General features: G+C 30.4%; 3 protein-coding genes and 4 pseudogenes across 7 annotated transcripts; 2 read left to right on the top strand and 5 right to left on the bottom strand.

The window, feature by feature from the left end:
• Positions 1–9940: 9940 nt before the first annotated feature.
• Positions 9941–15543, top strand: LOC140671793 (uncharacterized; annotated as a pseudogene).
• Positions 15544–20001: 4458 nt separating this feature from the next.
• Positions 20002–22889, top strand: LOC140671851 (tyrosine-protein phosphatase 10D-like). Of its 2 annotated transcripts, none has more exons than XR_012047802.1 (3): positions 20002–20204; positions 20289–20672; positions 22830–22889. XR_012047802.1 is itself a non-coding variant. In XM_072903516.1 (3 exons), the coding sequence occupies exons 1-3, from the start codon at positions 20039–20041 to the stop codon at positions 20551–20553; spliced, it is 381 nt and encodes a 126-aa protein (XP_072759617.1). In that variant the 5' UTR covers positions 20002–20038; the 3' UTR covers positions 20554–20990. The 2 variants fall into 2 exon arrangements, 1 of the variants encoding a protein (XP_072759617.1); XM_072903516.1 differs by lacking the exon at positions 22830–22889 and having other exon boundaries at positions 20289–20480; positions 20531–20990.
• Positions 22890–23036: 147 nt separating this feature from the next.
• LOC140671852 (tyrosine-protein phosphatase 10D-like) lies at positions 23037–28193 on the bottom strand (the record flags this gene model as incomplete). The annotated part of the gene is given in 13 exon segments (XM_072903517.1): positions 23037–23571; positions 23689–23791; positions 24254–24481; positions 24484–24558; positions 24650–24916; positions 25031–25391; positions 25482–25528; positions 25531–25644; positions 25761–26110; positions 27140–27347; positions 27429–27446; positions 27449–27703; positions 27929–28193. Coding segments are annotated over 13 exon segments (2664 nt in total), but the record flags the coding sequence as incomplete, so codon positions are not given.
• A 5464-nt stretch (positions 28194–33657) lies between these two features.
• On the bottom strand, positions 33658–35968 carry LOC140672012 (insulin-like growth factor 1 receptor; annotated as a pseudogene).
• A 210-nt stretch (positions 35969–36178) lies between these two features.
• LOC140672011 (protein sevenless-like) lies at positions 36179–38639 on the bottom strand (annotated as a pseudogene).
• A 315-nt stretch (positions 38640–38954) lies between these two features.
• LOC140671759 (tyrosine-protein phosphatase 10D-like) lies at positions 38955–45462 on the bottom strand (annotated as a pseudogene).
• A 3247-nt stretch (positions 45463–48709) lies between these two features.
• On the bottom strand, positions 48710–62525 carry LOC140671758 (proto-oncogene tyrosine-protein kinase ROS-like). 4 transcript variants are annotated; one of them, XM_072903341.1, is made up of 16 exons: positions 62274–62525; positions 58540–58777; positions 58035–58307; positions 56646–56846; positions 55128–55481; positions 54847–55016; positions 54376–54739; positions 53995–54261; positions 53598–53903; positions 53088–53190; positions 52335–52970; positions 50676–52096; positions 50439–50522; positions 50065–50279; positions 49304–49774; positions 48710–49115 (listed from the first exon to the last, which is right to left on the bottom strand). In XM_072903341.1, exons 1-16 carry the CDS (start codon positions 62442–62444, stop codon positions 48753–48755), a joined length of 5637 nt encoding a protein of 1878 aa, XP_072759442.1. In that variant the 5' UTR covers positions 62445–62525; the 3' UTR covers positions 48710–48752. The 4 variants fall into 4 exon arrangements, with proteins under 4 accessions (XP_072759442.1, XP_072759443.1, XP_072759444.1 ...); XM_072903342.1 differs by having other exon boundaries at positions 50676–51655; positions 62274–62524; XM_072903343.1 differs by lacking the exons at positions 56646–56846; positions 58035–58307; positions 58540–58777 and having other exon boundaries at positions 62274–62522.
• Positions 62526–68811: the final 6286 nt, after the last annotated feature.

Genomic DNA, 68811 nt, shown 5'->3' with positions numbered 1-68811 from the left:
TTTTATTAAAAATAGAATTAAAGAGAATTCTATTTGTTTTCAATTTACATATACTAATTATTTTGAAATGTATAGACTTATAGATTTAGAAATAAATAGACTTATTTTTCATGATTATAACTAAGTTGTCATTTGTAAATTGAATTTAAAAGTTAATTACCAATTAAAAATAATTAAAAACGAAATGATTAATAAACTGAGAAAAATTGACAACATATACAAAAATTTATAATAATTTCTGTACATTATACGCGCAAATAATTTACTATAATAATGAAATGATTATACAGTATTATATTACCGATACTTTGAAATTATTCGACTCATTTAAAAAATCTTCGACATTTCTTCAAATTTTCGATAGAGTTAAGAGGAAGAGAAAAAGAAAAAATTGATTTTTCTCTTTGATTTACTTCATCTTGCTGATGATGAACTTTCAGCAAGTCATTTTTTATATCTTTTACGTCGTCTGTTATTTGTCATAATTGCGTTTTCCAGTATGATAGCTGACGGATTATTTCTTTGAAATACTGATTATGACATACTATTGTGAATGAAAATAAAAAATAAAAGTTATTTTTTATTTATTAAATTTCTAAGTTTTTAAAGATATATTTGAGATCATTCGATGGTTTTATGTCTGTGCAATCATTATATACGAATACATGAAATATTATTTATAGAAATAAAAAGAAAGAAAAAAAGTGATCATAAAACTTTTTTTATTTTGTATAATAAAATAATAATAATAGTAGCAATAAAAGTAATTAAAAATTAATGGAAAATATAATATAATAATAATAATAATAATAATATAATAATGATTGTAATAGTTATAATAAATTTTAATAAAAATGACAATAGCAATAGTTATTACGAAAAGTAAAGTAGGTAATAGTAACTATTTTTCCAGTTATATAATATATCCAGTTATATAATATCTATTTATAGCAGAAACACGTAAACCTACAAAAAATTGTATAATGATGTCAGAAACAATTTATATTATCTAATATATGCACATAATATATACCATTTCTATTACATGCTTTGTTTCATTATTTGGTTTTATGTTCATCTTGTGAAATATTATTATTATCTTGTGAAATATTATTATTACAAGTGTTCAAACATTTTTCCGATGAATACTTGCTTTGTTTAGATGAAACTTCAGGCAACGAATTTACTGGCTTTAATTGATACTTGCTCTTTGCATTTTCGTTACTTTATGATGATTCTATAAAATAATTGTAATTATAAGTTAGATATTAATCGCTAGTATTTATTTATAAACAACGGGTTAATTAAAAACGACCTGACTAGCCAAAATTATTCAATTTATTTACACGACGTTTCGACCATATGGTTGTGGTCCTTTTCAAGTGTAACTATAAAGAAAATAAATAACGGATCAAACATTAATATATGGATACAATTTTTACCGGATTAAAGACAAACAATACAATATAATGTCGTTAAAAAACTAGTCTACTCACACGTAAATTAAGAAAGAGAAGAAAGAATCCAATGGGACATGTTTAAAGGTAGAACTTAATGATGGAATAATTAAATATGTCACTTAGTTAAAAACAATGGTTATTAATTTTGAGATGAACAGAAACAACGAGACACGTCATGTCAGCATGAGTTTTTAAACGAAACTGTCAATGGTTAAAAAGAAAAACAGTTCAAACGACCTTTATAATTTTGTCATAAATATTATTTAAATTTTCAGTATCTCTTTGTAGGTTAATCGTGGAGTTAAATTTCTTAATAAAAAACATTTCAGCTATTTCTCTTTTCTTAATAAATTTTTCATCGTGTAAAATAACCGGATTGTCCCACTCAAAATCATGCCCAAATTCAACTCTGTGCTTGCTAACGACTGATTGATTGGTAGGATGTAATTTTATATTGTTAAGATGTTCTCTAATACGTGTGCGTACATGTCGTTTTGTTTGGCCTATGTAGAGCGCATCGCAATCCTTACACTGTAATTTATAAACAACATCAGTTCTACAGTCAGTATGTAATCTGTCTTTACCACGCTTAATCAATGTATTAAGTTTATTAGTTATAGTCATAACGACGTTCAAACCAGCGTCACAAACAATACGACGCAAACAAAAGCTAAATTCATTAACATAAGGAATTGAAACAAAAAGGCTGCTTCTTTGTAATTCCTTCCCCCGGGGGTCAAATTCCAAATTGTCGCGATTTTTTAAAAAATTGATCCTCTTTTTGATGTGTCGTCCAATAAGGTTGTCAGGGAAACAATTATTACGCAGCGTTTTATAAACGATACCCAAATTCTCATTGTGGAACCTAGTATCAGAGAGCAGCAATGCATGATCAACAAGACTATAAATCGTATTAATTTTATATTTCATGGGGTGATTCGAGTAAAAGTTGATATATCTTCCCGACCAAGTGGGTTTTCTGTACCAATTAGTTATGAGTCTATTGTCAACACGTAAAACAGTAGTATTTAAGAAGCTAAAGTCCCAATTTACTATAAATATGTGGACGACATATTTGCAATAATTCCACGCACAGGCATTGATGAGATGTTAGATACTTTTAATAATTTTCACCCTCGTTTAAAATTTACGTTTGAGATTGAACAAAATAAGTCCATTAGCTTCTTAAATACTACTGTTTTACGTGTTGACAATAGACTCATAACTAATTGGTACAGAAAACCCACTTGGTCGGGAAGATATATCAACTTTTACTCGAATCACCCCATGAAATATAAAATTAATACGATTTATAGTCTTGTTGATCATGCATTGCTGCTCTCTGATACTAGGTTCCACAATGAGAATTTGGGTATCGTTTATAAAACGCTGCGTAATAATTGTTTCCCTGACAACCTTATTGGACGACACATCAAAAAGAGGATCAATTTTTTAAAAAATCGCGACAATTTGGAATTTGACCCCCGGGGGAAGGAATTACAAAGAAGCAGCCTTTTTGTTTCAATTCCTTATGTTAATGAATTTAGCTTTTGTTTGCGTCGTATTGTTTGTGACGCTGGTTTGAACGTCGTTATGACTATAACTAATAAACTTAATACATTGATTAAGCGTGGTAAAGACAGATTACATACTGACTGTAGAACTGATGTTGTTTATAAATTACAGTGTAAGGATTGCGATGCGCTCTACATAGGCCAAACAAAACGACATGTACGCACACGTATTAGAGAACATCTTAACAATATAAAATTACATCCTACCAATCAATCAGTCGTTAGCAAGCACAGAGTTGAATTTGGGCATGATTTTGAGTGGGACAATCCGGTTATTTTACACGATGAAAAATTTATTAAGAAAAGAGAAATAGCTGAAATGTTTTTTATTAAGAAATTTAACTCCACGATTAACCTACAAAGAGATACTGAAAATTTAAATAATATTTATGACAAAATTATAAAGGTCGTTTGAACTGTTTTTCTTTTTAACCATTGACAGTTTCGTTTAAAAACTCATGCTGACATGACGTGTCTCGTTGTTTCTGTTCATCTCAAAATTAATAACCATTGTTTTTAACTAAGTGACATATTTAATTATTCCATCATTAAGTTCTACCTTTAAACATGTCCCATTGGATTCTTTCTTCTCTTTCTTAATTTACGTGTGAGTAGACTAGTTTTTTAACGACATTATATTGTATTGTTTGTCTTTAATCCGGTAAAAATTGTATCCATATATTAATGTTTGATCCGTTATTTATTTTCTTTATAGTTACACTTGAAAAGGACCACAACCATATGGTCGAAACGTCGTGTAAATAAATTGAATAATTTTGGCTAGTCAGGTCGTTTTTAATTAACCCGTTGTTTATAATTGTAATTGTTATGTAACTTTTTTTTACAATACACAGTATTATACCAAATTTTATGTATAAATTTTTAGCATATTTAAATTATAACAATATATACAAAATACTGTATTTATGAACACAATAAAATAAATCTATTGCTAATTCTGGAATGTTAAGATATGATTCCTATAGTTTCAAACATATAGACATCGTTTTCATTTTATGTAAAGTAAGTATATCAGAATTTGTATTATGGTACAAAATTAATATTTTTTATCAGCCCATTTTAACTATATTGTTGTGTTTTATATTTTTAATTTGAAAAATCTAACAAAATCATATTGCAGAATTGCAAATTAATATAAAAAAAGTAAAATTTATACTATTTATTGATTTAACAAAAAATCGAAGCATAAGTTTAATTTATAATAATTAAAAAAGTTAATATTTCAAATTAGCATTCGATTTTCTATATTGTGTTCACATATACAACCTTATATTAGTCAAGCATTTAATATCTTTTAATTTAATCTAAAAAAGAGCTCGCATTTATAAATAATAATAATAATAATATTGAAAACCGCAGCTGTTAAATTGTTTAAAACAAATTTAAAATAAGAAATAGATTTTAATGTTTAATTAGTAGATTATGAAATGTTTAATATTAAAACAGACCTTGCATAGCCGGAGGCGTTTGTAATAACATATATATTCTTCATCTGATAACGAAGAAAACGTTTTTGTTAGGGTTGAGTTAGGGGTTTTTCTTTTTTGACTATTACCATTATCAGTATCGAAAGTTAATTCGGATGTTAATTCAGCCTTTTTAGCTTTGTCTCTGGCTGTCCAGTAGTTATCTAAAAATATATAAATATACAAATATATAAATATTCATGTTGCAACGACAAAAAATAACAATTATGTATATTACTAGTAAAAAAATTAGCATATATAAATTTTTATTAACCATAACTGCAGTTTCTGAAAGTTTTAATTTCATATGAAGGCCAACACGTATTAGGTTCAGTATATTTCTTGATTGCCGTTATGATTTTGGACGAATTAAACGGTGGCCAATAACATCTGTTATTAATAATCCATGTAGATGAAACAGCTTCCTCAATAAATCGTACAGCCGTCCACGTTTTCTCCATTTCTGTATCATAAAAATATTTAAAAGCAGTATTTATTCAAATAAAAAAGCTGCACTATATAAAAGTCTCCTTATTAAATTATGATGAAAATTAGATAGAACATATCGGAAGCATATCGTCATTCATCAATTCATTTCTCCTCATTCACTCGCACACATTCACACTTGTTCCTATACCTATACGCATACATGTGCACAAACATATCTCTATGCAAACACGCATACTACTTCTAAATACTACTGAAGTATGATTATATTATATTATCTAAATTATACTTTTATAGTAAATTTTTTGACAAAAAGAACAAGAGAAAAATAAAAATTTTAGAATATTATTCTGAGTGCAATAAGGGAAAAACTACGTACTTATTTTTGAATTTTAATTTAATATATTTATTGGCAATTTGTTTTAAATTCCAAGATTCTAAATTTCCGGCATCGTTGATTAAATATATGCCTAATTTTGACGATTTGCATGGTACTGTATAAAAATTTGTAAGCGTTTTATATTTATTTCCAATTACAACAAGGCCCTCATTATCAACAAGAAAATTTTTTATAACGATAATATTTCCATCCTTTAAGCTACAGCAATTGCCTGGTTCACATATTTTTAAAATAAACTGTTTAAACACCACTTTACTGAATTGATTACAGTTAAGAGAATTAATAAGTGGACCATTGAAATGTGGATTTAAAAGTTTAATCTCATTAGGTTTTACTTTTAAATTATGATTTGTACAATAATTCCTTTTACTTATACGACAAACAATTTGCTTCAACTCCTTATTATTTTTACGAATCATTTTTAATATAGATTGTAAATAATTTTCAAAGGGAAAGGCACTGAATTCTTGAAGAGTTCCAAATTTTTCCGCATCATCACAAATATGTAATAAATGATGAAGATTGTACGATGCATTTTCTTTATCGTATAAAGTCACAAAAATGTTTTTACAAAATATTGCAATAAAGATTTTGAATAATCTAAATGTTGTTCCATATGTTTTGAATTTGACAAAATAGCGACAGCTACATGCAAGGTTAAAAAATTTAAATATAGTTCACGCTTTAGAATAGAATTTAACACAACAGGTTCTGTGTAACAAAAATGTTCTAAATTCGGTTGCCTTCCATCTTTTACTTTCAAACAAAGATTTTGATTTTCTATTAAATTCAGAAGGTATATTATTTCTTTGATCTGTTAATAACTTTGATATTTCAGACTTGACTTAAAAAATGTCAAGCCGGCATAATATGCCAACATAATCGTTTCTTCGGCCGTCAAGCATCCATCGACATATCCACAAATCATTTCGCCAATGGAATGACTCATTACAATATCAGGAATAATACCAATACTTGTTAAAAGATCAACTATTCCAATCTGCAATATATTAATTTTTTCTTGTTATATTCTTCTTTTGAATAAAATAATTTTATAAAAATAGTTTTATAAAATATTGCAAACTTAGTTTTTTGCATATAATTATGTATATCTAAAAAGCTCTTCATTTTTTAATAAGAATTTTTATTTTTTTGTGATCTTTAAAGATAAAGCTTCACAAATATGAAATAATATCAAAAAATTCTCGTGATATACATAGAGACAGTATATTTATACATACCAAAGAGTAAAAAGAAACAGGAGGGAGCATATGACTCGAGCTAAACGGACGGAAATGTCTATATATATCAGCATAAAAGTGGACACTCAAAATGGTTGCTTATGGGCGCCAAAATTGAATGGTTTTTCGGAGATGCTGGAAGAACAAAGTTTTAAATATAAATATGGAATATATTTAATATTTTTAATAAAATGTCAATCCGTAATTAGTAAGCATAGATCGGAATTCGGACATGACTTTGAGTGGAATAGCCCAGAGATTTTACATAACGAGAAATTTATAAAAAGAGAGAAATAGCAGAAATGTTTTTTATCAAGAAATTTAACAACAACACAATAAACTTACAAAAAGACACAGAAAACCTACATAATATTTATGACAAGATTATAAAGGTCGTCTAAAATGTTTTTTAAAAAACCGACAGTTTAGTTTCGACATTAGTTTTGACAAGACGTGTTCGGTCACTTATTGGTTCGTCAAATCAATATGTTTAATTAACTGCTACTTGTACAACACATTGATATACATCTTTGTTCACTCGAATGTATGTACTAAATTTATTTGATTTTTGATTGATTTACTTGATTGGTTTACCGTCTTGGTCTAATTTATAATTTATTTGTTATTCATTGTAGTTAAACTTGAAAAGGACCACAACCAAATGGTCGAAACGTCGTTTTAATATTAAATAAAGATATTATTGGCTAGTTTGGTCGTTTTACTTACATTACCTGTTATTTTTAATAAAATCAAATCAATAAGATTAAATTGAATTATATATCTTTAATATGCAACAAATAAAATAATATATATTAATAATATTAAAATTTTAACACATTGTTTACTGTCCTTTAAATAGTATATCTAAATAAAACATAACCTTCAAAACATTAAATTCTTGTTATTATATTGATAACAATTATTAACCGATGAAATGTTATCCCATAATTTCGCGCTGTTCTTGTTATGCCACAGGCCTGACAATACACCATAATTTTATTTTACTATTTTTTTTAGAATTAATAATTGTGCAAAATAATACGCACATGCGTCTCTCTGACAACAGCTGCAGACGATGCTAATAAGCGTCAAAAAAGTGGACACTCAAGATGGCGGCTTCCGTCAGCGATTTGGCTAGCCCCCACCACCGATACATTCCCTCGTGTTTTTTTTTACCCTTTGATACATACAAATACGTTCATACCTGCAGTCCAGTGAGGCCTACAAATAAGTTAACTACGTTGTCAAAAATATGTGTCTTCATTTATTAAAATATCTGTGACAAATATACTATGAGATCTTAAGACAGTATTGCATTTATGGATTGCTCTTGTAAATACTAGAAATTTAATTAAAGCTCGACCTATCAATATTTAAATAAAAAATCTGAATTTGCAACGAGCAGTTACGTATTTATTTATTTCAAACAACTATGTGTTTTTTTACACAAATTGATTTCTTTTTTTATTCTATTCAAAAAAGTATTAAGTTGAGATTATCGAGAAATGAATATTTTACGAGATATTATGTTTTTTTTTTTTTTGAAATATATTCAAAATACTGTGACTTTCAAGTCTCATAACTCGAAAAATACTTAATGAAAAATACGTGTGTGATTCTGACACAGTGAGTTGTGCGTCTGCTTGCTGTGCCTAAGATCTCGGTTCAAATCCGACCAGAAACTTCAAATTTTTCTTCGATTTAATTTGATCCGCACCTCTCGAATGGCAATTGGCAACCGACCGAAGAGTATCTTGCCACAAAAATTCCCGCTATCTAAGCCGTTCGGAACCGGCAGTAAAAAGTAGATCCCTTTGACTGCACACAAGACGCACTCTGCGAAAGAGTGAAGTTAGAGGTTGAAGTTAGAGGAATAAAGCCATTTTCTCCTTCAGGAGATGGCAATTGAGGAAAAGGGTATAGGAGGTGTAAGGTTGTAAAAAAAAAAAAGTTGATATACACGGCAAACCCTGAGGAGATTCCGTAATAAACCAATATACATTGTATATATATATATATATATATATATATTTATATATATATATATATATATATATAGGGTTTGCCGTGTATATCAACTTTGTTTTTTTTTACAACCTTACACCTCCTATACCCTTTTCCTCCTATACCCCTTTCTATATATATATATATATATATATACTTAATGAAAAATACTTTATCATAAGTGTTTTGAAAAGCTCTTGAAGTAAGCTACAAGAATATGCAATAATATATTATATAAGGTGTCTGATTTAATAAAACGAGATTGACCTTGAAATTTTCGAAACGCCTCCACTTAAAAAAAATTAGTGCTAGCATATTATAGCTCTCTTGATGCCGTACAATTTTCGTAATTACAATATTTTCATATCTCTAAAATAGCGGAGATATTTCAGGTGGACAGAGTTACTGCCTCACCCTGTATATTACGATAAGACATGTAATGGTTTTCTTTTTGATTCCTATTATTTTTCTTTTAATTTTGCCGTTATAGTGTTATATTGGGAAATACATTTAAACACATATTCGGTATTTTTGTTTATAAAGTTTGGAGCCGGTAAGAAACTTATTAAATTTTGCGTCTCTCAGTACTACTTTTAAATGTTTTAATATGTTATATGATTATACATTCTTTCGTTCTATTGCTGAAGGTCGTCCATCTTTGGACTTAAAACGCACTTAAAAAATGTACGGTTCAAATAAATGCGTTGTTTTATTAAAAAAAGTTGAATTTTCATTTATTCCCTTACGTTGGCTCCTATTGCCTTTCTTCGTGATATATTTAAAATTTACATACGTTTAATATAACATATTCATTAATCTAATATTACTAAGAATAGTATTTTAAACTGTCGTTAAATTTCATCCTTCTTCGCATTACTTCATTATGAACTATACTATATTATTGTATGATTTTATTATAGTTACTCTTTCAGTTAGCATTTATGTGTAGACAAAACCGACAAACTTATAAACTTTCTTAAACATTGTGGATGTGCTGCAAAAATATTGATTTTTAAATCTAACTTACCGATAAATTTAATATTTTCTGAGTCTTTCGTTTAGATTCCTTTTTTCGGACTTACTAATATAAATATTTCTCGAATATCCTTAACAAGATCTTTATATTTTCTCAAGGTGTACTTTGTCCAGAAATCACATCTATTACAAATATACTTTGTCCAGCATAAAATGCCAGAATTGACTTAAATAGCTGAATCAATAATATTACTTGTTGTGAGTTATTCGAGCGCTGTAAGATCAATTTAGTTAGTTAAGATCACGCGTTATTTGCGTGGTAACTGTGCTCTCTCATTCCCTTTGAGGTGGGAGAAATTTGGACAAGGGAAGAGAGAGAGTCGTTGCTCACCCCAGTCGTTCTCGAACATGGTAAGATTCGAGTAGCGGAGTTCGTCTGTAGATCTGTATTAGAAAGGTATAAATTAATATGTGTCGCGTCGTCGTACTCAGATGGTATAAAGATTATTAACTATTGTGACGCAAATGACTCCAAGAAATGAAATGACATTAATTATCGTAAAAAATATAATAAATTATCGCATTTTGACGAAAGCGGTTTGTGCGGTGGATCGCTGCTTATCATTGTGCTCATCGTGTAATAATTTAATAAACCAGCAATAATAATAAACAAAAATTCATGAACATCATCATCTCTACCAACTTAATTTTCGAATGGCTGCGACCAAAAGGTTGTATCAAGGCTTATTTTATAAGATGGTGGTCAATAAAGAATCCAAAGGATAAGAGAACAAAAAACGTCAGCGAAACCAACGATAATAGTTTTAATAAGAATGCTGTGCAAATCAGAGAGATTCTGCTGGACAACCTAATGCTTGAAGAACAGTATGTCTTTGTCATCCATACGGTGTCTTATGGTTTAATTGGCGACATTGGTAATTTAACTACAAAAATAAGTGAGTGCACCAGCCTTTTTCTGTCCATCTTTGATGACAAACCTAAAATGCTAACAAGAAGGAAATTATTTTACTTCACACACTCAACGTCTAACAAAAAATATAATAGTTGACGTCTTACCAGAAGACTAGAAAGATTTGAAAACAAATGCTGTATTGAATGTCATTTATCACACAACACGTGAATAAGTTTGGACACTTTACTACATAATCGTGAATTAAATACTGTCATCTTTAATGGCAGAGATAAAATGTTACAAACGATTATTTAATTCCAATAATTTTATATTCAGTTATTAGTATTAAAAATTTGTATATAATTGTATTAACATCCAAATATTTAAATTTGTAGAGTACATTCCAGAGTACATTTCAAGCAAGTCAACATTTCCTAGCATTCGTGGAATTCCACAATGGATTTATAAGTAAGACAGACATTTCTGTGACTTTCAGTAACAAATATACATGTTTAGTATATATTTCTTTCAAATTTAACAACATATAAAAACGTTAATTCTGTTATAAATTTACTAAATATAAAACCAATAAAATTTTGTTTTCTTGGACAGATGGAACCAACCTGAATTTACACATGACATAATACAAGGTTACACAGTGCAGTGTTGGTTTATAAAAAATCACGAAATGATTCCAATCTGCAACGACAAAAGTATTCTCGCTACGAGATTTGAGAATACGGTGCAGAATTTAACATCTAACACGACATACTATTTTAGAGTACAAGCGCATACTAAAGTTGATGTTAGTTCTTACACAGATTTAAATGTATCAACCACACATGAAAATCCAATATCACATTTATTGACAGTATCGAATGATACGTCAACAACGTTGATGCTTTATAATGACATATGTAAATAACTCAAAGTTAAATTGCCTCCAATACAGATTTCTTGTTACCCAGTCAATGCAAAGATTGCTTGCATTATTTTGAAGGTGTGTTATTTTTGTGATATTATTTTTATTCATTTCCCATGTCATTAGATTTTTTGTGATATCGATCCAATAAATTTTATATTCCGCTATCGAATAAGCGACTTCTAACACATTTTGTACGGAGATATTAATTTTTTTGATTTTTGAATCCAGGTCCCATATATCGATACCGTTAACAACGTTGACCGTCAACCGGTATCGATATATGGGACCTGGATTCAAAAATCAAAAAAATTAATATCTCCGTACAAAATGTGTTAGAAGTCGCTTATTCGATAGCGGAATATAAAATTTATTGGATCGATATCACAAAAAATCTAATGACATGGGAAATGAATAAAAATAATATCACAAAAATAACACACCTTCAAAATAATGCAAGCAATCTTTGCATTGACTGGATAGCAAGAAATCTGTATTGGATAAAACTTGACTTTGATTTACTTATGTTTGTCATTATGAAGCTCGACTTAACAATGTGGCAAAATGGCATAGTCAAATTTGATAAGATTATAATCGAAACAAATTTCCATAGTTTAACTGTACTGCCATTTATAGGGTACGTTAACTGTCATCTATCTAAGCAAATGAACAATTTTTTCATTAAAGATTTGTGATTTATCTATAAATTTATGAGTTTGTAATTAGGATCATTTCTCTTAAAAGCCACATAAATTAACATATATTTATATGAATTTTGAATATTTACTACATTGCTATTCTTTAAATAATGTTCTATTTTCGGAAAAATGTTTAATACAATAACTAAAATATTTATATTTTTTAGAATTGTATATTGGAATTCGGATCAATTAAAGTTAATGCAATAGATTTCGATGGAAAACACGCACAAATCTTTCAAACGAACACATCCGATATATGCACCTTCTATTATGATGTATCAATTTTGCCAAGGTTATTCTCCATGACAATTGACGACATGAATATTGAAAAGCCTCTAATTTATTGGACATCGATGAACTACGTGATTGTAACAGACATTGATATTTGTATAAGCAATATCATTTTAAATGCCACAGATATTAACTATACAAAAAGTTTTAACTTTTTAACGTTGGACAAACATATACATTTCTATATTCAACAATGATGACATCTATGTTTTGAGAAAAATATATGCACGTTTCGAGAGCATAAATGCATTTAAATATATTCAAAAAATAAAAATGCCATACTCAATTACTAGATTTTATGCTTTCAGTAAATCTTGACAATCATATCCTCCGACCAGATGTCTGACACCTAAAAAAAAAGTTTACAACATTAAAATAATGGAAGTATTGACAAACAGCATCATTGTAAATTTTACGGAACCAGTTCGCAAGAATGGATGCGAAAAGTACAAGTTACCTACTACTCTATATACTCTCTACATAAGCCATTGTTTGGACAATGGCCTTAATAAGTCCAAGAAATTCAAAGTGCAGACGTATGAACGTTATTATGAAATTCAGAATTTAACGCCGCCTACAGAGTACGAGTTACAGTTAAAACTAAGCAATTTTTACGAAGATCAGTTATCAATGAATCCTATAATGGATTCGGATGACACACTATTTATTAGAACTAAGCCGGGCAAGCTTAATGCACCGGAAAACATAACGGTTCAAACTCTGACACCTACTATAGTGACAGTTCAATGGATGCCGCCCAAGAAACTGAACTGCGTGCCTATTATCTACGAAGTGCATTGGAGGTCATTTATTTTGATAGACGGAATACCACACACAGGCGAACAAGTAATTAAAATGCCTAAATATACGGCAGATGGCATGTTTTTTTACAAAAATTCAGTTGCTATCTGCATAAAAGTACTTGATATATGTGCGTGTATATCCAGCTAATTTCAGCGATTTTTACAACGACAGTTCAAGTAAGACCATTCGCACATACTTGGAATCGAACAATATCACTTTGAGCGGAGTCAGCATAAACACCATGAACATATCTTGGATTCCGAGTACCACTCTGACGGTTCTTTGTGCGTTAAAATACAAAAATGATTCGACAGAAAATTGACAAACAACAAACAATATTAAGGTGAACTATAAGAAAAAAGTAACATTCTACATAAAAAATTTTCAACCGGAAACTTCATATCAGTTTCGCTTGATACTGAGATATTTCGAATACGAGGAATATAAGATACCATAACACATATTAAATGTTTATTTGAAATCTAAAAATGTTTATCAAATTTTAAAAATTAGAAATAATAAACTTACAAGAAGTAGAAGTAAATTTTGAAACAAAAATATTAAAACCATATTTTTGCGTAATTAAGGTGATGATATTTCGAGCACTGCAACAGTATTTGCCGTTATAATTATTGTCGTTGTACTAATTTGCGTCTGCTGCTTTTATTATTGTAAGTATATTTGATATGTTACAACCTTTAATTTACAATTACCTTTAATTACAAATTCTATTGGATGCTATATATAGAGAGATTTTCTGAAAAAGTTAACTTATTGTTAGATATGAATATTACATATTATACATATATACTTATTGGTAGATAAGTATATTGTAATTTTAATAGTATATCGACAACGCAAGGAAGGTAATGAGCACAAGTTTTACCTCCTATTATGACCGACATCCAATTAGCAAGTTTAGATTTAATGCTTACCAAGAATATTATTCAGTTCAATACGTCATACAGACCTATGTCGCAACGTAATTCGAATCAATTGATGAAAGTCAAACGTGAGCAAATTACAATAATAGAATTTCTTGGTAGCGGCGCATTCGGAGAAATAAAAATTAATTTTCTAATGCAATTTTTTACGCCATTTATTTTTAGATGACAAAATATTAAAATAAGATATGTGCATTCTTTAATAAAAATAATTATAATAGCTTTTGCAGGAATAACTTTTTATGAGAGAGATTAAGTAACAAAATTTTTTGAAGCAACATACTTATTCACACTATTATTTTGAATTAAATTATATTATTATATCAAATAAAATATATTGTTAGTTGATATTAAACTATATATTTTTTAATGATGTATATTTAAATTAATGTTAAACATTTTACAGATGTTTCAAGGAAAAGTAAAGAATTTAGAAAACCCGGACATGGAAATACCCGCTGCTATAAAAATGCTTCGAAAAGATGCTTCTTTGTAAGAGAAAAAGAAATTTTTACAGGAGGCCAGGCTCATGAATCGCTTTCAACATAAATATGTGCTAAGATTGTTGGCCGTTTGCTTAGACAAAGATTCTCCGTTACTCGTGTTGGAATTAATGGAAAATGATTTGCTAATATTTGAGAGAAAGTCGAATATTGCAACCATCAAATTCACATGTTCTGCGTCTGCAAGATTTGCTCGCCATGTGCGAAGATGTTGCGCGAGGCTGTTGCTATCTGGAAGAATTACGTTTTGTACATAGAGATCTTGCCTGTCGAAATTGTTTAGTATTCGCGAAAGATCGCGAGAATCGTGTCGTTAAAATTGGCGATTTTGGGCTAACTAGAGATATTTACAGAGACGATTATTATCGTATGGTAAATATACAATTATAAAAAAAAATAGAACTTTTTAGAAATATATTTTATTTTTTTTGAAAAAAATGTTAAAGAAAAGTACATAAATTTTATATGTTTAAGGCAAGAGATAAGTATGCGGTATCTGTTTTAGCACACATATTTTAAAATGAACAACTTTAATCAGAGATTTTAGGAAAGAGGTATGGTTCCTGCTTGCTGAATGGCACCAGAATCTTTGACGACGAGAAAATTTACTTCCCAGACCGACGTTTGGTCATTCGGGGTATTAATGTGAGAAATTACATCGTTGGGTGAGCAACCCTATACTGGTAGAACTAACATCGAAGTGGTAGATTATGTGGGAGCGTCCCGTTTGACCACGTCACAATTGACTACAGCCACTTATATCGACCGATGCCTAGGGTCATCAGCAACAATTAACCAATCAGTCTCATTTTAAACTGGCCAATTGGCGACGTGGTCAATAGACTCCCACCCGATTATATACGCACGGGAGGCAGGTTGCCGATGCTCCTCAACTGTCCATCAGAATTATACCAGTTGATGACGCATTGTTGGAATGCAGAGAATGTCAGACCGAATTTTAAACTTTGTTTGGAAAATATTATAGCATTGAGAAAGGCCGTAGAAGATGCTCTACTGAGTCTAGTGGATATTACATAGTCAGCACAATTATTAATTTTGTAAATAATGAAATTTTTATGTATGTATATCACTGCCAGTGAAAACAAATTTTGACACATCTATGATATATTGATAATATCGCTATTGTTATATGCATCAATGTTTTTTAAAGACATTCATACATTTTCATAAATCATTTTCAATTGTATGCATGTATAGTTGTATACAAAATGTATATATTATATAAAATAATGATAAATTAAATAAAATGATATTTAAATTATTAAATATATAAACAAATATTTCTGTATTTGTACTGAATATCTATAAGAATAATTAAAGAATATTTTTATACAACAAACGTGATATCTTTATATCAAAGAAAAAATTTATTAACAAATAAAGATAAAACATTTAGAAAAACTTACGTATTTATTAATTATAATTTTTGATCAAACAATTTTTAAACAACAAAACCCTTTTTGAAGTAGTGCCAAGTATCTTTCTAAAACAAAATTACAATCAGAACGACAAAATCGTAATTCAGTCAAGTGTTTACTTCAAATTGATTACGCACATTGTCACTAATACGCTAATAATTCCAATAATATGCCCAATATAACCAGCAATCACAAAGCAATGCAAGCTTATGTTACTGTCCTCGAACCGCATTAGTCACATATTACAGACCGTCAAGAGCAACAGGCACGGATAGTGGGTCCTCAGAGCACGCATAATGTGTACATAAGAGAGACAATCGTCACAGTTATAGTTTTTAATAAAATAAAATACATAGAAAATATCTAAGTAGATTAAAACTTTGTGCGTGAATAGTGGTAGTTAAGATCTGTAATTCTGCGAGTTTCGGATTGTCTGTAATTTATTCAAGTAATAATTATATGTTAATTTTAATTGATTACTTATCTATTGTAGTAAGAAGAATTACAGAAGGGGAGACTAACATTTTTTTGTTTTCAGTCGAATATATATACATGTCAGTTCACAGCATCTTCGTCAACTTTTGTGGAAAAAAGTGAACGTTTATTTACCAAAAGTTTTATAATTTGAGCGTTTATAAGATGCATTGTAATCGGTTATAAAGAAAAATTTTGAAAAGTAACTTTGGAAAATATTTTACGAATAATATATCGAACAAATTTCAAAGAATAATATACGTAAAAACATCATATTGATTAGTACATTTGTATTATCCATAATATCGAAAAAATTAATAATTATAGCTAAACCGCCAAGGATTATTTATTTGTACAAAAGCTGATTAAATTCAAGTGTTACAAAAGGACAACTCTATTAAGTTAAATATGATATTATGTGTTTTACTAAAAGTGTTAATGTTAGCAAGAGTGGCCATCTTGTCGGATTCGAAAGATAGTATAGCTCCGAACAACTTTCAGAAAGAGTGCGTGTCCAAATCAAACTTACACACAGGTAAAAGATTGCTTTGTTAATTAAAATTGAATGTATTGTAAATAATACAAGTTATTTGTGTATATTTAATAATACAAGTATATTATTTAAATTAGTATATTATAATATATTGTTATGTCCTTGGGTATAATGTTCAACGTCATGTCTTGCCGCTTGATGTAAAGGATTGAAAATCGTCTGCGGGATTACGTGCAAGTTTCTTGTCAATAACGACGAATTTCACAGATTTTCAAGATAACTGTCAAGCTGTGCGGCCGTATCTTTAACTGCTCCGCTCTCTCTAATTCAAACGATTATTTAATACGCATTATGTTAGTGTATTGAACTGTGTTCTCATTAAAGTGATTATTTCTAATAAATCGCTTCTTCATTCGACGACTCGTGAGTGCCTTTCATGCCGTGCGTGTTCGATATATATATATATCGAGCCGGCGGACGTAACAATATTATAATATATATATAATAATATAAGTTATTTGTGTCTATATAATTACAATTATATAATACATAATCAAAACGCTTGATATTATGAATAAAAATGTATATTTTTTGTTAACTTCTCATTTTGAAATTATGACACAGTAAAATTAGATATTATATAATATTAAATTATGTTTAATTTTGTAGCAGTACATTAAAATTTAATCGTAATGTATGCTTTTGTAATTGATGTATTTAAGAATAGGAAGTTTTGATATATATTAATGATTTCGTTGATTCTGCTATAGTCTTTGTTACATTTATGACACATTTTCTGACACTTTTTCTAATTTATATTTCACTAATTTATCTGTATTGTCTAAAACAGTTCTCTAAATATTTATGTATTTTAATACTTTTCTATAACAAATTTAGTACCAAATTATATTTAATATTTAACAAAATCAATATATAGAAAATCATCATTTTTTTAAGTTTCGGATAGTTGCATGTGTATAGCTAAATATCGATATTTGTAAAATATTAATATTTATATTAATATTAATATTTATATCATTTCAATTGGCATTTTAAGTATCAATTAACTTTGGGATCAATATTTCAATCATATGCGCGATAACAGCCAGCACTAACTGCCACTTGATCTTATACGCAATTTATCTTTCAATGCATATCAATTTATATTTTGGACGAAGTATAGGAGTCAATTTATAACATTATTTTTTATTAGGATTTAAATTAAAAATATAATAAAAGAAGAAAAGTAAAAGTAAAATTATTAAATACATGAATAATAAATATTAAAATTAAATATTCAACAATCAATTAGCATTGTGGAAAAAAAAACTTTAACACTTAACTTTAACGTACACAATATAACACATACATAAAATAAATGGCGCGTGCGTAGCGCGCTCTTAAATTGTTCTAATAATAATAAAAAAATATATATTTATTTTTTAAATTTGAACATTGTTGAAATTTCCAATTATAACAATTATACTTTAAAAGGGATAAGTCAAAGTGGAGTTGTTTATTTGAAAAAATTAAAACCGAAGTAAAGAAACCGAATTATAAATAAAAAAAATCAAATTATTCATAAGTACAATTTTAAATGCAGCAATTAGAAAATGCTAAGCTTCTCATGAGCTATTTGCCAAAGAAAATAATTATAAATTATTCTTATTAGTTCTCTTATTATCTTATTCTTATGTAATTTCCTTTTTAATATACAAAATATATTTGATATATGTTATGTGCGAAGAAAGATGATTAAAGGGAAAATGCAGTTTATACTATTCGAAGAATAGATGCTTAAAGACGCGTTCTTAGATCGATTAAATTAACACTTCTGAAAAACAGATCAACGAGAAGAATTGATCCTTCGTTGTTTCGAACGTTCACTCAATGGTTCTTTTTTTAGTTAAATAATTAAATCTCTATTGGGTGGAATAAGATTCATCTTATATTCCATATTTAAAGAATATTCCATATTCTATATAATAAAAAATTTATACATGTTATGTATGTTTTAAAAGAAATATAGCTAGATATTTATTCTTTAACCAATAAAATTATTAATTATTTAATGTTCGTATATCAATCATCATTTGTAGCAAAATTCTTCATTAATGCATTAACAGTAATATTATAGATTCGTATCTTTCCTTTCGTTTTTTGGAAACCCGCTGTTTCCCAGTATGGATGATACTACAATATGCCCACGATGTATCAGAATTCATACTTGAGATTAATCGAATATATCTATATCAACATACCATTTGATCCCAATAAACAACTACCTTTTAATCTTTAGATTTTCACTTGAAACGTTTCAGTTTGAGTGAATAATTTTTCAAATATGACATACGCGTGCGAATTAACGGCAATTTCTATGTGGTTCGCTGCTCACGTACTCGGCTGATCTCGAGATCGAGATACCAGACAATCTAAATCAGAATAGGTCCTGGTACCGTTTAGATTACAATCCATCCGTTGGCTTTCCACCACCAAATAGTACTATAGCCGCTACCGAGATCGGTGATGTCATAAAGTTTAAGGGCTTGTCTGGCACAAGATACGTATATTGGTTGTATTATAGCAATAGTACTTTTCATGACTGGATGACGTGGACGGCCTCGATTATGACGCGTAAATCAATGTTGTTCGATAATAAATTTATTTTTAATAGCGCATTTTTTTAACGGCTCTCTTTTGTATAGATATGGGCAATTTGTTTTCTTCGCTATTTTGCGAATTAAATAATTTTATCGTTTAAAAAAACAATTTATTTTCTAAAATTAACGATTAAAAAGCATGCGATATAGATTCTTAAGTAAAAAATCAATTAAAATATAATTTTGTTTTTTTCATTAGCACCCGATCCGCCTTCAAACTTGACGGTATCGGTACCAAATGGAAAAACGGCGATCGTATATTGGTCACCTCCGGCCTCAGGGAATTATTCCGGTTTTGAATTGCGGATGCAAAGTTTTAGCGATAACCGATACCTCAAGATCAGAGTCCCAATCGACTCGGTGTCGTATACACTCGGAGATCTCACTCCTGGTGCTACGTATTCACTTCATCTCTTCACCGTGTTGGACGCCAAGAAGAGCGTTGCTTACACCAGCAAAAACTTTACGACAAGTATATATGTATAATTAAGAGTAATGCCTAAATATTTTTTCTGTAAATTTCGCATACAAATATGTCTCATTGAATTATTTTTAGAACCGAATACTCTGAGAAATTTTTATGTCTGGTTCAGGACCGAAACGACCCTGGAGATGATATGGTATCCGCCTACCGGAATATACACTCACTACAAAGTTAACATAGATCCGCCGGATGCCGTAGAATCCGTTCTTTATGTAGAGAAGAAGGACCGTCCTGCACGAGCAGCTTTTAAAGGACTTGTTCCAGGTCAGCTATTTGTTATCACGTAATTAAATGTTACAATGTATATGTTACAGAATATTTATACACATGCGTTTAAATTGAATCAGCTTTATTGCTTCCTTTTTCTGGATATACGAAGTGAAATTATTCCAAGTAGACTCGCGGAGAAAGAACGCATCTGCAGTTAAATAGCGCAACTCGTGAATTCCAAGACAAGTAAGTAGTACAATTATAGAGGAACGTGGGGTAGAACGGCACCGCGTACAATGGTGCAGAGTCGATATCTTTTTACAGAGATGCTACCATGTCATGAAATATGTTGCAATTAGGTGTCTCTTTCTGTGTGCTGTTATCAGTGGTCGTAATATTTTTAGTTGAAAGTTGTTCTAAATTATTTAATGCACTTACTGTGTTTTCCGCGACTGAATTGTAATTCTTCGATGTATTTACATAAGGTAAACAATGATAAAATTCTATTTTTTATTACCGTAAATACATTTATATTTTAAAATGATCTTTTCTTATTAATTTTATACTGTGTGTATGTAAATATTTATTAATTATAATTTTTTATATGATCAAAAGTAAATAAATACGTTTTGAGGCTTAATGAAATATTAGCCCACGTAATGTTGTACTTTTTATTTTTATACTAGAGAAAGAAAGAGAGTATACATAGATGCTGTCTTTCAAAATTAATACCAAAAATTATTACATTAAAGGATGTTTTTCTATGTTTTAAAGAGAAAAATATTTATTATAACAAGAGAATTGTTTTTATTTATTAATTTATAGTTATCATTTAAAAATACAAATCTATATTCTTATGTTCTATATATCATATTATAATATACAACTTTTAAGAAGTTTTAGACATTAATGTTAATGAAATAAACAAGTTTTGGAGGTAGTCCATTATAACCCGCATGAAAAGCATATCACGAAAATCTAGGCTTTTACTAAATTAATAATCTCATTTATTTAAACTATTATTTTATAATAAACTTGTGTTTTTTCTTATAGTGGATATCTCAAAGAATATTTTTAGTAAAAAAAAAGATCGATTTATTCTTTTTTTAATATGTTGAAAACTTATTCAATGCTTACGTTGGCCGTTCTACCCCACGTTCCCTTACAACAGTAAATTGTACAATAATTGGCCGGCTAGAGGAAATATCACTCTAACAAGAAACATGTCACAAGTGTCCAACACCGAATTGAATCTTCTTGAAATATGTTGTTAAAAGTTACAAAAATTTAAGACACACATATTTTTTTTTATACGTGCGCAATCTTATGTTTAAGAGTACTTAAATTTGGTGAAAAAAATTTTGGGTGGTGGAGCTTTTTTCAAAAAAATTAAAAAATTTTTTCTCATAGCTTTAAAATACTTTTCAAACCGTTAAACTTTTGTTTAATAACTTTTTTTCTATCTCTTATAGCTTTAACGATATTCGACTCCAAAAGAAAATACCGGTTTTTTTCAAAAGAGTGTTTAATCCCTTAAACATGAGATTGCGCACGTATAAAAAATACGTTTCTCTTAGATTCTTGAGTTTGACAACATATTATCAAGAGAATCAAATCGGTTCCGAACAGTTGTGACATGTCCCTTGTAAGTACAATTGTATCAATACCTATTTTTTCTAAAAACAAAAACAAAAAATTAATTTAAAAGATCTTAAGCAGGCCTGTCAAAGAAAATTATATACGTTAGAGAAATTAATTTATAAATAATTACTTATTATATTAGATAAATTTTAATTTATTCATTATATTAGATAATTAGCAAAGTATTAATTTAGGTCTAATTAAGTTGTGTATCAAACATATCATTTTCTACTTCTTAGTTTAATTTACTTGATTATACGAATATAAAGGAATTCGTTATCGCAACTGTTATCTGCGATATTTTTTCAAAAGTTAATTGTGCAATAAGAAAAGAATATGTTATATGAAAACATAAAGTAAAATTGCTTAGGTCTTAAAGTTTGAATCAAATCAATACGCAATAGTCTATTGATTTATATTCATGCGTTTTTCCAATTTTCATATATGCTTGACGTAATCAAATAACACTCAAATAATACTAATAGTTAAATTATTAACTCAACTTGATTGTGCCTTATGTATTAAATATTTAATATTAATAGACTTAGTTATATAGAAAATTTGGAACAAAAACACAGAGATTTTGGACAATCAAAGTTATTTGGTTTAAAGCTTGTCATAAATCAACCATTATTGATAAAAATAAAGATTAAAAAAATGTAATAACATAAATAGATATATCCTTTTAAAAATTACACGATTATTATAAGTAGAAATTAACGAGCCATATAATTATTTTTCTTAAGTTTCTCCATATTACAGGCAGAGCATACAACATTTCCGTGCAGACAGTTTCCGAGAACGAAACGTCCGCGCCCGTCACAGCTCAGCATCACAGTTCATTTGTTTCAATAGATGATAGTTAACGTATCCTATAAATGGCAGTACAGTAAATCTATGGAAATTTGGTGAAATTAAAATCTTATCAAATTTGACTATGCCATTTTGCCATATTGTTAAGTCGAGCTTCATAATAAAACTTGTAAATAACTCAAAGTCATATTGCTTCCAATACAGATTTTTCGTTATCCAGTCGATGCAAAGATTGGACACAGTATTATCAAGGCGACTTATTCTTATAATCTCCTTTTCATTCATTTTCAATGTCATTAGATTGCTTGTGAAATTGATTCAATAAATTCTATATTCCGCTATCGAAGCGGCTTCAAACACATTTTGTACGGGGAAATTAAATTTTTGAATTTTTGTATCCAGGTCCCATATATGGAAACCGTCTTGCGATACTGTCAATAATTGTGGTATTGGATTTTCATGTGCGGTTGATACATTTAAATCTGTGTAAGGACTAACACCAACTTTAGTATGCGCTCGTACTCTAAAATAGTATGTCGTGTTAGATGTTAAATTCTGCGCCGTATTCTCCAATTTCGTAGCGGGAATACTTTTCTCGTTGCAGATTGGAATCATTTCTTGATTCTTTATAAACCAACACTGCACGGTGTAACCTTGTATTAAGTCATGTGTAAATTCAGGTTGGTTCCATCTATCCAAGAAAACAAAATTTTATTGGTTTTATATTTAGTTAATTTATAACAGAATTAACGATTTTATATGTCGTTAAATTTAAAATAAATATACACTAAAAATGTATATTTGTTACCTGAATGTCACAGAAATGTCTGTTTTACTTATAAATCCATTGTGGAATTCCACGAATGCTTTGGGAGATGTTGGCTTGCTTGAAATGTATGCTGGAATGTACTCTACAAATTTAAATATCTGGATGTTAATACAATTATATACAAATTTTTAATATTATTAACAAAAAATATAATTATTGGAAATAAATAATCGTTTGTAAACATTTTAAATCTGCCAACAAAGGTGACAATAAATAATTCACGTTCGTGCAGTAAAGTGTCACAACTTATTCACGTGTTATGCAATCGATGACATTCGATACAGCATTTGCTCTCTAATCTATCTGGTCAGTCGATCGTCACAATTGTCACGTTATATACGCAATCTATACTCTGATGCGACTTATATTTAAAAAAAAATGCAAGACGTCAATTATATTTGGTTTTATTTTTTAAATATACTTTTCCTGACAATAAGTCAATTCAACGCTTAAACGTTGAGATTGTGAAGTAAAATAATTTAGCTTTTTGTTAGCATTTCAAATCTGCTATCAATAATGGACAGAAAAAGACTGGTACACTCACTAATTCTTGTGGTTATATTACGAATGTCGCCAATTAGACTATAAGACACCTTATAAACAGCGAAGAAATACTGTTCTTTAAGTATTAGGTTGTCCAGCACAACCTCTCTGATTTGCACAGCATTCTCATTAAAACTACTATCGTTGGTTTCGCTGATGTTTTTCGTTCTCTTATTTTTTGGATTATTCATTGGCCACCATCTTATAAAATAAACCTCGATACGACCTTTGGTCGTAGCCATTCGAGAATTACGTTGGTAGAGTTGATGATTTGATATGAGTTGATATTTGAAACTGGATTAGGCCCTAAAATGACAAAAACAAAGTCGCACTGTTAATTATTTAAATATACTATTAACTATTGCTAAAAATTATAGTATATATGTATTATACTTACTGGTTGTGTAATTCATTTGCAATGAATGCAGACTTTTAACGCCATAACTGACAGTATTTACTTGTATAATGTATCTCTCATCGGGTGTCATATCCACTTTCACTTCCGTGGCACGGACGTTTAAGGATTTGATCCAGTTATGGTCGTTTTGCGTACCATTTCTGACGAGATATTCGGTAAATATTGAATCCGTCGGAGCTTCGCAGTATATGACAAAAGTATTGCTTGTGATTTTCTCGATACTGAGATTTTGAGGTGGATGAGGCACTAAATGATAATTCTGATTATTAATAAGACTAACAAACTTGTGTGTTTAATACCAAATACTGCATTTAAATAAAATATAAAGTCTAATGAATTTAGAGAATGATTATTACTCACAAACAACTTGTACAGAAACACGCGGCTCGCTTCGAAGTCCGTGACTAATGGTGAAAACTTCGACTTTATATTTTGCACCAGGATAAAGATCTCTTAAGACAATATGCAACTCCGCAAGAGTGACATTTGCACTTGTGTCCGTGTCATCCCTTTTATGAATTACTTCATATTTCTCCTTCTTAGAAATGACATCGTTCTTCCAAGAGATGATCAAACCTTTTTCAATAGACTTTACATATACGATTACAGGACTGGCTGGGCGTGACGCTTGATATAAAACGGTTTCGTTTGACTCGACTTTATTGCTAATTGCTTGTACTGTTATGGAATAATTTCTTCCTGGCAGCAGAGTCAGAGTAACCTGTAAATTTAACAATTTCGTCAAAATATTAAATCCAAATGAATTAGGCAACGATTAAGAAAAATTATTTTATTCAATAATTTTTAAAACCTTTGTTTTATTAGTCGTCAAAGTATTAATACCATCAATCGTCTGTTTTCTTGGTATTGTAACTTGTAACTGTCTTGTGTACTGAAACTCCCCGGAGTCCAGAGAACTGTCACCTGACCAGCTTCTTCATCGATCGCTCTAAGATCGTGAACAAGTAGTGGCTCTAAGAATACAAAAAAAAAAAAAAAAATCATGAAACGTTGTATTTATTAAATAATCATGCAAAATGTACATCGATTCTAGCAGGCTCTAAATTAAGAGGAAATACCGACAACGTACTCAGAGTAATATTTCTTCTAGCCGGCCAACTGCTGATGTTGCCAGAAACCTTCCTCACGAATACTTTATACGTCTTGCCAGGCTCTAAGTTTTTGAATTCCCATTTGTTCTTGTTGTGTCGGTTTCGCCTAATAGGCGCAAGATTCCGATTACTATCGAGCGATATTTCATACATGTCGAACTCGGAAGTTCCATTGGGTGGATTCCAAAACATAGGGAAGGAAGTCGACGTTACGCTAGATTTATCGAAGGTTACATTGAGAGGACGCAACGGCACAGTGCGATACTGAGCTATGAGAGGGGCAAACGTTTCGTTCTCGAAAACTGTTTGCACGGAAATGTTGTATGCTCTGCTTGTAATATGAAAAAAATTAAGAAAAATAATTATATGGCTCGTTAATTTCTACTTATAATAATCATGTAATTTTTATAAATGGATATATCTATTTATGTTTAAATATTAATTACAATTTTATATCGCGATTTAATATATATAATAAATATTACACTTTTTTTAATCTTAATAGTCATCAATAATACTTGATTTATGACAAGCTTTAAACTAAATAACTTTGATTGTCCAAAATCTGTGTTTATTTGCTCTAAATTTTCTATATAATTGAGTTTATTAATATTAAATATTTAATATAAAACATAAGATACAATCAAGTTAAATTAATAACTATTATTTCAGTGCTTTTGATTACGTCAAACATATTTGAGAATTGGAAAACCGCGTAAATATAAATCAATAAAATATTTAGTATTGATTTGGTTCAAAGCCAAGTAATTTTACTTCGAGTTTTCATAACATACGCTTTTCCTATTACACAATTAGCTTTCTAAGAAATACCGCATATTACAGAATATAGAAACAGTTGCGATAACGAATTTTTTTACATTTATATCAAGTAAATCAAGTAAAATTAAATTAACAAGTAGAAAACTATATGTTTTATACACAACTTAAATAGACCTAAATGAATACATTTTCTAATTGTCTTATATAATTAGTAAATTAAGTTCTCTAACGTATATAATTTTCCTTGACAGGCTTGCTTAAGGTCTTGTAAATTGATTTTTTATCTTTGTTTTTAAAAAGAATAAATATTGATACAAAATTGTACTTAGAATGATATCTCCTCTAGCCGACCAACTGCTGTACAATTTACTGTTGCACAAAGGTACAATTGTCTTAGAATTCATGAGCTGCGCTATTTAACTGCAAATGCGTACTTTCTCAGCGATTCTACTTTGTTAGAATAGTTCGGCTACATATATTCAGAAAAAGGAAACATTAAAGGAAATTCAATTTCGCGTGTGTCTAAATATTTTGTAACATATATAATGTAACATATAATTATGTGATAACATACAACTGACCTGGAACAAGTTGTTTGAAATATGTTTGTGCAGGACCGTCCTTCTTCTCTACATAGAAAACGGATTCTTGATTCATGGCGTTTGGTGGATCTATACTAACTTTGTAGTGCGTGTATATTCCGGCAAGATAAGGTGGCTGCCATAGCACCAACAGCGTCGTTTCGTTCCTGAACCAGCCAATAAATTTTTCCGGAGTATTCGGTTCTAAAAATAATTCAATGCGATATATTAGTATGCAAAATTTACAGAAAAAAAAGTTTAGGCATTACTCTCAATTACATGTACTTGTCGTAAAGTTTCTGCTGTGTAAGCAAAACTCTCCTTAGCGTCCAACACAGTGAAAACCTGAAGCGAATACGTGGCACCAGGTGTGAGATGTCGGAATGTATATGGCACCGAGTCAACTGAGATGACCTTGGTCTTGAGATATCGGTTGTCGCTGAAACTTTGCATACGCCACTGGAAACCGGAATAATTCCCTTGGGCCGGAGGTGACCAATATACGATCGCCGTTTTTCCATTTGGTACCGATATCGTCAAGTTTGAAGGCGGATAATGTGCTAATGAAAAAACAAAATTGTAATTTAATTAAACTTTTACTTAAGAATCTGTATCGCATGTCTTTTAATTGTTTATTTAAGTAAATAAATTGTGCTTTTAGACGATAAAACTGTTTAATTCAAAAAGCAGTAAAGAAAACAAATTGTCTATATTTATATAAGAGAGTACTGTAAAAAAAATGCACTATTAAAAATAATTTTATCGCACAACATCGATTTACGTACGCGTCGTAATCGAGGCGGTCCACGTTAGACAGTCATGAAGAGTACTATTGCTGTAATACAACCAATATACGTATCTTGTGCCAGACAAGCCCTTAAACTTTATCACATCACCGATCTCGGTGGCGGCTATAGTACTATTTGGTGGTGGAAAGCCAACGGGTGGATTGTAATCTAAACGGTACCAGAAACCATTCTGGTTTAGGTTGTCTGGTATCTCGATCTCGAGATCAGCCGAGTACGTGACCTGCAGCGAACCACATAGAAATTGCCGTTAATTCGCACGCGTATGTCATATTTGAAAAATTATTCACTCAAAACTAAAACGTTTCAAGTGAGAATCTAAAGATTAAAAGGCATTTGTTTATTGGGGACAAATGGTATGTTGATATGGATATATACGATCTCAAGTATGTATGAATTCTGATATATCGCGGACATATTGTAGTACATCCATACTGGGAAACAGCGCGTTCCCAAATAACATCTACCCAATAGAGATTTAATTATTTAACTAAAAAAAGAACCACTGAGTAAACGTTCAAAACAGCGAAGAATCAATTCTTCTCGTTGACCTGTTCTCAGATTTGTCAATTTAATTGATCTAAGAACGCGTCTTTAAGCATCTATTTTTCGAATAGTATAAATTGTCTTTTCCTTTCAATCGTCTTTCTTTGAACATAACATATATCAAATATTTTTTGTACATTAAAAAGGAAGTTACATAAGAATAAGATAATAAGAGAACTAATAAGAATAATTTATGATTATTTTCTTTGGCAAATAGCTCATGAGAAGCTTAGCATTTTCTAATTGATGCATTTAAAATTGTACTTATGAATAATTTGATTTCTTTTATTCATAATTCGGTTTCTTTACTTCGGTTTTAATTTTTTCAAATAAACAACTCCACTTTAACATCTTCCTTTAAAAGTGTTTGTTATAATTGGAAATTTCAACAATGTTCAAATTTAAAAAATAAATATATATTTTTTTATTATTATTAGAACAATTTAAGCGCGCGCTACGCACGCACCATTTATTTTATGTACGTTTATATTGTATTGCATGGTTATATTGTGTATGTTAAAGTTAAGCGTTAAAGTTTTCTTTTCCGCAATGCTAATTGATTGTTGAATATTTAATTTTAATATTTATTATTCATGTATTTAAAAATTTTACTTTTACTTTTCTTCTTTCATTATATTTTTAATTTAAATCCTAATGAGAAATAATGTTATAAATTGATTTCTATACTTCGTCCAAAATATAAATTGATATGTATTGAAAGATAAATTGCGTGTAAGATCAAGTGGCAGTTAGTGCTGGCTGTTATCGCGTATATGATTGAAATATTGATCCCAAAGTTAATTGATACTTGAAATTCCAATTCGGATGATATAAATATTAATATAAATATTAATATTTTACAAATATCGATATTAACTATACACATGCAACTATCCGAAACTCAAAAAAATGATGATTTTCTATATATTGATTTTGTTAAATATTAAATATAATTTGGTAGTAAATTTGTTATAGAAAAGTATAAAAATACATAAATATTTAGAGAACTATTTTAGACATTACAGATAAATTAGTGAAATATAAATTTAAAAAAGTGTTAGAGAATGTGTCATAAATGTGACAAAGATTATAGCAGTTCCTCTTTATTTACGCTCTCTCTCAATCTTATGGATATGTGCATATATATAAAAAATATTGTCTACTGATTAAGATAACTACTGATTAAGCACATCGTGCTTAAAATCTAAAATATTTGTTATTTTTGAAAATATAACACATTTCTCTACAAAAAAATATCTGCTATAAACATATAAATAATGTATAATAAATTTTTTTTTAAATTGTATATTGTATATATTTTCTGTATAAAACAAAGAGAGAGAGAGAGACAGAGAGAGAGAGAGAGAGAGAGAGAGAGAGAATCAAAATTTTTTAAAATAGAATATATATATATATATATATATATATATATATTTAAAATATAATATATTATGAAATATATTATGAAATATATATTTTAAATATAATATATTATGAAATTTTGTTATTAAAATTATAACTATAAAAAAGAATTAATTATTTATCATATGTGTTTATCTTTAAATAATGTTATCAAGAGTTATTCTTTATTTAAATATATATATATATATATAAATTGTAAAAAGAAAAATATTTGCTTTAAACAAATTAATAATACAGTAATAAATATTTTTATCTTAAGAGAAAAATAATTGTTATTGTATTATTTATCTGATTAAAGCAAATATTTTTCCTTTTACAATTTTTTATTCTCATTTTTAAAAATAATAGAGAGTCAAATTCATAGATTTGTCATTTTCTATAGTGTATGTCCTGATATTATTTGGCTCATCCTGTATAATGTGTATTAGTAAATTAGAAAGAGAAAAAAAAATGAGGAAGGTAGAGTAAGTGAGATAGAGACACTAGCCTGGTTACCATGATTGGTTACCTACCAAGTCCGCGCATGTGCAGTTTATTTTGAGGTACGCTGACATCAAAGGTGCCGACAGAGAGTTGCGCTACTGTATACATATACTGTGTAAAAACAGAATTTAAAAGCGCCTCTCTCAATGGAATAAGAAAGAATCAGACGAGAAGCTGACTTCGCTTGAGAAGGACGTGCGAGCAATACAGATCGCGCTAAACAAACTTCAACGCGCGGCTAACGCTAACTCAGAAACAGCTATCAACCTGAATGAGCAGCAGTGAACGGGTTAGGAGCGGCTATCAAATGGCTGCAAACAATTATCGAACAGCTACGAAGGATTACCGAACTGCTATCTAACTACAATGAGTGGCAGTGGCAGTGGCAGTGGCAGTGAACGACCTAGCAGCAGCAACATCTTCGAACGAGGCTATCAGCATCTCAAGCAGGGCTGTGAACGAGGCTACGAACACGTCCTTAACGGCTACATTCAAGGTTACAAACAATTCAAGAACCTCTACGATTGGTCAAAAGACGTCTGTAAACGAGGCTACGAACGGGTCAGAAGCGGCTACGAACGAATAAAAAACGACTGCAAAAAAGGCTGCAAACGGGTCAGGAACGATTTTCGAATGAGTGAAGAACGGCGGTGAACAACGCAAGAACGGGTCGGAAACGGCTTCGAACGGGTCAAGAACGGGTCAAGAACGAGTCAAAAACGGATCGAGAACGGATCAAGAACGAATCAAGAACGGATCGAGAACGGCTACGAACAGATTAAGAACGGGTCAAAAACGCAAGCAGAACATAAAGAACGGCTGCAAACGGATTAAAAACGGGTCAGAAACGCGAACGGAACTTAAAGAACGGGTCAAAAACCGATAAAAAACATACAGAACGCGTTAAAAACGGGTCAGAAACGCAAACGGAATTTAAAGAACGGCTATTAAAGGATGATAAACGAAAATGAGTGATAAAAAAAGCGAACAACAAACGACCATCGAGAAAAACTGACAAAGCAAAGAATCAACATAGTTTGGAGAGACGGCAGTTGGTGAACGAACTGCACGCGCCGGCGAGAAAAAATTTTCCCCGAAGACACGTCATAGAACGCGGATACGACGACCTGTGACAGGCAGACTTGGTCGAGATGCATCCGTATGTTCGAGTCAACAAGGGATACAATTACATACTCACTGTTATCGATGTGTTGAGCAAGTATGTGTGGGCCGTACCGCTCAAGAGTAAGAGTGGTAGTGAAATGTCTGATGCGATTGCAAAGATAATTCGAGACGATGCGAAATCGTCGAAAAATTTTCAAACCGATCAAGGAAAAGACTTTTACAATGCAAATGTACAAAACCTCATGAAGAAAGTAAATAATAAAGAGGCAATAGAAATATTATCCTATTGCTTCTTTATTATTTACTTATTTATTAATCGGAGCTCTTTATATAATTTTATTACTCATGAAGAAACACAATATTAATCATTATACGACATATTTCGTCATGAAAGCCTCGATCGTGGAACGCTCAATCGTACTTTGAAGAATAAAATGTGGAAAATGTTTACGCTCAATGAAAACTACAAGTGGATCGACGAACTATCGAGACTCGTTGAAGAGTACAACACGCAAAAACATCGCACAATCGGTATGAGACCTGTTGATGTTACTCCCGCGATCACAGATAAACTTTTAAATACGGTGTACAGCAACGTAAAGATTGCTCCGGCGAGATTTAAAATAGGCGATTCGGTGCGCGTGAGTAAATTCAAGACTTTATTCGAAAAAGGCTACACGCCAAATTGGACCACCGAAGTGTTTGAAATTGTTCAAATACAGAAAACTAATCCCGTGACATATAATTAAAAGATTCGCGCAGAAATTTCGTCGCCGGATTTTACGAATACGAACTACAACGCGTTGCTAATCCCGATGTATATCTTGTGGAAAAGATATTGAGGAAGAGGGGGAATGAGGTTTTTGTGAAATGGTTGGGATTCGATAATTCACGGAATTCTAGGATACATAAAAATAATGTATTGTAAAAATATAAGAAATATTATATAAAGTTTACATATATATATATATTATACAAAAAATATAAAATAATGTAAAAATATACATATAATATTCAAATATACACATTTTTTCCTTTTTTACAACGGTATTCTGTAATGCCTCCATGATAGCATATCGATACTTTTGAGTATGATATACCGCTTATCATCGTACGGACTTCTCGAGCGGTTCCCCCCCCCCCCTTACCTCACTCCCCTCAGATCCCAGAGTTAGAACTCTCTGTATATATCTACTTATATAATATATATAAATTATATTAATATATAATATATAATAGTAGACAAGTAATCAAATAAAAATAAAGATGTTGTAAAATAGCTTGAGTAAATTACATATATTCCAAAAATTACAGAATTACAGATCTTTATTGCCACTATTCATGCGGAAAATTTTAATCTACTTAGATATTTTTTATATATTTTTTTAATTTTATTTTATATTAAAAACTGTAACTGTAACAATTGTCTTTTTTATGTACATACTCTGCGTATTCTCAGGACCTACTATTCATGTCTGTTGTTCTTGACGGTCGAGAATATGTGTCTCATGCGGTTGGAGAAGAGTGACTTATAACGTGTTTGCGTTTGTGTGATTGGTGATTCTATTGATCATATTAATTGAAATCATAGTACCAGTCTGGGTAATCGATTCAAAGGAACCATTTTAGCTGAACCATGACTTTTAATTTGTCCTACTTGCAATTCATTTTTTTTCAGAAAGATACTTGGCGCTATTTCACAAAGAATTACGCTTTCTAAGAATTGTTTGACAAAAAATAATAATTAATAAATACGTAAGTTTTTCTAAATGTTTTATCTTCATTTATTAATAAATTTTTCTTTGACATAAAGATATCACGTTTGATTAGTAAAAAGATATTTTGATTAATTATTCTTATAGATATTTAGTACAATTACAGAAATATTTGTTTATATATTTAATAATTTACATACCATTTTATTTAATTTATCACTATTTTATATAATATATATATTTTGTATACAACTATACATATATACAATTGAAAATGATTTATGAAAGTGTATGAATGTCTTTATAAAACATTCATGCATATAACAATAGCGATATTTTCAAATATATCATAAATGTGCAAAAATTTGTTTACACAGGAAGTGATTGACATACATAAAAAATTAATTATTTAAAAAATTAATTATTTGCCGGTTGTTCATTATCCACTTGATTTAATAGTGCATCTTCTATGATCTCTCTCAATGCTATAAAATTTTTCAAACAACGTTTAAAATTCAGCCTAGGATTTTCTACATTCCAACAACACACCATCAACTGGTACAATGTTGATGGACAGTTGAGAGGTCTCAATAATCTGCCTCCTGCGTGTACATAATCTATCACTTCGACGTTAGTTCTGCCAGTATAGGGTTGCTCACCCAACGATGTAATTTCCCACATTAATACCCTGAATGACCAAACGTCGCTCTAGGAAATAAATTTTCTCGTCGTCAAAGATTCTGGTGCCATCCAGGCACCAGAAATAGGAACCACACCTCCATCCTAAAACATGATTTTTTTTACGAAGTTTTTCTGATTAAAGTTGTTCATTTTTAGAATATGTGTGCTAAAACAGATACCGCACACTTATCTCTTGCCTTAAACTTAAACATATAAAAGTAATGTATTTTTCTTAAACATTCTTTTCCAAAAAGAATAAAATATATTTCTAAAAAGTTCTATTTTTTTTTATAATTGTACATTTACCATACAATAATAGTCGTCTCTGTAAATATCCCTAGTTAGCCCAAAATCTCCAATTTTAACGACACGATTCTCGCGATCTTTCACGGATACTAAACAATTTTGATAGGCAAGATCTCTATGTACAAAACGTAATTCTTCCAGATAGCAACAGCCTCGCGCAACATCTTCGCACATGGCGAGCAAATCTTGCAGACGCAGAGCATGTGAATCTGATGGTTGCAATGTTCGACTCTCTCTCAAATACTTTAGCAGATCAATTTCCATAAATTCCAACACGAGTAACGGAGAATCTTCGTCTGAGCAAACGGCCAACAATCTTAGCACATGTCGAAAGCGATTCATAAGGGTTACTGTAAAAATTTCTTTTTCTCTTGCAAAGAAGCATCTTCTCGAAGCATTTTTATAGTAGCGGTTATCTCCATGTTTTCGAATTTTCTAAATTCTTTACTTTTCTTTGAAACACCTGTAAAATATATAACATTAATTTAAATATACATCATTAAAAAATATATAGTTTAATGTCAACTAACAATATATTTCATTTGAAATAATAATATAATTCAATTAAAAATAATAAAGTGCATGTGTACGTTGTTTCAAAAAATTTTGTGTTACCTAATTTCTCATAAAAAGTTATTTATGCAAAAGCTATTATATTTATTTTTATTAAAGAATGCACATAACTATTTCAACTTCTTGTTATCTAAAAATAAATACGGAAAAATATTGCATTGAGAAATTAATTTTTACCCCTCCGAATGCGCCGCCACCAAGAAATTTTGATATTGTGATTTGCTCACGTTTGATTTTGATCAATTTCTTCGAATTACATTGCAACATAGATCTGTATGACGTATTTAATTGATTATTTCCTTTAGACATCTCATGTAGAATCGCTAATTCGATATCGGTCATTATAGGAGGTAAAACTTGCTCATTACATTCTTCATGTTGTCGATACATTGCTAAATTACAATATACTTATCTAATAATAAGTATATATGTATAATATGTAATGTTTACATCTAACAATAAGTTAACTTTTTCAGGAAATCCCTATGTGTATATGGTATCTAATATAATTTGCAATTAAAGACTGAAACGTACCATATATATACTTACAAAAGTAAAGATAACAGATGCAAATTATTATAGCGACAGTAACTATAATTATAACTATAACGGCAACCCTTATCGTCAACGGTAAGTAAAATTGCGTAGCTAACATTGCAGGAGTGCTCAAAATATCATCACCTTAATTACGCAAATATATGGTTTTAAAATTTTTCTACTATTATCTACTTATTTTTTAATTTTTGTAACTTTATTATTTCTAATTTTTAAAATTTGAAAAGCATTTTTAGTTTTAAAATAAACATTTAATATGTGTTATTGTACCTTCTGTTGCTTACCTAATGTTGCAAAAATAAATCTTTCATCAGACGGCCATGTAAAGTTTTCCTCGTACTCAGGATATCTCAGTATCAAACGAAACTCATATGAAGTTTCCGGTTGTAAATTTTTTATGTAGAATGTTGCTTCCTCGTCATAGTTCACCTTAATGTTCTTTGTTGTTTGCCAATTTTTCTGTCGAATCATTTTTGTATTTTAACGCACAAAGAACCGTCAGATTAGTACTCAGAATCCAAGATATGTTCATGGTGTTTATGCTGACTCCGCTCAAAGATATTGTTCGGTTCCAAGTATGTGCAAATGGTCTTACTTGAACTGTCGTTGTAAAAATCGCTGAAATTAACTGAATATATCGCACATATATCAAGTACTCATATGCAGATAGCAACTGAATTTTTGTAAAAAGCATGCCATCTGCCGTATATTTAGGCATTTTAATTACTTGTTCGCCTGTGTATGGTATTCCGTCTATCAAAATAAATGACCTCTAATGCACTTCGTAGATAACAAGCACGCAGTTCACTTTCTTGGGCGGCATTTATTGAACTGCTACTATAGTAGGTGTCAGAGTTTGAACCGTTATATTTTCCGGTGCATTAAGCTTGCCCGGCTTAGTTCTTATAAATAGTGTGTCATCGGAACCTAATATAGGATTCATCGATAACTGATCTACGAAAAAATTGCTTAGTTTTAACTATAACTCGTACTCTGTAAGCGGCGTTAAATTCTGAATTTGATAATAACGTTCATACGTCTGCACTTTGAATTTCTTGGACTTATTAAGGCCATTGTCCAAACACTGGGTTATGTAGATAGTATATAAAGTAGTATGTAAATGGTTTTTTCTGCATTCGTTCTTGAAAACTGGTTCCGTAAAATTTACAATGATGCTGTTTGTCATTACTTTCGTTACATTAATATTGTAAACATTTTCCTTAGTTGTTAGACATCTCGTCGGAGGATATGGTTGCAAAAATTGACTGAAAGCATAAAATCTAGCAATTGAATAAGACATTTTTATTTTTTGAATATATTTAAATGCATTTACGCTCTCGAGACGTGCATATATTTTTCTCAAAACATAGATTTCATCATTGTCGAATGTAGAAATGTATATGTTTTTCTTGTCAAACGTTAAACGTTTAAAACTTGTTATATAGTTAATATTTGTGGCATTTAAAATGATATTGTATATACAAATATCAATGTCTGTCAATTACGTAATTCCATTAATGTCCAATAAATTAGCGCCTTTTCAATATTCATGTCGTCAATTGTCATGGAGAAATGCGTTGACAACGTTGATGCATCAAAAAAGCAGGAGAATATATTGGATGTGTTTACTTGAAAGATTTGTGTGGTTTTTCCATCAAAATCTAATTGCATTAAATTTGATGAATTTGTATTCCAATGTAGAATTCTAAAAAATATATCGGATATTTTACTTATTATATTACATATTATTTTAAGAATAGCAAAAACTCATGTAGTAAATATTCAAAATTCTCATAATTACATGTTAATTTAAATGATATTTTTTAAAATTTATGTGTATGATCTTAATTACAAAGTCATATGAATTTATTGATAAAATAATGATCTTTAATAGAAAATTTGTTTATTTTTTTAGATAAATGGCAGTTAACGTACCCTATAGTTGGCAGTACAGTTAAACCATAAGAGTTTGTTGTGATTAAAACCTTATCAAATTTGACTATACCATTTTGCCACATTGTTAAGTCTAGCTTCATAATGACATATCTATATAACACTAAGTCTATTTTTTTCCAATACAGATTTCTTGCTACCCAATCGATGCAGATTGCTTGCATTATTTTGAAGGCGAGCTATTTTTGTGATATTATTTTTATTCATTTCCAATGTTATTAGATTTCTTGTGATCTTGATCCAATAAATTTTATGTTCCGCTATTGAATAAGCGACTTTTAACACATTTTGTACGGAGATATTCATTTTTTTGGTTTTTGAATCCAGGTCCTATATATCGATACTGTTATCCGATATTATCAATAATTGAGGTATTGAATTTTTATATGTAGTTGATACGTTTATTAAATCGGAGTAAAGCCTAACATCAATTTTAATATGCGCTCGTACTTTAAAATAGTATCTCGTATTAAATGTTAAATTCTGCACCGTATTTTAAAATGTCGTAGCGGGAATACTTTTGTCGTTACAAATTTGAATTTTTCTTTTATTTCTTATAAACCAACATTGCATTGCGTATCCTTGTATTATTTCATGTGTAAATTCAGATTGGTTCCATCTGTTCAAGAAAACCAAAATTTTTTTGATTTTATATTTAGTTAATTTTTAACAGAATTAAGGATTTAATGCATATGTCGTTCGATTTAAAAGAAATATACACTAAAAATGTAAATTTGTTACCTGAATGTCACCGAAATATCAGTTTTATTTAAAATCCATTATAGAATTCCACGAATGCTCTGGGAGATGTTGGCTTGCTCGAAATGTACTCTACAAATTTAAATACCGGAATAATAATACTATTATGTACAAATTTTTAATATGAATAACTGAATATAAAATTATTGGAATTAAATAATTGTTTGTAACATTTTATCTCTGCCATTAAAGATAACAATAATTAATTCATTATGCAGCAAAATGTCACAACTTATTCACATGTTGTGCAATCAATGACATTTGATACAGCATTTGTTCTCAAATCTTTTTAGGTCAGTCAGTTGTCACAATCGTCACGTTACGTAGTCCAGATTCTGATGCGACTTATATAAAAAGAAATGTAAGACGTCAACTATTATATTTTTTGTTAGACTTCGAGTGTGTGAAGTAAAATAATTTTGCTTTTTGTTAGCATTTTAAGTCTGTCATCAAAGATGGACAGAAAAAGGCTGGTGCACTCACTTATTTTTGTGGTTAAATTACCAATGTCATCAATTAAACTATAATAAACCAACACTGCACTGTGTAACCTTGTATTATGTCATGTGTAAATTCAGGTTGGTTCCATCTGTCCAAGAAAACAAAATTTTATTGGTTTTATATTTAGTAAATTTATAACAGAATTAACGTTTTTATATGTTGTTAAATTTGAAAGAAATATATACTAAACATGTATATTTGTTACTAAAAGTCACAGAAATGTCTGTCTTACTTATAAATCCATTGTGGAATTCCACGAATGCTCTAGGAAATGTTGGCTTGCTTGAAATGTACTCTGGAATGTACTCTACAAATTTAAATATTTGGATGTTAATACAATTATATACAAATTTTTAATACTAATAACTGAATATAAAAAATTATTGGAATTAAATAATCGTTTGTAACATTTTATCTCTGCCATTAAAGATGACAGTATTTAATTCACGATTATGTAGTAAAGTGTCACAACTTATTCACGTGTTGTGTGATAAATGACATTCAATACAGCATTTGTTTTCAAATCTTTCTAGTCTTCTGGTAAGACGTCAACTATTATATTTTTTGTTAGACGTTGAGTGTGTGAAGTAAAATAATTTTGCTTTTTGTTAGCATTTTAAGTCTGTCATCAAAGATGGACAGAAAAAGGCTAGTGCACTCACTTATTTTTGTGGTTAAATTACCAATGTCATCAATTAAACTATAAGACACCGTATGGATAACGAAGACATACTGTTCTTCAAGCATTAGGTTGTCCAGCAGAAACTCTCTAATATGCACAGCATTATCATTAAAACTATTATCGTTGGTTTCGCTGACGTTTTTTGTTCTCTTATCCTTTGGATTCTTTATTGACCACCATCTTATAAAATAAGCCTCGATACGACCTTTTGGTCGCAGCCATTCAAGACTTACGTTGGTAGAGTTGATATGAGTTGATATTTAAAATTGAATTAGGCCCTAAAATGACAAAAACAAAGTCGCGCTGTTAATTATTTAAATATACTATTAACTATTACTAAAAATTATATATATGTATTATACTTACTAGTTGTGTAATTCATTTGCAATAAATGCAGACTTTTAACGCCATAACTGCGCCATAACGCCATGACAGTGTTTACTTGTATAATACATCTCTCACCGGATGTCATATCCACTTTCACTTCCGTGGCATGGACGTTTAAGGATTTGATTCAGCTATGGTCGTCTTGCGTACGATATCTGACGAGATATTCGGTAAATATTGAATCCGTAGGAGCTTCCCAGCATATGACAATAGTATTGCTTGTGATTTTCTTGATATTGACATTCTGAGGTGGATGAGGCCCTAAATAATAATTCTGATTATTAATAAGACTAACAAACTTGTGTGTTTAATACTAAATACTGCATTTAAATAAAATATAAAGTGTAAAGGATTTAGAAAATGATTATTACTTACGGACAGCTTCTGCAGAATAACGCGGCTCGCTTTGAAATCCATGACTAATGGCAAAAATTTTGATGATATATAATGCACCAGGATAAAGATCTCTTAAGAGGATATGCGACTCCGCAAGAGTGACATTTGCACTTGTGTCCGTGTCATCCCTTTTATGAATTACTTCATATTTCTCCTGTTTAGAATTGACATCGTTCTTCCAAGAGATGTTCAAACCCTTTTCAATAGACTTTACATCTTCGATTATAGGACTGGCTGGGCGTGTCGCTTGATATAAAACGGTTTCGTTTGACTCGACTTTATTGCTTGTACTATTATGGAATAATTTCTTCCTGGCAGCAGAGTCAGAGTAACTTTAACAAATGTAAATTTAACAATTTCGTCAAAATATTAAATCCTAATGAATTAGGCAACGATTAAAAAAAATTATTTTATTCAATAATTAATAAAACCTTTGTTTTTTTTTATCAGTCAAAGTATTAGTATCGCCACTAATCGTCGTTTCCACCTCGTGGTATTGTAACTTGTAACTGTCTTGTGTACTGAAACTCTCCGGAGTCCAGACAACTGTCACCTGACCAGCTTCTTCATCGATCGCTCTAAGATCGTGAACAAGTAGTGGCTCTAATAAATATACAAATTATATTAGGAAACAATGTATTTATTAAATAATCATGCGTGCATTAATTGAAGCAAGCATTTTTAGAGGCAATACATGCAAAGCCGACAACGTACTCAGAGTGACCTTTCCTGTAGTCGGCAAACTACTGGTGTGATCAGAAACCGTCCTCATAACCACTTCATACATCTTGCCAGGCTCTAAGTTCTTAAATTCTAATTTCTTTCCATCTGTTCTTGTCGTATCTATTTCGCTTGATTGGCGCAAGATTCCGATTACTATCGAGCGATATTTGATACATGTCGAACTGGGAAGTTCCATTGGACGGATTCCAAAACATGCAGAAGGAAGTCGACGTTACGGAAGATTTATCAAAGGTCACATTGAGGGGAGGCAACGGCATTATATGATACTGAACTGTGATGGGCGCGGACGTTTTGTCCTGGGAAACGGTCTGCACGGAAATGTTGTATGTTCTACCTGTAATATGAAAAAATAAAGAAAAATAATTTAATGAATCGATGAATTTTACTATTATAATCATGTTTTTATTATTTTTATAAAAAATGATTTATCAATTTATGTTTAAATATCAATTAAAATGTAATATTGCGAGTTTTATTTATTTATAAATATTGCATTTTTTTAACCTCAATAGTTACTAATAATGCTTGATTTATGACAAGCTTTAAACTAAATAACTTTAATTGTCCAAAATGTATTTGTTCCAAGTTTTCTATATATATTAGAGTTTATTAATATTAAATATTTAATACATAAGATATTAAATTAAATTAATAACTATTATTTTAGTGTTATTTGATTACGTTAAACATATTTGAGAATTGGAAAAACGCGTGAATGTAAATTAATAGAATATTGCGTATTGATTTGATTTAAATTTTAAGAGCCAAACAATTTTACTTCAAATTTTCATAACACACTCTTTCTTTATTACACAATTAATTTTCTAAGAAATATCGCAGATAAAAATAGTTGTAATAACAGATTTCATTGAATTTGTATAATCAAGTAAATTAAACGTCTGCAACTAAATAGAAAACGATACATTCGTTATACAATTTAGATCAGACCTAAATGAATACTTTTCTAGCTATTTGTTTTGTATAATGAAACAATTAAGTTCTCTAACATATATAATTTTCTTTGACAGGCCTGCTTTAGATCTATTAAATAGATTTTTGTCATTTTAGAGAAAATAAATATTAATACAATTGTACAATTTACTTGTCTTGGAATTCATGAGCTACTTTATTTAACTGTAGACGTGTACTTTCTTTGCGATTCTGCTTATTGTTAGAATGGTTTCGATTCGTATATTCAGAAAAAAAATCAATGAGCCCGATTCAATTTCAACGCGTATAAATATTTTGTAACATATACACATTGCAACTTAAAAGAAAAAAAAAATAATCGCAGTTCCTGTTTCATTAAAATTGATTTTTCACAAAACGTAAGAGTGTGTCTTAAAATACGTTTACGTAAATTACACATAATGTTGTTAATTTGGTATATCCGATAGTGCCTAGCACATATAATTACGTGACAGCAAACAGCTGATCTGGAACGAGTCCTTTGACAATTGCTTGTGCTGTACCAAACGCCTGCTTCACTACATAGAGAACAGATTCTGTGGTATCCGGTGGATCTATACTAACTTTGTAGTGCGTGTATATTCCGGCAAAGAAAGGCGGCTGGCATTTCACCAATAGTGTCGTTTCGTTGCTAAACCAGACAAAAAATTCTGTCGGAGTACTCGGTTCTAAAAATAATTCAATGCGACATATTTGTGAAATTTACAGGAAAAAAGTTTAGGCATTATTCTCAATTATATATACTTGTTGTAAAGTTGCTGCTGGTGTAAGCAATACTCTTCTTGGTGTCCAACACAGTGAAGAGCTGAAGCGAATACGTGGTACCAGGAGTGAGATCTCGGAATATATATGACACAGAGTCAACTAAGATGACTTTGGTCTTACGATTTCGAATATCGTTGAAACTCTGCGTCCGCAACAGGAAACCGGAATAATTCCCTTGGACCGGAGGTGACCAATATACGATCGCAGATGTTCCATTTGGTATCGATACCGTCAAGTTTGAAGGCGGATCGGGTGCTAATGAAAAAACAAAATTGTATTTGAATTAATTTTTTACTTAAGAAATCTATATCGCATGCTTTTTAATCGTTAATTTTAGAAAATAAATTGTATTTTTAAACGAGAAAATTGTTTAACTTGCAAAACAGCGAAGAAAACAAATTGTCCATATCTATACAAAAGAGTGCTGTTATAAAAATGATCTATTAAAAATAAATTTATTATCGAACAACATCGATTTACGTATGCGTCGTAATCAAGGCGGTCCACGTCAGCCAATCATGAAGAGTACTATTGTTGTAATACAACCAATAATCGTATCTCGTGCCAGGCAAGCCCTTAAACTTTATGACATCACCGATCTCGGTGGCGGCTATAGTCGTATTTGGCAGTGGAAAACCAACGGGTGGATTGTAATCTAAACGGTACCAGGAGCTATTCTGGTTTAGCTTGTCTGATATCTCGATCGCGAGATCAATCGAGTACGAGATCTGCGGCGAAATACACAGTAATTACTGTTAATTTGCATGCGTATGTCATATTTGAAAAATTATTCACTCAAAACTGAAACTCTTCAAGTAAGAATTCAAAGATTGAAAGACAGTTTATTGAAAAGAAATAGTATTTTGACATGGATATATAATATATCTCAAGTAGCAAGCACACGACATTTTGACGTCAAAATATGGTCAGTTTGAACCAAATATGACGTGATATAATGACGTAAAAATGACGAACTAATGTCGCAAACCGATGACAACATTTCAAGACGTTAAAAAGATGTGACTTCATGGCCTTTAGACCTATAAGTCACGTTTTAATGACATATTTGATCATGAATCTTTTTCTCTAGCGTGAACTCGTGAAAAGTGAAAAATTCATTCACAAATATTGTATTCGTTAATGAAACTTTACACTTTTCACAATTCACGCTAGAGGAAATGATTCATGATCAAATGTCATGATCAAGTCCCAGGTTATAGAGGAAATTTATGTTAGGGTCCTGAGGTGTAGAGAATTGTGAATATCAAAATTATACACAAAATTGTCTGAATAATTTAAGATATTATAAAAAATTAAATGCGTTTTTAGTTAAAAAATAGTAATACTTAGGCGATTTATAATAATGACTTAAGAATCACGATATTATGACGTTCTTTTACACCATCATTAAGACGTTACAAAAAAGACGTTTAAAATTAGACATTATTTGGTTACGTGACGTCATTAAACCAGAAATGACTAGTTTTCGACGTCAAAATGACATGTGCTTGTTACCTGGGATGCGACTGTTTATAAATATGAATTCTGATAAATCGCGGAGATATAGTAGTACATTCATACTAGAAAACAGCGCGTTCCCTAAAAACGTGAAAAAGATACGAATCTATAACACTGCTGTTGGAGGATTTACTACAAAATGATGTTTGTATACGAAAATCAAATAATTAATCATTTCATTCGTAAAAGAATAAACATCTACTTATATTTCTTTTAAAACATACACACTATGTACACATTTTTTATTAATATGAAATATTCTTTTGAGTTTGGAATATCAAATAAGATAGATTGTGTAATAGTAATATAATGCTTTAATTCTTTAACTAAAAAAACCACTGAGAATGAGTGAATATTTGAAACAGCGAAAGATCAATTTGTTGACCTGTTTTTTAGGCTTGTCAAATTACTCCGAGTCGAATTTACTTCGATCCGAGAACGCGTCTTTAAGCATCTGTTTTTTGAAAAGTAAGTATAAATTACGTTTTTCTTTCAACTATCTTTCTTGGTCTGGTTATAACATATATCAAACATTTTTTTATATATTAAAAAGAAACTACAAAAGAATAGGTTAATGAGAAAGTTAATAAGAATAATTTATGATTAAATTTCTTTATCAAATAACTCATAAAAAGTTTAACATTTTCTAATTGTTGCTGTATTTAAACTTTTACTTATAAATAATTCGTTTTTTTATTTATAATTTGATTTCTTTACTTTGGTTTTAATTTTTTAAATAAACAACTCCACTTTTATTTAAGTTTTTTCTTTTAAAGTTTATTTGTTATAATTGAAAGTTTCAACAATGCTTATATATTTTGAAAATAAATTTATATGTTTTTTATTATTATTATTTTATCTTTATCTTTTTAGCTTTTGGAAACTATAAAAATCGTATGAATTCATGTATTTAAAAATGTTATTTTTTTTTATTATATTTTTAATTCAAATTTTAATGAGAAGCAATTATAAGTTTTTGATTCTTATATTCCGTTTAAAATATATATTAGTATTCATTGAATGATAAATTCCATATAAAATCGAGTAGCAGAGAGTAGCTGCTATTGCGCACATGATTTAACTATTGACCTCAAAGTTAATTGATACTTGAAATATAAATTGAGATGACATCTAAAACTGTTTTAAATATTAATATATTACAAACATCGATATTTAGCTGTACACTTACAACTATCTTTAACTCAAAAAAATATTGATTTTCTATATATTGGTTTTGTTAAATATATTTGTTAAATATTAAATACAATTTGATACTAACTTTGTTATACAAAAATAAATAAATATTTAGATTAGAGAGAGAAAAATGTCTTATTGTTTGATATTACAACAAAATTAGTAAAACATAAATTAGAAAAAGTGCCAGAGCATGTCATAAATGTAACAGAGACTATAAGCAGAATCAACAAAATCATTAATATCAAAAATTGCTATTCTTAAATATATCAATTAGAAAAACATGCATTACGTTTAAATTGTGATGTACTGCTTTAAAATTAAATATAATTTAATACTATATAATATCTAATTTTACTGTATGATATAATTTCAAAATGAGAAATTAACAAAACACTGTACATTGTTACTTATAATATCAAGCGTTTTAGTATTATTTACAATACATTCAATTTTATTTAATAAAGCAATTTTTTACCTGTGTAAAGGTTTGATTTGGACATGTAGGAAAACACTCTTTCTGAAGGCTTTCGGAGCTACACTATCTTCCGAATCCGACAAGATGGCTGCTCTTGCTAAGATTAACACTTTCAGTAAAACACATAGCACCGTTTTTAACATAATAATTTTGTCCTTTTGTAACATTTGCATTTAACCAGCTTTTGTAACATTTTCATTTAACAAGCAATAATTCTTAGCGGTCCAGCTATAAATATTAATTTTATCGATATTTTGGATAATAGAAATGTACTAAGCAAATTGATGTTTTCTTACGTATATTATTCTTTGAAATTTGTTTAGTATATCAATCATGATATATTTTTCCAAAGTTACTTTTTAAAATTTTTCTTTATAACCAATCACAATGCATTTTATATACGCTCAAATTAAAATTTTTGAAAAATATATGTTCAGTTTTTTCCATGAAAGTCAATAAAGGTGCAGTAAATTGACACGTATACATCCGATTGAAAGCAAAAATGTTATCAGTCCGCTTCTCTAGTTCTTGTTAATATATAATAGTAGATAAGCAATCAAATAAAAATAAATATGTTGTAATTATTGCTTGAGTGAATTACAGACAATCTGAAAATTACAGAATTACAGATCTTCACTGCCATTATTTATGGTAAAAATTTTAATCTATTTAAATATTTTATTTGATTAAAAATTACAACTTTGAAAATTCCCTTTAATGTACATACTATGCGTGCTCTCAGAGCCTACTATTTGTGCCTGTTTTTCTTGACGATCTGTATAGGTGCCTTCGTTTATGCAGCGGTCGGCAACGCTATATGCACTGGTTCAAAGTTTATCTTTCTTCTACTAATATAGAGAAAAAAGAACGGATTCTACCCAGTGAGAAAGGAACTAAAAAGTTACACTCCAAAAATTTATCTTACTTTAAATACATCTTACAAAACGCGAAAAGATTTGTGAAAGTATAGTCAATTTTTAAAGATTTCGAGAAAAATATGAACTTTGAATATTAAATTTAACAAACTCTGTAACTCAAGAAACGGCCATCGAATGCACATTAAGACATAAAAGTATAAATTTATTTCAGAATAATAGATTAAAAAATGATCATATTTACCGAATATTTAAATTATATATTCTATACATCAATGGTAATTTTTTCGTCGATTAGGTTTCATAAAAAAAAGTTTCTATTAATTACTAATTAATTAAAGATTTTTGTGTAAAATCACGACATAACAAAGCTCAAATATAACTAAATTCTGAAATTTTATCAAAAATAATTAAAAACAAAAAGTAAAACAAAAGAAATTATGAGAATGTAAATAAAAGAAGAATCAACGAAATCGTTAATGTTAAAAATATTTAAATACATCAATTATAAAAACATGCATTACGATTAAATTTTAATGAACTACTTCAAAATTAAACTTTATTTAATATTATATAACATCTTATTTTACTGTGTGATAATTTCAAAATGAGAAATTAACAAACATTACACATTATTACTCATAATATCAATCGTTTTGATTATGTGTTATATAATTTTAATTAGATGTACACAAATAAATTGTTTATATTTAATACATATTTAAAACATTCAATTTTATTTAACAAAACAATCTTCTTTACCTGTGTGAAGGTTTGATTTGGAAAGCACTATTTCTGGAGGCTGTTCGGGGTTACACCATCTTCCGAATCCAGGACAGGAAGACAGGATAGTTACTCTTACTAATATAACAGTTCCAGTAAAACATATTACCGTTTTTAACATAATAACTTTATCCTTTTGTAACACTTGCAATTAATCAGCTTCCGTGCAAGCAATCTTTGGCGGTTCAAGTATAAATATTAATTTTATTGGTATTCTCTCTGGACAATAGAAATGTACTAATCAAATTGATGTTTTCTTTTGTAAATTATTCTTGGAAAGTATATCAATCATGAAATATTTTTCCAAAGTTATTTTTTTCACAATTTTTTTTATAACCAATCACAAAGCATATTATATGTACGCTCAAATTGTAAAACTTTTTGTAAATATATGCTCACTTTTTTTCATGAAAGTCAATGAAGGTACTGCGAACTGACACGTACATACACATTTGATTGAAAACTTTATAAATGTTATTAGACTTTTTCTGTAGTTCCTCTTAATATACTAGACAAGTAATCAAATAAAAATAAATATGTTGTAATAATTGTTTGAGTGAATTATAGACAAGCCAAAAATTACAAAATTACAGATCTTCACTGTCACTATTCATGCGCAAAATTTTAATCTATTTAAATATTTTCTATATATTTTATTTCATTAAAAATTGCAACTGTGACAATTATCTCTTTTATGTACATACTATGCGTGCTTTCAGAGCCCACTATTCGAGCCTGTTGTTTTTGACGGTCTGTAATATGAGTGTCAAGTGGTTCGAGTAGAGTGACTTGTAACGTGCTTGCGGTTGTGTGATTGGTGATCTTATTGATTATATTAAATAAAATCATAATGACAGTCTGAGTAATCGATTTGAAGTTACCACTTTGGCTAAAATATATGTTACTTTTAATTTGCTCTGCTGGTAATTTATTTTCTTTTGAAAAGATACCTGGCACTAATTCAAAAAGAATTGTGCTTTCTAAGAATTGTTTGATCAAAAATAATAGTCAATAAATATGTAAGGTTTTTTAAATTTTTTTCTTAATTTTTTAATTAATTATTTTTTTTATATAAAGATATCATGTTTGATATGCAAGAAGATATTTTGATTAATTAGTCTTAAGGAATTTCAGTATAATTACAGAAATATTTGTTTAAATATTTAATAATTTACATATTATTTTATTCAATTTATTAATATTTATATAATATATGTACATTTTCATACAACAATACATGCATACAATTGTATAAATTATAAAACTGTATGAATGCCTTTAAAAACATTTATGCATATATAAAAATAATCATTTTTTCAAATATTTTATAGATATGCTAAAATTCACCTTTTCTGACAGTGATATACATACAAAAAATTAATTATTTAAAAAATTAATCATTTGCCGGTTGTTCATTATCCACTGGACTTAGTACTGCATCTTCTATGACTTCTCTTAATGCTATAATATTTTTCAAACAACGTTTAAAATTCGGTCTAGGATTCTCTACATTCCAACAATACACCATCAACTGGTACAATGTTGATGGACAGTTGAGAGGTCTCGACAATCTGCCTCCTGCGCGTACATAATTTATCACTTCAGAAAGAGTTCTGTCAGTATAGGGTTTCTCACCTAATGATGTAATTTCCCACATTAACACCCCGAATGACCAAACGTCGCTCTGGGAAGTAAATTTTCCGGTATCCAAAGATTCTGGTGCCATCCAGCGAATAGGAACCAGATCTTCACTTCTCTAAAACATAATTTTAGCGAAATTCCTCTGGTTAAAATTGTTCATTTTTAACATATATATGCTAACAAATAATATACACTTATTTTTTGTTTTATGTATAAAAGTAATTTATTTTCCTTAAATTGTCTTTTGAAAGAAAGCAAAAAAATATTTTTGAATAGTTTTATTTTTTTTATAATTGTATTTACCATACGGTAATATTCATCTCTGTAAATATCTCTAGTTAGCCCAAAATCGCCAATTTTGACGACACGATTCTCACGATCTCTCGAGGATATTAAGCAATTTCGACAGGCAAGATCTCTATGTACAAAACGCAATTCTTCCAGATAGCAACAGCCTCGCGCAATATCTTCGCACATAGCGAGCAAATCTTGCAGACGCAGAGCGTGCGAATCTGATGGTTGCAATATTCGACTCTCTGTCAAATATTTCTGTAGATCAGTTTCCATTAATTCCAAAACGAGTAATGGAGAATTTTCGTCTGAGCAAACGGCCAACAATCTTAGCACATGTTTATATCGAAAGCGATTCATTAGCCTGGCCTCCTCTAAAAATTTTTCTTTGTCTCGCAAAGAAGCATTTCTTCGAAGCATTTTTATAGCAACAGGCATCTCGATACTCGGATTTTCTAAATTCTTCATTCTTCCTTGATACACCTATAAGATGTGTGACATTAATTTAATTATACACATCATTAAAAAATATATAGTTTAATGTCAAGTAACAATATATTTCATTTGATATAATAATATAATTTAATTAAAAATAATAGGGTAAATGAGTATGTTGTTCCAAAAAACTTTGTTACTTAATCTCTCTCATAAAAAGTTATTCCTGCAAAAGCTATTATACTTATTTTTATTAAAGAATCCACATATCTCATTTTAATATCTTGTCATCTAAAAATAAATGGCGTCAAAAATTGCATTAGAAAATTAATTTTTACCTCTCCGAATGCGCCGCTACCAAGTAATTCTGTTATTGTAATTTGCTCACGTTTGACTTTCATCAATTTATTCGAATTACGTTGCAACATAGGTCTGTATGACGTATTGAACTGAATAATATTTTTAGTAGGCATCAAATCTAAACTCGCTAATTCGATGTCGGTCATTATAGGAGGTAAAACTTGCTCATTATTTTCCTTGCGTTGTCGATATACTATTAAAATTACAATATACTTATCTACCAATATGTATATATATGTATAATATATAATATTTACATCTAACAATAAGTTAACTTTTTCAGAAAATCTCTCTATATGTAGTATTTAATATAATTTGTAATTAAAGACTGAAACGTATCAAATGTACTTACAATAATAAAAGCAGCAGATGCTAATTAGTATAACGACAATAACTATAACGACAAACGCTGTTGCAGTGCTCGAAATACCATCACCTTAATTGCGCAAAAATATGGTTTTAATATTTTTGTTTCAAAACTTACTTCTACTTCTTGTAACTTTATTATTTCTAATTTTTAAAATTTGATAAGCATTCTTAGTTTTAAAATAAACATTTAATATGTGTTATGGTATCTTCTCTTGCTTACTTAATGTTGAAAAAGTAAATCTTTCATCAGTCGGCCATGTAAAGTTTTCCTCGTACTCAGGATATTTCAATATCAAGCGAAACTGATATGAAGTTTCCGGTTGTAACTTTTTTATGTAGAATGTTACTTCCTCGTCATAGTTCACCTTAATAGTGTTTGTTGTTTGCCAATTTTTTGTCGAATCGTTTTTGTATTTTAACGCACAAAGAACCGTCAGATTGGTATTCGGAATCCAAGATATGTTCATGGTGTTTATGCTGACTCCGCTTAAAGTGATATTGTTCAGTTCCAAGTATGTGCGAATGGTCTTACTTGAACTGTCGTTGTAAAAATCGCTGAAATTAACTGGATATACACGCACATATATCAAGTACTCATATGCAAATAGCAACTGAAGTTTTGTAGAAAACATGCCATCTGCCGTATATTGAGGCATTTTAATTACTTGTTCGCCCGTGTGTGGTATTCCGTCTATTAAAATAAGCTTCCAATGCACTTCGTAGGTAACAGGCACACAGTTCAGTTTCTTGGGCGGCATCCATTGAACTGCTATTATAGTAGGTGTTAGAGTTTGAACCGTTATGTTTTCCGGTGCATTAAGCTTGTCCGGCTTAGTTCTAATAAATAATGTGTTATCCGAACCCAATATAGGATTCATCGATAACTGATCTTCGTAAAAATTGCTTAGGTTTAACTGCAACTCGTACTCTGTAAGCGGCGTTAAATTCTGAATTTCATAATAACGCTCATACGTCTGCACTTTGAATTTTTTGAACTTATTAAGGCCATTGTCTAGACAATGGCTTATGTGTATAGTATATAGAGTAGTAGGTAAATTGTATTTTCCGCATCCATTCTTGCGAACCGGTTCCGTAAGATTTACAATGATGCTGTTTGTCATTACTTCCATTATTTTAATGTTGTAAACTTTTTCTTTTGGTGTCAGACATCTAGTCGGAGGGTATGATTGCAAAGATTGACTGAAAGCATAAAATCTAGCAATTGAATAAGACATTTTTATTTTTTGAATATATTTAAATGCATTTACGCTCTCGAGACGTGCATATATTTTTCTCAAAACATAGATTTCATTATTGTCGAATGTAGAAATGTATATGTTTGTCTTGTCAAACGTTAAAAAGTTAAAACTTTTTGTATAGCTAATATCTCTGGCATTTAAAATGATATTGCTTTTACAAATATCAATGTCTGTCACAATCACGTAATTCATCGATGTCCAATAAATTAGCGGCTTTTCAATATTCATGTCGTCAATTGTCATGGAGAAATGCGTTGACAACGTTGATGCATCAAAAAAGCAAGAGCATATATTGAATGTGTTTGTTTGAAAGATTTGTGCGCGTTTTCCATCGAAATCTAATTGCATTAACTTTGATTGATTTACATTATGATATAAAATTCTAAAAAATATATGGAATATTTTAGTTATTTTATTATAAATTCTTTCGAAAATAGAATATTATTTAAAGAATAGCAAAGACTCATATAGTAAATATTCATTCTTATAAATATGTGTCAATTTATTTGACCTTTTAAGAGAAATGATCTTAATTACAAAATCAAATAAATTTGCAGATAAATTACAAATTTTTAATGGAAAAATTGTTCATTTGTTTAAATAGATGACAGTTGACGTACCCTATAAATGGCAGTACAGTGAAATCATGAAAATTTGTTTTGATTTTAATCTTATCAAATTTGACTATGCCATTTTGCCACATTGTTAAGTCGAGCTTCATAATGACAAATGTAGATAACTCAAAGTCAAATTGCTTCCAATACAGATTTCTTGCTACCCAATCGATGCAGAGATTGCTTGCATTATTTTGAAGGCGAGCTATTTTTGTGATATTATTTTTATTCATTTCCCATGTCATTAGATTTCTTGTGATATCAATCCAATAAATTTTATATTCCGCTATCGAATAAGCGACTTGTAACACATTTTGTACCGGTATAGTAGTTTTGTTGGTTTTTGAATCCAGGTCCCATATATCGATACCGTCATTCGATACTGTCAATAATTGTGGTATTGGATTTTCATGTGCGGTTGATACATTTAAATCTGTGTAAGGACTAACACCAACTTTAGTATGCGCTCGTACTCTAAAATAGTATGTCGTGTTTGATGTTAAATTCTGCACCGTATTCTCCAATCTCGTAGCGAGAATACTTTTGTCGTTGCAGATTGGAATCATTTTGTGATTCTTTATAAACCAACACTGCACTGTGTAACTTTGTATAATGTCATGTGTAAATTCAGGTTGGTTCCATCTGTCCAAGAAAACAAAATTTTATTGGTTTTATATTTAGTAAATTTATAACGGAATTAACGTTTTTATATGTCGTTAAATTTGAAAGAAATATATACTAAAAATGTATATTTGTTACCTGAATGTCACAGAAATGTCTGTTTTACTTATAAATCCACTGTGAAATTCCACGAATGCTCTCGGAGATGTTGGCTTGCTTGAAATGTACTCTGGAATGTACTCTACAAATTTAAATATTTGGATATTAACAATTATATACAAATTTTTAATATTAATAACTGAATATAAAATTATTGGAATTAACAAATCGTTTCTAACATTTTAAGTCTGCCATTAAAGACAGTAATTACTTCACGATTATGCAGCAAAGTGTGACAACTTATACACCTGTTATGCGATCGGTGACATTCGATACAGCATTTGCTCTTAAATCTTTCTGGTCAGTCAATTGTCACAATCGTCACGTTACGTAGTCCAAATTCTGATGCGACTTATATAAAAAAAATGTAAGACGTCAACTATTATATTTTTTGTTAGACGTTGGGTGTGTGAAGTAAATTAATTTTGTTTTTTGTTAGCATTTTAAGTCTGTCATCAAAGATGGACAAAAAAAAACTGGTGCACTCACTTATTTTTATGGTTAAATTCCCAGTGTCGCCAATTAAACCATAAGACACCGTATGGACAACGAAGAAGTATTGTTCTTCAGGCATTAGGTTGTGTACTAGGACCTCTCTCATTTGCACAGCATTCTCATTAAAATTAATATCGTTGCTTTCACTGACGTTTTTCATTCTAATATCTTTTGGATTCTTTATTGGCCACCATCTTATAAAATAACCCTCGATACGACCTTTTGGTCGCAGCCATTCGAGAATTACATTGGTAGAATTGATGATTTGATATGAGTTGATATTTAAAACTGGATTAGGCCCTAAAATGACAAAAACAAAGTCGCGCTGTTAATTATTTAAATATACTATTAACTATTCCTAAAAATTATGGTATATATGTATTATACTTACTGATTGTGTAATTCATTTGCAATGAATGCAGACTTTTAACGCCATAACTGACAGTGTTTACTTGTATAATATATCTTTCACTGGGTGTCATATTCACTTTCACTTCCTCGACAAGAATGTGTAAGGTTTTGATCCATCTATGATCGTCTTGCATACGATATCTGACGAGATATCCGGTAACTATTGAATCCGTCGGAGCTTCCCAATATATGACAAAAATATTGCTAGTGATTTCCTCAATACTGAAATTCTTCGGTGGATGAGGCGCTAAAAAATAATTCTGATCATTAGTAAGACTAACAAAGTTATGTGTTTAATACCAAATACTGCATTTAAATAAAATATAAAGTGTAAAGAATTTAGAGAATGATTATTACTTACGAACAATTTTTTGAAAATGACACGGCTTGCTTCGAAGTCCATGACTAATGGCGTAAATTAAAATGCTATATATTACACCAGGGTAAAGATCTTTAAGGATGATATAATCCGATTTTGTAATCAAAGTGTTCTCCTTTTCCGAAAAGGCTATCTTGAAGAAGAATACTTCATATTTTGCATGCTTATAATTGATATTGTTCTTCCAGGAGATGTTCAAACCTTTTTCAAAAGTCTTTACATATTTGATCACAGGACGGGCGGGATACGTCGCTTGATATATGACAGTTTCGTTTGACTCGACTTTATTGCTAATTGCTTGTACTATTATGGAATAATTTCCTCCCTGCAGCAGAGTCAAAGTAACCTGCAAATTTAACAATTACATCAAAATAATAAATTAAAATTATTTGATTGAAACAAATTAGGCACTGATTAAAAGAATAAGTTATTTTATTTAATAATTTATAAAACCTTTGTTTTATTAGTCGTCAAAATGTTACTATCGCCACCAATCGTCGTTTCCACCTCGTGGTATTGTAACTTGTAACTGTCTTGTATACTGAAACTCATCGAAGTCCAGAGAACCTGTATCAGACCAGTACCTGTATCGATCGCTCTAAGATCGTAAACAGATAATGGCTCTAATAAATATACAAAATATATTAGGAAACAATGTATTTATTAAATAATCATGCGTGCATTAATTGAAGCAGGCATTTTTAGAGGCAATACATGCAAAGCCGACAACGTACTCAGAGTGACATATCCGCTAGCCGGAAAACTGGTAATCTCGCCAGAAACCGTCCTCACGAATACTTCATACGTCTTGCCAGGCCCTAAGTTCTTGAATTCCCATTTGTTCTTGTCGTGTCGGTTTTGCCTAATAGGCGCGAGCTTCTGGTTATTATAGAGCGATATTTCATACATGTCGAACTCGGAAGTTCCATTGGGTGGATTCCAAAACATACGGAAGGAAGTCGACGTTACGCTAGATTTATCGAAGGTTACATTGAGGGGAGGCAACGGCATAGTGCGACGCTGAGCTGTGAGGGGCGCGGATGTTTCGTTCTCGGAAACTGTCTGCACGGAAATGTTGTATGCTCTGCCTGTAATATGAAAAAAATTAAGAAAAATAATTATATGGCTCGTTAATTTCTACTTATAATAATCGTGTAATTTTTATAAATGGATATATCTATTTATGTTTAAATATTAATTACAATTTTATATCGCGATTTAATATTTATAATAAATATTACATTTTTTAAATCTTAATTGTCATTAATAATGGTTGATTTTTGACAAGCTTTAAACCGAATAACTTTGATTGTCCAAAATCTCTGTGTATTTGTACCAAATTTTCTATATAATTAAGTCTATTAATATTAAATATTTAATACATAAGGCACAATCAAGTTGAGTTAATAATTTAACTATTAGTATTATTTGAGTGTTATTTGATTACGTCAAGCATATCTGATAATTGGAACAACGCATAAATATAAATCAATAGACTACTGAGTATTGATTTAATTCAAACTTCAAAAGCCAAGCAATTTTACTGTAAATTTTCATAACATACGCTTTTCTTATTACTCAATTAATTTTCTAAGAAATACCGCAGATAACAGTTGTGATAACAGATTTCATTGCACTTGTACAATCAAGTAAATTAAACATCTGTAACATATTAAATAGAATTTGATACACAACTTAATTAAACCTAAATGAATGCTTTTTAATTATTTTTTTTATATAATGAATAAATTAATTTCGTATGTAATTTCTTTTTATAGGTCTGCTTAAGGTCTTTTAAATAGATTCTTGTTTTTTGTTTTAGAAAAAGTAAGTATTAATACAATTGTCTTATTGTTAGAGTGATATCTCCTCCAGTTGACTAACTTCTATACAATTTACTGTTGTACAAACGTACAATTTACTTGTTTTGGAATTCATGAGCTATTTAACCGCAGACGCGTACTTTCTCCGCGATTCTGCTTATTGTTAGAATAGTTTCGATTCGTATATTCAGAAAAAGAAACCTCAATGAGCCCTATTCAATTTTAACGCGTATAAATATTTTGTAACATGTACATATTGCAACTTAAAAGAAAAGAAAAACAAACGCGGTTCCTTTTTTATTAAAATTGATTTTTCACAAAACGTAAGAGTGTGTCTTAAAATACGTTTAGGTAAATTACACATAATGTTGTTAATTTGGTATATCCGATAGCCTAGCACATGTAATTACGTGACAGCAAACAGCTGACCTGGAACGAGTCCTTTGAAAATTGCTTGTGTAGGACGGTCCTCTTTCTCTATATAGAGAACAGATTCTATGGTATCCGGTGGATATATACTAACTTTGTAGTGCGTGTATATTCCGTTAAAGAAAGACGACTCATAGCATATTACCAGCAGGGTTGTTTTGTTGCTGAGCCAGACATTAAATTTTTCCGGAGTATTTGGTTCTAAAAATAATTCAATGACATATTTGTATGCAAAATTTACAGAAAAAAAGCTTGTAACGGCACGCCGTTACTAACGGTCTCGGGGCCGAACACCCGCCCCCAAAATTCGAGAGACCCGGCGCCTATGCGCGCCCTACCGCGCGACAATCGCGCACGCCATTGGGAACACCCTCTTTCTCGTATGAGACGAGAGAGAGGGAAAGCTCCCGGGTATATAAGCCCGACCGACCGACGACCAGATACCTGTCCTGATCCTAAGTCCGGCCGGGCAAGTAGCTTCAGAGTTAAGCTCCGAAGCAAAGCCAGCAGCTAGACTCAAGCCTCTCCTCGAGCTCCTGACCGTCGATCCGGGAGAAGGGTGTTCTCTTCTCCTGCCGGGTGTGCCCGATGACCGACTCCGCTCTCGACCACGCGATTCGGAAGGAGGGTGTTCTCTCCTTCTGCCGGGTGTTCCCGGCGGCCGCGATCCCGACCAACCGTCGATCCGGGAGAAGGGTGTTCTCTTCTCCTGCCGGATGTTCCCGGCGACCGACTCCATCCTCGACCACGCGACCCGGAAGGAAGATGTTCTCTCCTTCTGCCGGGTGTTCCCGGTGGCCGCACTCTCGACCAACCGTCGATCCAGAAGAAGAGTATCCTCTTCTCCTGCCGGGTGTTCCCGGTGACTGACGACAAGCGCGCCCGATCGCCGCCAAGCGGCCTGCTTGTAACGCGAAACCGATCGCGAACCGCATCGCACCATCTGTAAATAATTGCGCTGCGAACCGCTTGTATTGCGACCCGCTCGCAACCCGCGCTGCCTTAGCTTGTAGATACTCGCAACCCGCTTGTGATGCGCACCGTTTATACCTGTAATCAACCGTCACGCTTACACCTGTAACCAACTGCACCGCTAACCGCTTGCACCCGTACCGCTTGCCGAACACGCCCGCTTGCGCCACGCCGACCTACACTCTCACCCCCCACGCACATACACGCACATCACATATACACAATCACACATGTAAATAGCACACGACCCCTATTACATGTAAATACTAAGCTTAATAAAACATTTGTAATCAACCACCCCGTTCTCGTCAATTGAAGTCTCCCCCTTCTCCCGAATCCTGGAACCGACGAGCTTGTCCGAGACGTCGGGAAAGGTGCACCGTTACAAACTTAGGGATTATTCTCAATTATATATACTAGTTGTAAAGTTTCTGCTGATGTAAGCAACGCTCTTCTTCACATCCAACACGGTGAAGAGCTGAAGCGAATACGTAGCACCAGGAGTGAGATCTTGGAGTGTATACGACACCGAGTCGACAGGGACTCTGATCTTGAGATATCGGTTGTCGCTGAAACTTTGCATCCGCAATTCAAAACCGGAATAATTCCCTTGGGCCGGAGGTGACCAATATATGATCGCAGTTTCTCCATTTTGTACCGATACCGTCAAGTCTGAAGGCGGATCGGGTGCTACAGTGAGAAAACAAAATTCTATTTTAATTGACCTTTTACTTAAGAATCTTTACCGCATGTTTCTTAATCGTTAATTTAAAAAATACATTGCGCTTTTAAATAATTAAACACTTTAATTCGAAAAATAGCGAGGAAAACAAATCTCTGATATATATGTATATATTACAAGAGGGATGTTAAAAAATGCGCTATTAAAAATAATTTTATTGAGCAACATCAATTTACGTACGCGTCGTAATCGAGGCGGTCCACATCAGACAGTCATGAAGAGTACTATTACTGTAATACAACCAATATTCGTATCTCGTGCCAGGCAAGCCCTTAAACTTTACGACATCACCGGTGGCGGCTATAGTGGTATTTGACAGTGGAGAACCAACAGGTGGACTGTAATCTAAACGGTACCAAGACCCATTCTGGCTTAGATTATTTGGTATCTCGATTGCGAGGTCAGCCGAGTATGTGACCTGTGGCAACGCACATAAGAATTGCCGTTAATTTGCACACATATATCATATTTAAAAAATTATTCATTCAAAATTGAAATGCTTCAAGTGAGAGTCCAAAAATTGAAAGGCAGTTGTTTATTGGAAATAAATAGTATATCGATATACATATACATAAGTATAATTTGTTATATATCGCGAATTTACAGTAGTATGTACACATTGGGGAAACAATGCGTCTCTGGAGAACGTAGGAAGGATACGAATCTATAACATTATTGTTGACGTATTGATAGATTATAAATGATGTTTGGTGTACGAACATCAAATAATTATTAATTTTATTTGTGAAGGAATAAATATCTACTTATATTTCTTCTAAAACATACAAAATATGTAGGAGAACGTGGGGTAGAACGGCACCGCGGGGTACAATGGTGCAGAATTGATATCTTTTTACAGATGCTACCATCTCATGAAATATGTTGCAATTATTGCTATTAGGTGTCTCTTTCTGCGTGCTGTTATCAGTGGTCGCAATATTTTTAGTTGAAAGTTGTTCTAAATTATTTAATGCACTTGTTGTGCTCTCCGCGACTGAGTTGTAATTTTTCGATATATTTACATAAGGTAAACAATGATAAAATCTATTTTTTATTACCGTAAATACATTTATATTTTAAAATGATCTTTTTTTATTAATTTCATACTGTGTCTATGTAAATATTGATAAATTATAATTTTTTATATGATCAAAAGTAAATAAATAAATACGTTTTGAGGCATAATGAAATATTAGCCCACGAAATGTTGTACTTTTTATTTTTATACTAGAGAAAGAAAGAGAGTATACATAGATGCTGTCTTTCAAAATAAATACCAAAAATTATTACATTAAAGGATATTTTTCCATGCTTTAAAGAGAAAAATATGTATTATAACAAGAGAATTGTTTTTAGTTATGAATTTATAGTTATCATTTAAAAATACAAATCTATATTCTTATGTTCTATATATCATATTATAATATACAACTTTTAAGAAGTTTTAGACATCAATGTTAACGAAATATACAAGTTTTGGAGGTAGTCCATTATACCCCGCATAAAAAGCATGTCACGAAAATCTAGGCTTTTACTAAATCAATAATCTCGTCTAATTAAACTATTATTTTATAATAAACTTGTGTTTTTTCTTATAGTGGATATTCCAAAGAATATTTTTAGTAAAAAAAAGATCGATTTATTTTTTTTTAATATGTCAAAAACTTGCTCAATGCTTACGTTGGCCGTTCTACCCCACGTTCCCCTATAAATTTTTCAGTAATATAAATTATGCCTTTGAATATGTAATATCAAATAAGATGGATTTTGTTATGTAATAATAATTTAATCTTTTAATTCTTTAATAAAAAAAAAATCGCTGAGTGAATATTCGAAACAGCGAAAGATTAATTTGTTGACCTGTATTTCAGACTTGTCAATTTACTCGATTCGAGAACGCGTCTAAGCGTCTGTTTTTCGAAAAGTATAAGTTGCCTTTTTTTCAACAATCTTTCTTGGTATAGATATAATATATGTCAAATAGTTTTTGTATATTGTTATAGCCCCAAAAAAGGTTACAGATTTAATGAATATATATATATATATACATATAATTATATTGATGCAGGAATGCATCGCGAGCGAAACGATAATCGCGCGAGCCGCTGACGCAGCGAGCCACGCGCGCCCGAGACCGAGCGCGAACGCGAAACCGGAAAGCGCTCTCGGAGACGCACTGGAAAGGTGTCGCCGAATTGCTAAAAGTACAAGCGAGGAAATTCGACTTTGAACTTCCTCGCCTGCACTAAAACGCGAATTCAGCAACATAACCATATTTGGTCATGTTGCTAAGGGACCCTCTCCGAAAAACCATGCAGTTAGGAGGGAAGCTCAGCACCCGCCGCGATGAAGCGAGGGGCAGTCGTTGATCAGATCCTAAAGAGGAATAATCGTTACGGACAGTTATTAAATAGAACGAGATACACGAATAACTAAGAGATATACGCGCGCCTGAGATAAGCCGACGCGTATCAGACTATCTATACGACAGAGTATACGAGAGATACCGCTCTCTCCCTTTAACTGATAATACACACAAGTGTAAATACGTACGCTGGGAGCAGTGACAAAATACCAACCCATTGATTCTATTTAACTGTTATTTATTATAATAAAACGAAGAAAGCAAACAATTAAAAATATTATTAAAATAAAAGGAGGCCACTCCCCGCCGTATCCCCGGCCTTCCCTGAACGAATCCCGAAAAATCCTGTGCCCCCCTCCTGGAGGCACAACAATATTAAAAAGAAAGTTACATAAGAATGGGTTAATAAGAGGGCTAATAAGAATAATTTATAATTTTTTTTAGCAAATAAGTCATAAAAGGCTCAGCATTTTCTTATTGTTGCTGTATTTAAACTTTTGTTTATAAATAATTCAATTTTTTTAACTTATAATTTAATTTTTTTACACACTTCGGTTTTAACTTTTTCAACTAAACAACTCCACTTTTTGACTTTTTTCTTACAAGTGTGTTCAAAATTATTGTAGTTTTTACAATGTTTATATTTATTTAAGAAATAAATATGTTTTTTATTACTATTATTATTTCATTTTTATTTGTTATCTGTTGAAAATTATAAAAATCGCATAAATTTATGTATTTAGAAATTCTACTAAATTTTTTTTTTTATGGTATTTTTAATTCAAATCATAATAAGAAATGGTGTTAGATATTTTTGATTTTTATATTTGTTCAAAATATATATTGATATACATTGAATGATAAATTGCATATAAAATCAAGTGGCAGAGAGTGGCTGTTATTGCGCACATGATTTAACTATTGACCTCAAAGTTAACTGATACTTAAAATACAAATTGAAATAATACCTAAAACTGTTTTAAATATTAATATTTTACAATATCGATATTTAGCTGTACAGAAACAACTATCCTTAACTCAAAGAATGTTAATTCTTTATATATTGGTTGGTAAATATATTAAATATAATTTAGTACTAATTTTACTATATAAAAATAAATAAATATTTAGAGTAAATTGTTTTAGATATATTGTTTTAGATCAGAAAAATGAGTGAAATATAAATTAGAAAAAGTGTCAGAGCAAATGTTATAAATATAACAGATACTGTTAGCAGAATCAACGGAATCATTAATGTTAAAAATTGATATTCTTAAATATATCAATTACAAAAGCATGGATTACGATTATATTGCAATAAACTGTTTCAAAATTAAATTTAATTTAATATTATATAATATCTATTTTTACTATGTGATAATTTCAAAATGAGAAATTGACAAACACTACACTACATTATACATTCTTACTCAAAATATTAATTTTGATTACGCATTATATAATTTTAATTATATATACATAAATAACTTGCATTATTCACAATACATTTAATTTTATAATATATATTTAACAAAATAATCTGTTTTACCTGTGTGAAGGTTTGATTTGGACACATAGAACACTCTTCCTGAAAGCTGTTCGAAGCTATACTATCTTCCGAATCCGACAAGATGACCACTCTTACTAACATTAACACTTCCAGTAAAACACATATTACCGTTTTCAACATAATAATTTTGTCCTTTTGTAATATTTGCATTTAATCAGCTTTCTTTCAATCAATTCTTGGTAGTTCAGCTATAAATATTAATTTTATCGATATTCTGAACCATAAAAATGTACTAATCAAGTTGATGTTTTCTTACGTATATTATTTTTTTAAATCGGATTAGTATATCAATCTTGAGATATTTTTCCAAAGTTACTATTCTTTATAACCGATTACAAAGCATTTTATATAATAAGTTTAAATTATAAAACTTTTTATAAATAAATGTTCACTTTTTTTCATGAAAGTTAATGAAGATGCTGTGAACTGATACATCCGATGGAAAACAAAATAAATGTTATCAATTTCTTTTTCTAGTTCCTGTTAATATATAATATATATAAATTATATTAATATATAATATACAATAGTAGACAAGTAATCAAATAAAAATAAATATGTTGTAATAATTGCTTGAGTGAATTACATACATTCCAAAAATTACAGAATTACAGATCTTCACTGCCACTATTCATGCGCAAAACTTTAATCTACTTAAATATTTTTTATATATTTTATTTCATTTTATTTTATATTAAAAACTGTGACAATTGTCTTTTTTATGTACATACTCTGCGTATTCTCAGGACCTACTATTCATGTCTGTTGTTCTTGACAGTCGGGAATATGTGTTTAATGCAATTCGAGAAGAGTGACTTATAACGTGTTTGCGTTTGTGTGATTGGTGATTCTATTGATCATATTAATTGAAATCGTAGTACCAGTCTGGGTAATCGATTCAAAGTAACCATTTTAGCTGAATCATGACTTTTAATTTGCTCTGCTTGCAATTCATTTTTTTTCAGAAAGATACTTGGCGCTATTTCACAAAGAATTACGCTTTCTAATAATTGTTTGATAAAAAATAATAATTAATAAATATGTAAATTTTTAAAAATGTTTTATCTTTATTTATTAATAAATTTTTTCTTTGACATAAAGATATCACGTTTGATTAGTAAAAAGATATTCTGATTAATTATTCTTATAGATATTCAGTACAATTACAGAAATATTTGTTTATATATAATATTTAATAATTTACATATCATTTTATTTAATTTATGATTATTTTATATAATATATACATTTTGTATACAACTATACATGCATACAATTGAAACTGACTTATTAAAGTGTATGAATGTCTTTAAAAAACATTCATGCATATAACAATAGTGATATTTTCAAATATATCATAGATGTACAAAAATTTGTTTTTACTGGCAGTGATATATATTATACATACATAAAAAATTCATTATTTACAAAATTAATAATTGTGCCGACTATGTAATATCCACTCAGTAATGCATCTTTTAGTCTTTTCTCAATGTTATAATATTTTTCAAACAAAGTTTAAAATTTGGTCTGGCATTCTCTGCATTCCAACAACGCATCATCAACTGGTATAATTCTGATGGACAGTTGAGAGACATCTGCAACCTGCCTTCAAGCCTTGGTACCGCACCTTTACTATCTTCTTATAATGCTTGTATCTTACTTTCGACAGCCATAGTAAATATAGTAGATGGTACAACCGTTACAACCGTGTCGTGTTTTATTAGACAGTGGCTCTCAAGCTAACTTTATAACACAAACATGCGCTAATCGGCTTCGATTAAATTCTTATTCAAGTAATATTAAATTAACGGGAATTAATGAAATGGCGAGTAATACAACTAGCGCAGTAACATTAAAATTGCAATCGCAAATGAACGCATTTTCTACAACTATTGAGTGCATATGGCTCGATCGTATCACGGAACGTTTGTCTGTGTCTTTAACCGAGCGAGAAAATATTTTAATACCACATAATATTAAATTGGCTGATCCGGATTTTCATCGGTGCTCGGATATTGATATATTAATAGGAGTCGACTTATGTTGGCAACTAATTTGTGTCGGTCGTGTAAATTTATGTCAAAATCATCCGACACTTTAAAAAACACATTTAGGCCCGATTGTTGCCGATCGGTTAGATAATGCTACGTCTCACGTATGTACATAATAGAGAAATTAAAACATTTCATCTTGCAATTACTAATGAACAACTATATATTCAATTAACAAAATTTTGGCAAATAAAAAAAGAATTTTGCGCCCGTGATAATTATTTTGTAATAGAGCAATTTTGTGAGCAACATTATATTAATAATGTATCTAGAGATAAATTAGAACGATTTATAGTCAAATTACCAATAAATGAAAATAAATTGAAGACATTAGGTAATACTCGTGATACAGCATTGCGGCGTTCATACGGTTTAGAAAGACGATTAGCGCGAGATGCAAAGGATCCCGCACAGATCTTATGGAAAACGGTCCCCGGTTAAATTAGCTGAACTTTTGATATGATGTAGTTCATGATGTCTTGATCAAAAGTTCCAATGGGCCTAAGCTCGTAAATTGAACAGTTTCTGAGATACGGGGGATCAAAAGTCAATAATAATGCCTTATTCGAGAGTACCACGTTTGAGTATATCTGAGTGCAAGAAGCACTGTTGCGCACTGTCCATTTACTTGACCTCTTAAAACTCAATAGTAGTACTGTGGGCCCTTAAATATGACCCCTTGACCCCCTGACCCTTTGACTCCCACTCAGGAGTGAAAATAAAAAATCGCTTAAAAGGTAAAAAAATGGTTCTCAATCTCTTTTTCATTGTACAAATGTGAAGCACCGTCGGCATTAGCGTTACCCAGTGTGCACCACGAGGAGGTTGCTCGATCGGATTTTGCATACCATGTGGCCCTGAAAAAGGCCGTTTTTATAGTTCTCTCTATTCATCCATAAGAATCTCAACATTCATATTGTCTTGATGCTCTCTATTAGCGGCATCTCTGGTCGTATTTAGAAGACTGCCATCCGGATATTTGACATGCCTTTGATGACGAGCAAATCCTAAAAACCATAAAACACTTGCAATATGTGCTGGCAATAGAGAGAACTATAAAAACGACCCTTTTCAGGGCCACATGGTGTGCAAAATCCGATCGAGCAACCTCCTCGTGATGCACACTGGGTAATGCTAATGCCGACGGTGCTTCACATTTGTACAATGAAAAAAAGATTGAGAACCATTTTTTTACCTTTTGGACGATTTTTGATTTTGACTCCTGAGTGGGAGTCAGGGATTCAAGGGGTCATATTTAAGGGCCCACAGTACTACTATTGAGTTTTAAGAGGTCAAGTAAATGGACAGTAAGCAACAGTGCTTCTTACACTCAGATATGCTCAAACGTGGTAGTCTCGAATAAGGCACTATTATTGACTTTTGATCCCCCGTATCTCGGAAACTGTTCAATTTACGAGCTTGGGCCCATTGGAACTTTTAATCAAGACATCATGAACTACATCATATCAAAAGTTCAGCTAATTTAACTGGAGGCCGTTTTCCATAAGATCTGTGCGGGGTCCTTTGAGGGTGCAATATGCACAATTTATTCAAGATTACTTAATACTCGGACACATGAAACGAATAAATGATAAAAATGACAACTATGAAGAATTGCTTACGTATTATTTGCCACATCGTTGTGTTTTGAAATCGTCAAGCGAAACAACAAAATTGAGAGTTGTTTTCGATGCCTCTTGTAAGAGTGATACTGAAACTTCACTAAACGATATCCTTATGATGGGTCCGACTGTTCAACAGGATTTATTTTCAATTATTTTGCCATTTCGAACCTTTAAATTTGTTTTTCCCGCAGATATCACAAAAATGTGTCGACAAATATGGGTTTATACATCACAAACGCGTTTATAGAGAATCCTGTGGCGAGAGGACGTAACTTCGGATGTGGGGGTTTATGAATCAAAGACTGTGACTTACTTCGTATTTGGCTACAAGAACTCTCAATTATTTAGCAGAATTATATAATGTGGAATTTTCTATTGGTGCACGACATATAAAACGTGATTTTTATGTCGATAATTTATTAACAGGCGCGAATACTATTGAAGACATAATGGTAGTGCGCGATGAAATTATTAAACTCTTAAATCAATGTTTGTTTCAACAACTAACTAAATCATTGGTCGTCAAATGAGCCAAGTATTAAATGATATTTGCGAGAAGAGCGAAGTAATGTCAATTTGAATTAATAAAGACGCGTCTTCTCGTATTCTCGGTATTCTTTGGAATCCATCTATCGATATATTTCGGTTTTCAATTGAGTTAGAAGCAAAACCGCGTACAATCACTGGTTAAACTGGTTAATTTTAGTAATAAAAATGTTTAATATACAAAAAAAGCATTTATTATTATTATATTTATTATTATTACATTTATTATTATTGTATACAGTTACTACAGCAAGGGTGATTTTCGTACACGACCATATGGTTAAACTGGTATTATATACAGTTACGACAGCAAGGGTGATTTTCGTACACAACCATATGGTTAAACTGTGACATTGTACTAGTCCTTAAAGACCCACCTATACACTCAACGCACACTTTTTCCGGAAGATATTAAAGACTCATATATACACTTTATGTATATTTTTTTTGAAGATAAGTTAATTTTTATTTTCTTATGAATCTTATTTAATTATTTTCTTATAAAATCTTACTTATTGAGTACTTTTAAAAACGTTCACATTAGTTTAAATTTAAAAAAATGGTATATTTTTTTAGTACATGCAGTATGTTGATACGTTCGACAGAAGAAATATCGAAATATTATCTATTATAATATATATATAATATATGATAAATGATACAAATTTTAGTAATAAAAATGTTTAATATACAAAAAAAGCATTTATTATTTAAGACCTGACTGCGACTATTAAAAAATTACGACTTTTCATGTCTCAAAATTAAATATCTAATTTTAATTTATTAATATGGTATATTTTTTTTGTCATTTTTTAAGATATTAACTTCAATTTCCTGATGGTTTCATTTTTTTTAAATCATTTATTTAAAAGTTATGATTTTTTTTTCCATAACAGTGTATTTGAGTTTTCTACTTCACATATTTGTAATAATATACTTAAACAAATTATTTTTCAAATTTACTATTTCAGTTTTTATTTAGAAAGATGAAAGAAGGATTTTTTACAACGTTTTTATTCATTCACAAATGCGTCAGACATAATATACCCACGTTGTACACTCTAAAGGTACCAAAAATAGTTATATACGGTAAGGGTTAAGTTAGCCCCTTCCCAGCAGCATTAAATTAATTTTTATTTAAAATTAGGTGCTAGCCAGGTGTTAAGTGTTGAAATTCGGAATTAGATGCTTAAATCGTTTGGCAGAAAATTATATTTATACTAGGCGGTGCTGATTTAAGTTGGCCTCCCACGTCAAAAAATAAAATCAATATCAATATATCAATATAACGAAAAATATAAATAGATAATATAATTGAGAGCCCTAAACAGTAAATAAAAATAATGATTGACTCAGAATTGACAATATAGAGCATAAAATACTGAAGTTCTTAATAAGAATGATTGTAGTCATATATTTCAAGAACTTCGTTAATGGTATATATATTAAATGATGGCGAACGTTTCGGTTATTTTGAATTTTATTCAACCATCTTCAGCGCAAATAACAAAAGTAATAAATAAACAAAGAGCAGTTATAAATATCAGTCGAAATATAAAAATAAATGGGACAATTATCGCAAATTATACAAGACATGAAAAAAAACATCGTATCAAAATAACGCCGACGACATAATTAATATATGTACGTTGTTATAAATGTAAAAGATTGTAAAGTGCCTGTGCTGCAGACAAACTATTCCGACACGTAGATTTATTGAGGATATGCGCTCTTCTCTGATTATTCCACCAGTAGGAGTGTCAGGATGATCCATTATCTAAATTTTGTTAATAAAAACAGATCAACTAAACAGAAATCTAAATGACGTAAGTTTTTTCATAATGTCAAAACAAGTGTAAATCCGCAATACTTCGTAAATAATTCTTTTTATAGGCGATGTCGTGAAAGCGTCCGGAGTAAGAGAGCACTAATCAACCTTGCTTAGGGACGGTTAAAAAATGAATAAGCAAGGAAACATTTTTGTGTCGTTGTAAAGGTTATATAGAAAAATAAGTGACACTCACAGTTTCGAGAGTTTATTTATAACGTCATTATACGAAAGAGGTAAGGCCGCCGCAAACACTTTTACATAACGCATAATGCATATACATAAGGAATTCGATTGGTTGAACTCCTTATGCATGTGTTTATAGACCAATCAGTTTCCTTATGTATATGCATTATGCGTTATGTAAAAGTGTTTGCAGCGGCCTGTAAACAATCTGTATCCGTTTGCATGTTAAGGCCGTTCTGCTGTCTTTTTAAGAATATAGCTTCCGATATAAGCCTTTT

The sequence above is a fragment of the Anoplolepis gracilipes genome, chromosome 12 (genome assembly GCF_047496725.1).
Source record: "Anoplolepis gracilipes chromosome 12, ASM4749672v1, whole genome shotgun sequence".
Lineage (NCBI taxonomy): Eukaryota > Metazoa > Arthropoda > Insecta > Hymenoptera > Formicidae > Anoplolepis > Anoplolepis gracilipes.
This window is presented reverse-complemented; position numbering and strand designations above follow the sequence as displayed.

Coding starts and splice junctions, on each gene's coding strand:
- LOC140671851 (XM_072903516.1), top strand. CDS start 20,039: ATGCAAAGTTTTAGCGATAACCGATACCTCAAGATCAGAGTCCCAATC. Junction 20,205..20,288: donor CAGCAAAAACTTTACGACAA/GTATATATGTAT, acceptor AATTATTTTTAG/AACCGAATACTCTGAGAAAT. Junction 20,481..20,530: donor TTTTAAAGGACTTGTTCCAG/GTCAGCTATTTG, acceptor TATATGTTACAG/AATATTTATACACATGCGTT.
- LOC140671758 (XM_072903341.1), bottom strand. CDS start 62,444: ATGCAAATATTACAAAAGGACAAAATTATTATGTTGAAAACGGTAATA. Junction 58,778..62,273: donor CAAATCAAACCTTCACACAG/GTAAAACAGATT, acceptor GCGTTGCCACAG/GTCACATACTCGGCTGACCT. Junction 49,116..49,303: donor GAGATGAATATTACCGTATG/GTAAATACAATT, acceptor ATTATGTTTTAG/AGAAGTGAAGATCTGGTTCC.